The following is a 72,089-nucleotide window of genomic DNA, read 5'->3' as shown; positions in this document are numbered from 1 at the left end:
AATGCAAACAAAAACGAATAGCAAAAAGCAAGAAAGCAGACTTAGCTTAATCAAGCAGGAACCAGGATCAGTAGACAAGAGCACTACAGATTAGCTCTGATATCAACGTTGCCAGGCATTGAACTGAAGGTCCAGGGAGCTTATATAGCAACACCCCTGACCTAACGACCCAGGTGAGCATACAAGGGATGACAGACATACCCAGAGTAAAATCACTAGTAGCCACTAGAGGGAGCCAAAAGGTAAATTCACAACATAGAACACTGCTACACTAGGAGTTTTATTCATGATAAAAAGGAATTCTTTTTTGTTTATAATACCTAGAGTTTTGCCCTGTGATGTTAAAATGTTTAGGTTTTTCACATAACGTTCAGTGGGGTCGTTGTTAAGTTTTCTGTAAGTGATTTCATCATTCAGGAGTCTACCACATTCCTCCTGATATGAATTTTGATTCAGAATAACAATCCCACCCCCTTTGTCTGCTGGACGTATGATGATATTGTTATTTTCTTGGAGGTCAAGCAGTGCCTTTCGTTCAGAATTGTTTAAATTTTGGGAGATGTATTTTGGGTTTTTTCTCTTCATTTTCCTGATATCTTGTGTAACTGCAGTTTCGAATGATTGAAAGGCGCTTGAGTATTCTTGTACGGGGTGAAATGCAGATGGATTGGATAGTGAGGTCTGTACATATTCATGTGAAATAAAATTGGGAATTTGTGGTCCTTTTTTGAGAAAGTATTTTTTAATAGCCAGATTGCGTAAAAACTGCTTCATACTAATGTATAGATTGAAGGGTTTTGCTAATGTGGTTGGTGCGAATTTGAGTCCCTTTTGTAAAAGGGATGTTTCGCTATCTGAAAGTTCGTAAGAGCTCAAATTGAATATCTTTTGGGTGGAGGGGGGTTTATCTATTTTCTTTTTGGAGAGTTTCCCCCCCCCTCCTACCTCTTTTGGTTTTATGGTATTTGCCCGAAAAAAATCCCGAGTGATTTTAGTTTGTGATTTGAATCCTCTCCCTCTATTCTGTGTGAGACAAGGGATTTTTTTATTATTGGTATTTTTATTATTTATACCCACTCCTGTTCCCTTAGGTGATAGTTTTTGTTTTTGGGTGATGGAAGTGTTTTTGCCATACTTTATTTCTATCACTCTTCTATTTTTATCTGTATAGTCATTACTAGTTACTGGGTTATGTGCCATGTTTTTACTATAACTTGGTCCTGGTATTTCATTACTTCCAGTAGTGTCATCCATGTCCTAGTTGTTTTCTTTTATATGACAGGCTTAGCACAGTAGCTGTCAGGCACCAGCAGCTCCGTTCATCCTCACATCCATCACCCTTTGGAGCGCCGGTGTATTCTATTATATATATTTTCTCCACTCTGGTCTGTGCACATACACCTGGGCAGCCCCAATGGCCATTAGGGCATTAAGACAAAATAGGGACTATCGTCTAACCCTTGTTAATGAACCACTGACCTTTAACATCCCTCCATCCCCTATGGATGAACAAGCAAGGCAACTACTGAAATCACTAGAGAAACTCCTAATTACTGAAATGAGGGATATATGGGAAGTGGCCACCCTGGAAAAATATGCACAGACTAACATTGTGCCTAAGGGACTAGTGATTTATAAATCCCTAGCTGGGGACTTTGGGGACCACCAGACACAACAAGAATGGGATGATATGTTTAACAATTTTTCTAGACAAACCTTACAGTTCATCATTGACAAACGCAGGATTAAGTTGAGTTATACCAGTCAACAAATTACTACACTTTTTGAACAGCTTAATGAATACGAAAATATGGCTGATCTTCAGACTCTCACCGACAGCATATTAGCTAGATTAAAAGAAAAGGAGAAAGAGATCATAGCCAAAAAAGTTAGGAAATTCCATAGGGATAAGGTGCCCAATGTATCTTTAGGTAATGTGGAGCTGTACCGTGATACACACTCACCCCCTGACAATACACACCAAACATCTATGGACCTGGTAGTCATAGATGAATATAATGAAACTCCAGTATTAAACACAATAGACCAGTCAGATATTTTCTCAACATATACCAATACCAATTCTACCCAATATACTCCTGTTTCTATTGGCAATAGGAATCAATTTAATACTAGACCTCTTGCCACTTCAGAGATAATGAATGTATCATTGAACTATAGCATTCATCATGAACGCTCAGGACAATCATTCGAACTACAGGAATCCCCTATTGCCCCTACCAGTAATAAGTATGACCAGTTACCTTTGATTGAGGACATGGATGACACTACTGGAAGTAATGAAATACCAGGACCAAGTTATAGTAAAAACATGGCACATAACCCAGTAACTAGTAATGACTATACAGATAAAAATAGAAGAGTGATAGAAATAAAGTATGGCAAAAACACTTCTATCACCCAAAAACAAAAACTACCACCTAAGGGAACAGGAGTGGGTATAAATAATAAAAATACCAATAATAAAAAAATCCCTAGTCTCACACAGAATAGAGGGAGAGGATTCAAATCACAAACTAAAATCACTCGGGATTTTTTTCGGGCAAATACCATAAAACCAAAAGAGGTAGGAGGGGGGGGAAACTCTCCAAAAAGAAAATAGATAAACCCCCCTCCACCCAAAAGATATTCAATTTGAGCTCTTACGAACTTTCAAATAGCGAAACATCCCTTTTACAAAAGGGACTCAAATTCGCACCAACCACATTAGCAAAACCCTTCAATCTATACATTAGTATGAAGCAGTTTTTACGCAATCTGGCTATTAAAAAATACTTTCTCAAAAAAGGACCACAAATTCCCAATTTTATTTCACATGAATATGTACAGACCTCACTATCCAATCCATCTGCATTTCACCCCGTACAAGAATACTCAAGCGCCTTTCAATCATTCGAAACTGCAGTTACACAAGATATCAGGAAAATGAAGAGAAAAAACCCAAAATACATCTCCCAAAATTTAAACAATTCTGAACGAAAGGCACTGCTTGACCTCCAAGAAAATAACAATATCATCATACGTCCAGCAGACAAAGGGGGTGGGATTGTTATTCTGAATCAAAATTCATATCAGGAGGAATGTGGTAGACTCCTGAATGATGAAATCACTTACAGAAAACTTAACAACGACCCCACTGAACGTTATGTGAAAAACCTAAACATTTTAACATCACGGGGCAAAACTCTAGGTATTATAAACAAAAAAGAATTCCTTTTTATCATGAATAAAACTCCTAGTGTAGCAGTGTTCTACTACCTTCCGAAAATCCACAAAGATGTAAGGCACCCACCAGGGCGACCGATTATTTCTGGTATCAATTGCTTGACATCTAACCTATCACGGTACGTCGATACACATCTCCAAAAATGTATGCCCATTATCCCAGCTTACCTCAAAGACACCAGTCAGGTATTACAAATACTGGAAAAAATACAATGGGAAAGTGGCTTTATTTTGGGCACATTGGATATTAAATCCTTGTATACCGTGATAGGCCACGAAAAATGGTGCCAAGCGGCGGAACACTATCTAAATAAATTAGCCATCTATAAAGAAAAACAGATCCAGTTTATTGTGGAGAGTATTTTGCTCATTCTGGAACATAACTATTTTATTCATGATGGCCAATTCTACCTCCAAACATGGGGAACGGCCATGGGCACTCGTTTTGCCCCCAGTTATGCAAACATTTACGTAGCCAAATGGGAGGAGCTACACATTACACTTACCAAAAGCCCTCAAACTGGTCTAATTATGTGGAGGAGATTTATTGATGACGTGCTATTTATCTGGAATGTCCCACAAAACGAACTAGATGCATTTATTAACAGCCTCAACGTTAATGATTTTGGGTTGGAGTTTACGGCCACTACCAGCCAAACCGAAATTAACTTTCTGGACCTGAACATTTTCATTGAAAACAACCGGGTATTAACCAAGTGTCATCGTAAGACAGTGGATTCTAACGGATTTATCGATATTAATAGTTGCCATCTACCTATCTGGTTGACTAACATCCCCAAAAGTCAATTTACCCGAGTAAGACGCAATTGCACTAAAATTGAGGACTACTTGACGGAAGCAGAGTACCTAACTGGACAGTTTTTAGAAAAAGGATATTCCAAAAATCTGTTAGATGTGGCCAACCAAGAAATATCTGAAACATCTAGAGATACCCTAATCCAAAAAACAATGAGGGATGAATCTAGCCCAATGGACATTTCTAGACAAATTTACCAGCTACCCATCATTACCCAATTCCATTATGGGTACAAATACTTTACGAAAATAATTCATAAACACTGGTCAATTCTGCAGTCGGATAAGGTGATAGGGGAACTGCTACCGAAACACCCTAAATTTGTTTTTAGAAAATCACGAACAATAGGTAATATTATAGCCCCAACAACCAACAGGGGCTCTATTAAGAGTATACCCTCACAGAGTCCAGGTTTCGTACCCTGTGGCACCTGCTCCTGTTGTATATGTACAAGTTTCAAAAAGACAAAACAATTAAAAATTTTTAATTCGAGTGGCACCCAGGAGTTTTTAATTAAGGACTATATATCATGCTGGATGTCGGGAGTCATTTACCTGATTTTATGTCCCTGCGGCAAAATATATGTAGGCCGCACCAAGCGCAAATTGAGGGACCGACTTAAAGAACATTTTAATAACATAGAAAAAGGTTTTGTCGGTCATCCTCTTTCAAGGCACTTCAGGGAGCATCATGGTAGATCTACAAAGGGGTTAATTTTTTGCGGCATCCAGTTAGTTCATAAGAACTGGAGGGGAGGTGACTATATCAAATTGATGTCACGTACCGAATCCAGGTGGATTTTCTTGCTGGATAGTATGGCCCCTAGGGGTCTTAACCATGAATTAGAGCTTTTCGCTTTTAAATAAGTATTGACTCATGTATTTTTAGCTAGCGTGACTAAAATTGATTTTATACATATTTCTTTTACACATATTCCCTTTTTTAAATGTAATTTAATAAAAAGTATATTTTTAACAATAATACACTGCCAGGCAAATGTATCTATATTTGACTTAATGAATTTGTGCAAGCCATTTTCCAACCACTCTGTGTGGAGTATGTAGAATTAGCTCCTCTACAATTTTCTATTTTCTATTTTCTTCTCCCTCCGGCTTCCAGATACACTCACATGGCAGCAATGTTAAACACACATACATTTCCCTCCTTTTTTTTCAATTAACAGTGGGTGGTGCTTTTTCTTTATATACTTAGCAAGAGACTGCCGGGACCTCTAGCCCTGACGAAGAAGGTCCGGAGACCTTCGAAACGCGTAGGCAATTGAGGCCCCGCTCGGCACCCGTCTCTTGCTCATTCCCCGCAGCTCCGGGTGACGTCACCCAGACCACGCCCCCCTATTCCCCGCTGCAGCGTAGCGGCGTTCTCTGTCTGAGACGCCGCCTGTTCACCTCTCCGGCGCGCGTGGTGGCTAGGCGCCAACTAGGGAGGACGCTCCCCACAGCCCTGCCACCCCACACCGCTGACCGGATCTATCCTCACTTATGCACGGAGGAGCAGCCACTCTCTTCTAGCTCCACCTCGTTCAAGACCTACTCCCACAGACTTATTCCCGGCATCTCATACGTCCAAGTAAGTCTCTATTCCTTTCTTTGGGGGCACCATAAACTTAGCCTTCTCTGAGGTAGGCAGCGCGGTGACCTATATTTTATTATACCTAGTTGTTTTCTTTTATATGACAGGCTTAGCACAGTAGCTGTCAGGCACCAGCAGCTCCGTTCATCCTCACATCCATCACCCTTTGGAGCGCCGGTGTATTCTATTATATATAACAAAAATAACTTATTTAAGCAGTGTCAATTCAAAAATCTTGAAGATATGTTCAGTCTGTATTCTAAAAGTGTAGCGTCTGTTTTCCAAAAAAAAAAACTCAAGTTTTTTTTAAGATATTGGGAGGGATGTTGCTTCTTCTTCACATGACAACCAGCTGACTGGACCTTGAGATGAGTTTTATAAATACGTAAATCATCTTGCTCAAACTGCTGTCTACCAATCCTGTCACATCCCCCAGATTTGCCCTGTAATAAAGACAACCTGAGCATATTCTAGAAAGACAAGTACCCCAAGCACATCACAGAAGAGGTGTGGAATATAGAAATAATTGAAATAGAAAAGGAAGATATGAATACCTGAAGTAGAAAATTAAGGGGTTAGTACCAACAGAAGTGAAGTTTTATTCTATAAGAGAGAGAGGCAAAGGGGAACATATGTCCTGACATGCCTGGACCTGTGCCCTCTTGCTGAGTTAAACAAAGAGTAGTCTACAAAAGAAACCAGTGAGCCATTGTACTACAATCTGAGTTGGTGTGTTCAGTTTCAGTGAATTTGAATTATTAGTTTAATGCTTTTATTTTAATAATAATACTGACTTTAGTTAAAACTGTAACTGTTACTATCACAGTGTAGAGTACGGAAAATCTCAATTTTTATTACTGTTACTATTGAGCAGCAGTCCCCAACCTTTCTGATCCTGAGAGCCACATTCAGATCTGATCCAGCTCTAGCCAGCCTCACAGTAGTGCACCCAGAGCCCCATTACTGTTATAATGACAGCCAAATCATGCCTACAGAAATCACACTGAAGCAGTATATCCTACCTTACCCCCTTTCCAATCTGCACTTCTATGAGAGGCTACTCACAAAGTTACTCTGTTAGCATTTAATATTGCTTCTTTTAATTCAGTATTTAACATATGATTAGAATGAGACAGTATTAGTGTTGAGCATTCCGATACCGCAAGTATCGGGTATCGGCCGATACTTGCGGTATCGGAATTCCGATACCGAGATCCGATACTTTTGTGGTATCGGGAATCGGAATCGGAAGTTCCCAGTGTATGGTTCCCAGGGTCTGGAGGAGAGGAGACTCTCCTTCAGGCCCTGGGATCCATATTCATGTAAAAAATAAAGAATTAAAATAAAAAATAGGGATATACTCACCCTCTGACGCGCCCTGGTAGTAACCGGCAGCCTGCTTTGCTTAAAATGAGCGCGTTCAGCACCTTCCATGAGGTCACGGCCTCTGATTGGTCACGTGCCGCTCATGTGACCGCCATGCGACCAATCACAAGCCGCGACGTCATTCTCAGGCCCTAAACTCCTCATTCTAGGAATTTAGGACCTGAGAATGACGTATAGTATATCTTGACTTCAGCAAAACATTTGACAAAGTATCTCACACCATCCTTATTGAAAAAATGACTAAGAGAGGTCGTAAATGGCTGCACATCCAGTTAGAAGAATGTCTCAAGTGGAGTACCACAGGGTTCTGTCTTGGACCCTGTATTGTTCAACATCTTTGTTAATGATTTAGATGAAAGATTTGAGGGTACACTGATTAAATTTGCTGATGACACAAAGCTAGGAGGGATAGCTAATACTAGAGAAGAGAGAGAGGATTCAAAAAGATATAAATAAACTGGAGCAGTGGGCAGCAACTAACAGAATGATTTTTAACAAGGAAAAATATAAAGTGCAACATTTGGGCAATAAAAATGAAAAAAACATGTACATAATGGGAGGAATAGGGCTAAGCAATAGCACATGTGAAAAAGATTTGGGTATACTAATAGATCATAAACTGAACATGAGTCAAACGTGTGATGCAGCAGCAAAAAAGGCAAATGGAATTCTGGGATGTATTAACAGAAGCTCACAGTCTAGATCATACAAAGTCATTACTGCCCTGTATCCTCTTTGGTCAGACCTCATCTGGAATACTGTGCCCACTTTTGGGCACCACATTTTAAAAAGATATCAACAAACTGGTGCAAGTTCAGAGAATAGCGACCAGAATAGTGACCGGTCTGCAAACCATGTCCTATGAGAAATGGTTACAGGATTTGGGAATGTTTATCTTGCAAAAATGAAGACTGAGGGGAGACTTAATAGCTGTCTACAAATATCTCAAGGGCTGTCACATTGTAGAAGGACCATCTTTATTCTCATTTGCACAAGGATCTACTAGAAGCAATGGTATTAAACTGAATGGGAGAAGAAAAAAATAGATATTAGAAAAAAACTTTTTGACAGTTAGGGTGAAAAAAAAGTTAAAAAAATAAAAAATGTAACATCAAACATGCCCAAAATTCTGACTTTTTCAAAACTGTACAACTCTATAAAAAGTAACTAATGGACATAAAAATGCAAACTTTTTTTTGTAATTCACTAACGTAGCACTGAAATAAAACAAATAGAAAAATCCAAAGACATTGGGTGAAAAAAAATATTCCGATTTGGATCACTTGACATGGAATGACAGCCATTTCTGTATTCTACCCTGACTTTATTTATTTTATTAAAATCCCCCTTTTTATTCATACCTATTTATCTTTTTTATCTTCATTTTCAGAGTCTTCTCCCCTATTCGTCTTTTTCCTTTTTTTCTTTTTTACCTTTTTCCACTTCTTTTCACATCTTTTTTCTTCATTTTTGCCCTGTCTTTTCTCTTCCCCCTTTTTTCTGTTTCTTTCTCCACTGAGAAACACTCAGTGGCTTGTACAAATAGACCTCTGCTCTTTCATGACACTTATTTTACCATGTATCATTATGCTCTATTCCATGCCTTACTTTTCAATTTTATTTTAATGTAATTTATTTAATGTTCTTTTTACATTTTATTCCTTAAAATGTTTCCTCCTTTGGCTTTTTTAAAGCCTATATGAATTTTGCACTTATTGCGTTCACACATTTACACACATTTTTTTTCAATATGATGATATTGTAACCTAGTCATATGATTTCTAGTTTTAACCTGGATAAGATCCTATTGTGCTCATTCTCTTTCCACTTTTTCATCAAAAATAAAATATTAAAACTTCTTGTTTTGAAATCAATCATACTTTTCAGCATTTTTTACATACCTACTTTTGTTCATTCTTGGATATATATGTATATATAAAATATATTACTTAAAGCATTTATTTAAATGTTTAACGATTGCCAACTTCTCCAGTTCTCTGCACTGTTACAATCCTCTTCTGAGCCATGTAACTGTGATTTAGATTAGCTGTATCACACAGCGTCTGCTTAGTGGACCTGTAGCTACTATGAGACTCAGATCTTTACTCTTACAGACTTACATTGAAGAAGCGACTTCCAGTCCATTCAAAAGGCAGTGTGTGGGATTAGGAAATGTATTTATTTCTGAGAGTTATTCTTTAACTATTAATTCATTTTTCCCCGGAACATCTCTAAAATATTTCTAGGAGAACTACTAAAGCCATAAGATATAATTCAGGCATTTTATAAAGTATATAGTTTAATATATATCTTAATAATACATACTGTATATCTGGGATTCAGTGGGGAAATACATATTTGATACTCTGCTGATTTTGCAAGTTTTTCCACCTACAAAGAATTTGAGAGGTATGCCATTTTTATCATACACTTCAACAGTGAGAGAAGCTTAAAAAAATCCAGAGAATCACATTGTATGATTTTTACATACAGTAATTGTTTTGCATTTTATTGCATTAAATAAGTATTTGGTACAAAAGAAAAACAGAAATTAATATTTGATACAGAAACCTTTTTCTGTAATTACAGAGGTCAGACGTTTCCTGTGATTCTTCAACAAGATTGCACACACTGCAGCAGGGATTTTGGCCCACTCCTCCATGTAGATCTTCAAATATTTCAGGTTTCGGGGCTGTTGCTGGGCAACATTGAGATTCAGCTCCCTCCAAAGGTTTTCTTTTGGGTTTAGGTTTGGAGACTGGCTGTGCCACTCCAAGACCTTAAAATGCTTCTTACAGAGCCACTCCTTAGGTGCCCTGGCTGTGTGTTTTGGGTCATTGTTATGCTGGAAGACCTAGCCAAGACCCATCTTCAATGCTCTTACTGAGGGAAGGAGGCTGCTGGCAAAAATCTTGCAATACATATATCTATCCATCCTCCCATCAATACGGTGCAGTCATCCTGTCCCCTTTGCAGAAAAACACCCCAAAGTATAGTATTTCCCCCACCATGCTTCTTCTTCCTCTAAACACAAAGAGTGTTGGTACCAAATATTTCTATTTTGGTCTCAAATGACCACATGACTTTCTCAAATGCCTCCTCTGGATCATCAAAATGGTCACTGATGAACTTCAAATGGGCCTTGACATGTGCTTGTGTGAGTAAGGAGATCTTGGTTACCCAAGGTGATTGACAGCCATCTTGTGTTTTTTTCCATTTTCTAATACTTGTGCCAACAGTTGTTGCCCTCTCACCATGCTGCTTGCCTATTATCCTGTAGCCCATCCCAGCATTGTGCAGGTCTACAATTTCGTCCCTGGTGTCTTTAAATAGCTCCTTGGTCTTAGCCAAAGTGGTGAGGTTGGAATGTGATTGATTGAGTGTGTTGACCGATATCTTTAAAACAGGTAATAAGTTCAAACAGGTACGATTAACACAGGTAATAAGTGCAGAGTTGGAGGGCTTCTTAAAGGCAAACTAACAAGTCTGTCAGAGCTAGAATTGTTTCTGCTTCATAGGTAATCAAATACTTATTTTATGCAATAAAATGCAATTTAATTATTTGAAAATCATATAATGTAATTTTCTGATTTTTCTATTTAGATTCTGTCTCTCATAGTTGAAGTGCATTACAATATAAATTACACACACCTACATTCTTTGTAGGTGGGAAAACTTGCAAAATCGGCATGGCATGAAATACTTATTTTCCCTACTGAAAATAAGTACCTCATGCAAGTTCATCTCGGCATATAACTAGAATTATTATGGAAAGATTTGCATATGTATATTACATAATATATTAATACTAATGCTTATTTCAGTTAATTTATCTACATATTGCAAAATTCGGTAGACGCACTACACATTGAATCAGAAAAGGCATGAAGCTTCACTATACACTGGTTCTTAGAAGTTTGTGAACCCTTCAGATATTGCTGCACAAGGAGGTCACTCCAGATGCTGAAGACAAAGGTTCATTAACAGTGGGTATGGAAAGTATTCAGACTCCTTTTAATTTTTCAGTCTTTGTTTCATTGCAGCCATTTGGTAAATTCAAAAAAAATAATTTTTTTTCTCATTAATGTACACTCTGAACCCCATATTGACTGAAAAAAAGAAATTCAAAATTTGTTGCATATTTATTAAAAAGAAAAACTGAAATATCACATGGTCATTAGTATTCAGACCCTCTGCTCAGACTCTCATATTTAAGTCACATGCTGTCCATTTCCTTGTGATCCTCCTTGAGATGGCTCTACTCCTTAATTGGAGTCCAGGTGTGTGTAATTAAACTGATAGGACTTGATTTGGAAAGGCACACAACTGTCTATATAAGACCTCACAGTGCATGTCAGACCAAATGAGAATCATGAGGTCAAAGGAAGTGGCTAAGGAGCTCATAGACAGAATTGTGGCAAAGCACAGATCTGGCCAAGGTTTCAAAATAATTTCTTCAGTACTCAAGGTTCCTAAGAGCACAGTGGCCTCCATAATTCTTAAATGGAAGAAGTTTGGGACCACCAGAAGTCTTCCTAGACCTGGCCGTCCAGCCAAACTGAGCAATCATGGGAGAAGAGCCTTGGTGAGAGAGGTAAAGAAGAACCCCAAGATCACTGTGGCTGAGCTCCAGATATGCAGTAGGGAGATAGGAGTAAGGTCCACAAAGTCAACTATCAATGCAGCTCTCCACCAGTCTGGCCTTTATGGCAGAGAGGCCCGACGGAAGCCTTTCCTCAGTGCAAGACATATGAAAGCCCACATAGAGGTTGCTAAAAACCCATGAAGGACTCCCAAACTATGAGAAATAAGATTCTCTGGTCTGATGAGATGAGAATAGACCTTTTTGGTGATAATTTTAAGCGGTATGTATAGAGAAAACCAGGCACTGCACATCACCTGCCCAATACAATCCAAATAGTGAAATATGGTGGTGGCAGCATCATGATATGGGGGTGTTTTTCAGCTGCAGGGACAGGAAGACTGGTTGTCATTGAAGGAAACATGAATGCAGCCAAGTACAGAAATATCCTGGATGAAAACCTTTTCCAAAGTGCTCCGAAGGTTCACCTTTAGTGATGAGCAAACGTGCTTGCCATTACTCGTACTCGTTACTCACCCGAGTATCGCTATGCTCGGAGTACTCGGCGAGCAGCGAGAATTTCCAGGATTATTCGGCAGTAACTGCAGTCTCCACCCAGCAGTTTTGGCTGACTTTAGAGACCCAAACACGGTGCAGGGATTGTCTGCCAGGCCATGAAAAGCCGCAGCCATCTTTGTTGTGGTCGTGCAGTGATTGGCTGGGCCACACAGCATCATCCAGAGTTTAAGAGACCTAGCGCCACCCTGCTCGCCGCATTCTGTTCCTGTTTCAGTGAGAGTAGGGAGAGGTGGTGCCAAAATAGGGTCAGAATCATGGTTTTTAGAGGTAGTGTAGGTTTGAAACTCTTACATCCACAAATCCTTAGAAACCAACAGTCCTTTTTAGAGCTAATTCGTGGGTCCCAATATTGCAGTGCAAGGCAGACAGGGCACAGCATATCCACATCAGTGCAAGGCCTGCAGGCACTGTATGTGTGTCCATTGGTCCCACTGCATCCTTCCCAAAGCTCCATAACTGCCTGGTGCTGCTGTTGCAGCTTATTTACTTACTATATACCTTCCTTTTTTTTCCCAAAAATCCCCCCCTAAAAAAAAATATACAGTCTTTTCTGTCAGACTGAGGCCTGTTGAAAAATTATATTTTGTCAGGCATACGTAGCATAGTTGTGTGTGCTACCCTTGTGCCCCCTTTTTTTTTTGGTGTTTTAAATTCATCGAAAAAGGCCTCTTATATCTGCGTGCTCAAAGTTTGGTCACTGGAGGCTGGTGTATTTTTTTGGGGGGCTGTCTGATAGTCAAATTCTATACAGTGCTATTCAGCCTAAAAAAAATTGAAAGGCCACAGATTTGCCAGTGTGGCATTTCTGTTACAGCCATCATATATCTGTGCTCCAAGTTTTGGCATTGGAGGCTGGTGTTCTTATTTTTGAACTGTGTGATACTCAAATTCTATACAGTGCTGTTTAGCCTAAAAAAATTTGAAAGGCCACAGATTTGCCAGTGTGATATTTCTGTTACAGCTGTCATATGTCTCTGCTCCAAGTTTTGGCATTGGAGGCCGGTGTAATTATTTTTAGGCTGTGTGAAACTCAAATTCTAAACAGCGCTACTCAGTCTAAAAAAAATTTGAATGGCCACAGATTTGTGAGTGTGGTATTTCTGTTACAGCCGTCATATATCTTTGCTCCAAGTTTTGGCATTGGAGGCTGGTGTTCTTATTTTTGAACTGTGTGATACTCAAATTCTATACAGCACTATTCAGCCTAAAAATTTTTTGAAAGGACACAGATTTGCCAGTGTGGTATTTCTGTTACAGCCGTCATATATTTCCGCGCCAAGTTTTGGCATTGGATGCCGGTGTACTTATTTTTTGGCTGTACGATGCTCAAATTCTATACAGTGCTATTTAGCCTAAAAAAATTTGAAAGGCCACAGATTTGCCAGTGTGATATTTCTGTTACAGCTGTCATATGTCTCTGCTCCAAGTTTTGGCATTGGAGGCCGGTGTAATTATTTTTAGGCTGTGTGAAACTCAAATTCTAAACAGCGCTACTCAGTCTAAAAAAAATTTGAAAGGCCACAGATTTGTGAGTGTGGTATTTCTGTTACAGACATCATATATCTCTGCTCCAAGTTTTCAGCATTGGAGGCCGGTGTACTTATTTTTGGACTGTGTGATACTCAAATTCTATACAGCGCTATTCAGCCTAAAAAAAATTTGAAAGGCCACAGATTTGCCAGTGTGGTATTACTGTTACTGCCGTCATAAATCTCTGCTCCAAGTTTTGGCATTGGAGACCGGTGTACTTATTTTTTGGCTGTGTGATACTCAAATTCTATACAGTGCTATTCAGCCTAAAAAAAATTTGAAAGGCCACAGATTTGCCAGTGTGGTGTTTCTGTTACAGCCGTCATATATCTCTGCTCCAAGTTTTGGCATTGGGGGCCGGTGTACTTATTTTTTGGCTGTGAGATACTCAAATCCTATACAGCGCCATTTTGCATAAATTATCTTAAAAAAAAAAACTGAATACAGTCTGTTAGGTCAGTCTGAGGCCTGCCTGGTGTTAGGGTTTGAAAAATCGTAGATTTGCAGGCATGCTGATCACATATTATTTCGCTACTGATAAAGACGTTTGTGTTGAGCATTTGAAATAGTGCAGTAGTCCATTTAAAATGGGCAAGGCAAGGAGCAAGGGATGGGGAAGTGGATGTGATGCTGATGGTGCATTCAGAGAGCGTGAGGCCGTGGGCAAGGTGAAAGTGGGCAACAACAAAGATCCACATCTTCTCGCTCGACCTTCCTGTCCCAGTTTCTATGGGACCACAGCACACCACTATTGAAGCCAGAGCAGTGAGAAACTGTTGTTAGTTAGATAGTGGATAATGCTTCCAGTCACTTAGCCACCACCACACGGTCAAGTCTGAGTAGCCATGAGTGTGGCCAGGATATTCCTCACACTGATCCTCCTTCCTCCCACCATGCCGAGTGCCCTGAGACAACTGATCCCACTCTTGGACACTCTGAAGAGCTGTTCAGTTTTCCATTTCAAGATTCAGAAATCTCTGCCAGTCAACTTGAAGTGGGAAAAGATGAGATTGCATGTAGAGCTGCCCAAAGATTTGACCAGCCCCGGTCACATGAAGGCGATGGTGGGAAAGTGTCACAAAAGGTGGATGATGATGAGACACAATTGCCAGAAAGTCAGGAGGAGGAGCAGGGTGTGGATGTGGAAGACGAGGTGGTGGATGACATAGTGACTGACCCAAGCTAGCAGGAGGACATGCATAGCGAGGACAACAGCATAAATGAGGAAGGAGGCATATCCCCCCAACAGTCAGGAAGAAGCAGTGTGGTGGCCACAGACAGAAGGCATGCATCTGATCCCCGTAACACCAACATGAGTGAAGTTGCCATTCCATCTGTGAGATCTTCTGGAGTCTGGCTATTTTTTAAAGACTCTGCCCATAACCCCAAACAGGCCATTTGCAGCACCTGCCATGCCCGCATCAGCAGGTGTATCAAAACAACCAGCCTGACTACCACCAGCATGATCAGGCACATGCAAGCAAAGCACCCGAATTTGTGGGCCGAACCCCAGGCTCCAGGACTACTGCCTGCTGGTCACACCACTGCTTCTTCCACTGTTTTGCATAAAAGCCAATTTCCAGTACACCGTGCATGTGAAGATGCCTCTAGCCTTGCACCTGTTGTGGCACACAGTCAAACAGCATCATCAGCAAGCGCGTCCACATCCTTGTCCCAGCACAGCGTTCAGTTGTCTATAACCCAGTCTTTGGAACGCAAGCGGAAATACCCAGCCAACGCCCCACAGGCCACAGTCCTCAATTCTAATATTTCTCTTTTGCTTGAGCTAGAAATGCTGCCTTTTAGGCTTGTTGAGACAGAAGCCTTCCACAACCTGATGGCGGTGGCCATCCCAAGGTACTCGGTCCCAAGTTGCCACTATTTCTCCCATTGTGCCGTACTGGCATTACACCAGCATGTGTCCCACAACATTAGCCATGCCCTCAACAATGCTGTTACCAGGAAAGTCCACCTAACCATGGACATGTGGACAAGTGCTGGTGGGCAGGGACTGTACATCTCAATGACGGTACACTGGGTTAACATAGTGGAAGCCGGGACCCAGTCGGACCTTGGGATTGAACACATTCTCCCCACGCCGAGAATTGCTGGCCCTACGTCAATCAGGGTTGCCTCCACAATCTACAGCTCCTGCACATCCTCTTCCTCTTCATCCTCCATGTCTTAAATCAACACATCAGTCAGAAGCTGGAAGCACAGCAGCACTGCCTCAGCCAAGCGGCAACAGGCTGTGCTGAAGCTAATCTGCATAGGTGACAAACCACACAATGCAGAAAAGTTGTGGACAGCACTGAAAGAGCAGTCAGATTTTGGATGACACCGCTCAACCTACAGTCAGGAAGGTCATGTGTGACAATGGCTGTAACCTGGTGGCGGCTCTGAGGCAAGGTGAGCTCACACACGTACCTTGCTTGGCCCATGTGCTTAACCTCGTGGTTCAATGTTTTCTGAAAAGCTATCCGGAGCTGCTGGATCTGCTAGTGAAAGTACGCAATCTGTCTGCCCATTTTAGAAAGTCAGCTACAGCTTCAGCCCCCTTGCCGTGCTACAGCAGCGGTTTCAGCTTCCATCTCACCGACTGTTGTGTGATGTCCCCACGTGCTGGAACTCTATGCTGCATATGCTGCATATGCATATGCTGCATATGCTCCATATGAGGACATGGAGCAAGGAAACATACAGGGGGATTATACTCAGCCCAGCCTCATGTCTTCTCAACGTGGATTGGTAGGCAATGAGGAGGAGGAGTAGGAACAGGAGCTAATTTCATGCGCTATAGACGGTACTACAAACACATCTGTATTAGCTTCTGTTCAGCGGGGATGGCCTGAGGACAGGGAGGAGGAAGATGAGGAGGAGGAGGACAGCATGGTCTGTCGTCCTGTTGGTGAGGACACGGAAGTCTTGCCTGTTAGCAGTCTGGCACGCATGGCTGACTTTATGTTGCGCTGCATTTCACGTGACCCTCGGATTATCAAAATTTTGGGTGACACTCATTACTGTTTGGTGACACTTCTAGACCCACGCTACAGGGAGAACTTTCAATCTTTTCTGCTTGAGGCATAGAGGTGTATAAAGATGTTCCAGTACCACAGGGCCCTTGTAGTGGAATCAGTTAGAAATTTCCCATGTGAGAACACTGGCAGCAGACGTCAGAGTTTGCTGTACAAACAAGGACTCCAAGAGAGAGAGACAGCAGTACAATCCAGGCAGGGGAACAATGGCCAAGTTCTGGGACAGTTTTCTCAGACCCTCCCATCGTGGCGGCACAGAGGCAAGGGTGCTGTCACAAGAAGTGCAATGTTTGGGAAGATGGTGAGAGAGTACCTTGCAGATCGTACAAACGTCCTCCGCGATTCCTCTGTGCCTTTTAATTATTGAGTATCCAAGCTGGACACGTGGCATGAACTGACTCTCTACGCCTTGGAGGTCCTGGCCTGCCCTGTTGCTAGCGTTCTGTCAGAGAGGGGTTTTAGTCTGGTGGAATTATAACAGATAAGCGCATCCACCTGTCAACTGAAAATGCTGACAGGCTGACTCTTATAAAAATGAACAAGGACTGGATTGGGAAAGACTTCTGTACACCACCAAGTGAAAACAGCAAAACATAACCTCAAATACATTCTCACTTTTGGGGAGGTGTATTCTCATGCACCTCTTCACAACCACACATGGGTATACGCTTCCAGATTTGGTCTGTTTGTTTTTATCCTCCTCCTTATCCTCATCCTCCACATCCAGAACCACTATATCACCAGGGTGAACGTGGTCTCTATGGTGCATTTTGGCCAAGGGTGCTGTGATGGCACTCTTTTATTTTTTTAAAAATGGTCAACACATTGGGAATTGGGTATGACATTTATTTGGCCTACTTCTTAACTCTGTCTCCTGCAATCTGTCCTGTACCTGCCAGTAGATCACCAGGAAGTACGTGCACTGTACGGTGCATGTTGGCCAAGGGGCCTGTAATGGCACTCTTTTCTTTTTTAAAAAAAGGATTTTACTTTGGGGAATTGGGCACGACTTTACATTGGGCCAACCTCTTAACTCTGTCTCCTGCAATCTGTCCTGTACCTGCCACTAGATCACCAGGGTGAACATGGTCTGTACGGTGCATGTTGGCCAAGGGGCCTGTGATGGCACTCTTTTCTTTTTTAAAAAAAGGATTTTACTTTGTGGAATTGGGCATGACATTACATTGGGCCAACTTCTTAACTCTGTCTCCTGCAATCTGTCCTGTACCTGCCACTAGATCACCAGGGTGAACATGGTCTGTATGGTGCATGTTGGCCAAGGGGCCTGTGATGGCACTCTTTTCTTTTTTAAAAAATGATTTTACTTTGGGGAATTGGGCATGAAATTACATTGGGCCAACTTCTTAACTCTGTCTCCTGCAATATGTCCTGTACCTGCCACTAGATTTACCAGGGTGAACGTTCTCAGTACTGTTATAGGCTCTTGAAGTTTGGGCTAGGGGCATGCGATGGCACTAGTGTATTTTTAAAAAAGGTACCCCCATTGGGGAATTGTTTGGCAGATCATGCACTGCATTAAAAGTCTAAGAGACGCACACCACTACATTTGCCCTAATTCTTAACTCTGTCTCCTGCAATGTCTCTTCCTTATCTCCGATGACATGATAAGGGTGCACGTGCTCAGTGCTGTTATAGGCCGGTGATTTTTGGGCACGGAGGCTGTGAAGGCACTATTTCATTTTGCAAAAACAGGACCCCACATTGGGGAATTGGGCACTACATTACATTGGGCCTGCTTCTTAAGTCTGTCTCCTGCAATGTGTCCTTTAACTGCCATTAGATGACCAGGGTGAACATGGTCTGTACGGGGCATTTAGGTCTAGGGGGCTGTGATGGCACTATTTTAATCAGTCCAAAAAGGACCCCACATTGGGGAATTGGGCATGGCATTCCATTGGGACTTCTTCTTAACTCTGTCTCCTGCAATGTCTCTTGTTTAACTGCCACTAGATCACCAGGGTGAAGGTGCTTTGTACTGTTATAGGCCAGTGAAGTTTGGTCAAGGGGGGCTGTGATGGTACTAGTCTATTTTTGCAAAAGGTACCCCCATTGGTGAAACCACATCCTTGTTGGAAAACACTTCATAACATTTGTGTACCTTAAAGAGCTCTCTTGAAAAGCTCCATTTTGTGTTGCCTGGTTGCTAACATTGGACACAGTATACTTCATATAAATTTTATAAAACAATGCTGTTACTTTGCCTCAGTAGTTCAGTAAAAATATATCTTTGTCCACTATACAGTATTTGTTTCTCTGCTTGCGAGTCTTAACTTTGTCTGCCTCAAATGTACAAATGGAGAATATACAAATGGCGATTTGCAAAGAATGAAATACTGTATACCGAAAGCATTCAGAAAATCACATAGCTACATGTTTCTTGTAAAACATTTAGAGATGTGACAGACAATGCTCATAGTTACACAATCTTGATAAATGTTTGTGTGTTCACTTCACAAACAGTTCTAAGCCTCTATATGTTTGCTGTTTGCCATTGTAAAACATTAAGGTTTAAGGTACCATCACATTAAGCGACGCTGCAGCGATATAGACAATGATGCCGATCGCTGCAGCGTCGCTGTTTCATCGTTGTGTGGTTGCTGGAGAGCTGTCACACAGACAGCTCTCCAGCGACCAACTATGCCGGAGTCCCCGGGCAACCAGGGTAAACATCGGGTTACTAAGCGCAGGGCCGCGCTTAGTAACCCGATGTTTACCCTGGTTACCAGTGTAAATGTAAAAAAAAAACAAACACTACATACTTACATTCCGGTGTCTGTCGCGTCCCCCGGTGTCCGCTTCCCTGCACTGTGTAAGCGCCGGCCGTAAAGCACAGTGGTGACGTCACCGCTGTGCTCTGCTTTACGGCCGGCTGGCGCTGGCACAGTGCAGGGAAGCGGACGCCAGGGGACGCGACAGACATCAGAAGGTGAGTATGTAGTGTTTGTTTTTTTTACATTTACAATGGTAACCAGGGTAAATATCGGGTTACTAAGCGCGGCCCTGCGCTTAGTAACCCGATGTTTACCCTGGTTACCAGTGAAGACATCACTGGATCGGTGTCACACACACTGATCCAGCGATGTCAGCGGGTGATCCAGCAACAAAATAAGCTGCTGGCCTTCTAGCTCTGACCAGCGATGTCACAGCAGGATCCTGATCGCTGCTGCATGTCAAACACAACGATATCGCTATCCAGGACGCTGCAAAGTCACGGATCACTATCGTTATCGTTGTTAAGTTGTTCAGTGTGAAGGTACCTTTACTGAAACTATGCCGGTGGTGGTTTGATCTAAATCCTTGTGGCTTTTATTTTCTAGGGGTTTATGGCCCCTCATCTGATGACTTCATGATATCTCAGTTTCATCCAACCTTGAAAAGTGGCCACTTGAAGGTGTGGGTGAAACTTGAGTTACTACATAGTGTTATTCACTATATAAGACCAGAGATATATGACTAAGACAAAAGCCAAAAGTGAGGTACCTGTACATGTACAGTACACTGATACCTGCATAATTGGGGATGCCCAATTAGTGTAGGTAATCTCCTAGGGGTTTTCTGTCTTGGTGTTGCTTCTCTGATATTCCAGACGGATGATGTTTAAAAGCCTCTTGGTGCTGATCTAACTATACTGTATGTAGTTAATCTTCATATATATGTAATCACTATATTTATTTAATCCTTATATGTACTTAATAACCTGTGTATATTAACACATACAAAAGTGTACGCACACACACTATTCAATCATACTATTCCATGAATTTTGTAGTCTGCAATAAAATTGCCTTGTATTGCAAGTACTTGCCTTTTTTAAAGCCATATCTGAAACTTAGTGTTAAAGACATGTCAAATAAAATTGCAAAATTCTCCTGTAAATAACTGTGCAAAATGGGAACCATCATACCATTAAAAAATACGAGTGAATTTTATGTGGGCCCATCCAGTATGTGGGTTCCAAGGCCTAATGGGGTGCATATGACTGACTATGCAGCAGGGCTGGCCTTGCCGCCAATGTATAAAACAAAGGAGTATGGAGCACAAAATGCATATTGTGAAGTGGTTTTTCCTGGGCCCATCCAGTATGTGGGTTCTAAGGCCTAATGGGGTGCATATGACTGACTATAGAGCAAGGCTGGCCTTGCTGGCAATGTGTAAAACCAAGGAGTATGGGAGTACAACATGCATATTGTGAAGTGGATTTTCCTGGGACCATCCAGTATGTGGGTTCTAAGGCCTATTGGGGGTGCATATGACTGACTATGCAGCAGGACTGGCCTTGCCACCAATGTATTAAACAAAGGAGTATGGAGCACAAAATGCATATTGTGAAGTGGATTTTCTTGGGCCCATCCAGTATGTGGGTTCCAAGGCCTACTGGGGTGCATATGACTGACTATGCAGCAGGGCTGGCCTTGCTATCAATGTGTAAAACAAAGGAGTACGAGAGTACAAAATGCAAATTGTGAAGTGGATTTTCCTGGGCCCATCCAGTATGTGGGTTCCAAGGCCTAATGGGGTGCATATGATTGACTATGCAGCAGGGCTGGCCTTGCCGCCAATGTGTAAAACAAAGGAGCACGGGAGTATAAAATGCATATTGTGAAGTGGATTTTCCTGGGCCTATCCAGTATGTGGGTTCCAAGGCCTAATGGGGGGCATATGACTGACTATGCAGCAGGGCTGGTCTTGCCGCCATTGTGTAAAACTAAGGAGTAGGGGAGAACACAATGCATATTATGAAGTGGATTTTCATGGGCACATCCATTATGTGGGTTCCAAGGCCTAATGCGGTGCATATGACTATGCAGCAGGGCTCGCCTTCCTGCCAATGTATAAAACAAAGGAGTATGGAGCATAAAATGCATATTGTGAAGTGAAATTTCCTGGGTCCATCCAGCATGTGGGTTCCAAGGCCTGATGGGGTGCATATGACTGACTATGCAGCAGGGCTGGCCTTGCCGCCAATTTATAAAACAAAGGAGTACGGGAGTACAAAATGCATATTGTGAAGTGGATTTTCATGGGGCCATTCACTATGTGGGTTCCAAGGCTTAATGGGGTGCATATGACTGACTATGCAGCAGAGCTGGCCTTGCCATCAATGTGTAAAACCAAGGAGTACAGGAGTACAAAATGCATATTGTGAAGTGGATTTTTGTGGGCACATCCAGTATGTTGGTTCCAGGGCCTAATGGGGTGCATATGACTATGCAGCAGGGCTCGCCTTCCTGCCAATGTATAAAACAAAGAAATATGGAGCACAAAATGCATATTGTGAAGCGGATTTTCCTGTGCCCATCCAGTATGTGGGTTCCAAGGCCTAATGGGATGCATATAACTGATTATGCAGCAGGGCTGGCCTTGCCGCCAATGTGTAAAACCAAGGAGTAGGGGAGCACAAAATGCTTATTGTGAAGTGGATTTTCCTGTGCCCATCCAGTATGTGGGTTCCAAGGCCTAATGGGATGCATATGACTGATTATGCAGCAGGGCTGGCCTTGCCGCCAATGTGTAAAACCAAGGAGTAGGGGAGCACAAAATGCTTATTGTGAAGTGGATTTTCCTGGGCCCATCCAGTATGTGGGTTCAAAGGCTTATTGGGGTGCATATGAATTGGTAGTAGGGCAGGCCTTAAATTCAATGCAACACTTTTTCAGGAGTCCCCCCTGAACATCTTATGACAGGGGTATTGTGGTGTGTCGTAAATCTTGGCAGCCCATCCACTCACAGCATAGGCTACAACAGCTTAGGAGACCCACTGTTTCACAATGGCCCTTTAAGAAGATTAATGCCGCCTGATGCACCAGTAAAAATAGGCTCTGTGACTTTAAGAATCCCTCTTTCGTACATGAAACAAGATGGGTCTGCTTATGTGTCACACACCACATGGCCAGCTAGGGGTGTTAAATGTTTAGTGACATTTCCCAGTGAATGTATTTGTAGCGGTTGAAAGCAATGTTAAATTTGAAAATTGCTTAAAAAACGCAGCGTCTGAACTAAGCCTAAGTGGGAGAGGACATTTTAGGTCTGGGGTGAAATATTCGGCCTTAGAGGTAAGTCATTAACCTGCAAAGGATGTACCTTGACATATTTCCAAGCAAAACCTGTTTTGGTTTCATTTTCATGTGTTTTTTGCGGCATCAGGAAAAATGGCATGAATCTCGGAAAAAATTGATTAAGGCTGTGAACTAGGAGTCCGCAATGCTTCTAGGGGCGATCCCCTTGAGGTCCCTGTGTCATTTGAGCAGTGTTTCCATCATTTTCAGACGTTTTTAGACCTTAAAATGACCCCTTTTTAAGGGCGGATCGTGGTAAAAATACTCGGGTCTCCCATAGACTTACATTGGGCTCGTTGTTCTGGACGAGTACCTGAGTATTCCAATTTGCTCGACCTAAGCAACAAGCACCTGAGCATTTTAGTGCTCGCCCATCACTATTTACCTTCCAACAAGACAATGACCCTAAGCACAAAGCTAAAATAACAAAGGAGTGGCTTCAGAACAACTCTGTGACTATTCTTGACTGGCCCAACCAGAGCCCTGAACTAACCCAAACAGAGCCAAATTTTAAAACTCTGACAGTGTCACTTTATGTGGTAATAACTCTGGAACGCTCTGACAAATTCCAGTGATTTTTGTTTTTTCGTGACACATTATACTTTATGATAATGGTAAATTTAGGTTTTTATGTTTTTTGTTTATTTATAAAAAATATCAGAAATTTGACAAAAACGTAAAAAAATTAGCAATTTTCAAACTTTGAATGATTATCCCTTTAATTCAGATAGTTATACCATAGAAAAACATTAATAAATAATAATTTCTCTCATGTCTGCTTTACATCAGCACCATTTGTAAAATGTTATTTTATTTTGTTAGCATTTCAGGAGGTTTAAAATTATATCAGTAATTTTTCATTTTTTAAAGGAAATGTACAAAATTTATTTTTTTGAGGGACCTATCCAGGTTTGAAGTGACTTTAGGCACCCTATATATTGGAAACCCCCCAAAAGTGATACCATTTTAAAAACAACACCTCCTAACATATTGAAAACTGCTGTCACGTAGTTTATTAACCCTTCAGGTACTTTTCAGGAATTAATAAAAAGTGGCATGATAGGAATTAAAAAAGTTGATTTTTACCACCTAAATGTCGCTGACTTTTTAACAGGTCAGTGTAATCGGCAGACTCTAAGGGTACCGTCACACAGTACCATTTACATCGCTACGACGGCACGATTCGTGACGTCGCAGCGTCGTATGAGTATCGCTTCAGCGTCGTAGACTGCGGTCACACGTTGCAATCACGGCGCTGGAGCGATGCCGAAGTCCCCAGGTAACCAGGGTAAACATCGGGTTACTAAGCGCAGGGCCGCGCTTAGTAACCCGATGTTTACCGTGGTTACCAGCGTAAAAGTAAAAAAAAACAAACAGTACATACACACCATCTGATGTCCGTCAGGTCCCTTGCCGTCTGCTTCCTGCTCTGACTGAGATCCGGCCGTACAGTGAGAGCAGAGCGCAGCGGCGACGTCACCGCTGTGATCTGCTCTCACTTTCCGGCCGGCAGACAGTCAGAGCGGAAAGCAGACTGCAAGGGACCTGACGGACATCAGATGGTGTGTATGTACTGTTTGTTTGTTTTTTACTTTTACGCTGGTAACCACGGTAAACATCGGGTTACTAAGCACGGCCCTGCGCTTAGTAACCCAATGTTTACCCTGGTTACCAGCGAACGCATCGCTGGATCGCTGTCACACACAACGATCCAGCGATGACAGCGGGAGATCCAGCGACGAAAGAAAGTTTCAAACGATGTGCTACGACGTACGATTCTCAGCTGGGTGCCTGATCGCAGTAGCGTGTCAGACACTGCGAGATCGTAACGATATCGCTAGAATGTCACGAATCGTGCCGTCGTAGCGATAAAAATGCCACTGTGTGACGGTACCCTAAGGCTGCTATTTGCTCGTTAATTGCCATGACAAACATCAGGACCACACTATCACGATCTGATGGGGATAAAGAGGTCCCCAGGAGTACTCCATTGGTAACTATACCTATGCTCATTATGTTATAACTTGTGCACCACTATATTTATTGTTATTTGTGCTTCCTTGTACAAGGTCACACAATCACTATTATATGTATATTTATTTCAGAGCTGTAACCAATTGTTTACATGGTACCACTTATTTGGAGGTATAACCTCGGCTACCCACCTGTTTTTTGCCTGTGCTTGTGGCAAGATACCTAGCCTTTTATAGTTGTTTTTATGGTGTTTAATAAAGTTCATGTATATTTTATTGGCTCAGTGTGAAGGTGTCTTTTTCAGTTAGTTATTTATATGATATAGTCATTATTGACAGCAGCATATAAGGAATATAGATGGTGCCAACGCTGATCGTGGCTGATGCAGCAAGCTGTCAGCTAAAGTGTACTGCTGACAGCTGCTAGATTGTCACCTGTATAAGGAGGCTATTTTCTTATATCTCAGTTCAGGTAAAAGACGTGTCGGCGGTAGTGTTGAGCGATACCGTCCGAAACTTGAAAGTATCGGTAAGTATCGGCCGATACCGGCAAAGTATCGGATCTAATCCGATACCGATACCCGATACCAATACAAGTCAATGGGACTCAAGTATCGGACGGTATCCCTGATGGTTCCCAGGGTCTGAAGGAGAGGAAACTCTCCTTCAGGCCCTGGGAACCATATTAATGTGTAAAATAAAGAATTAAAATTAAAAATATTGATATACTCACCTCTCCGACGCAGCCTGGACTTTACCGCCGTAACCGGGAGCCTTCTTTGCTTAAAATGCGCACGTTTAATGGTTTCCGTGACGTCACGGCTTCTGATTGGTCGCGTGCCGCCCATGTGACCGCGACACGACCAATCACAACAAGCCGTGACGTAATTTTCAGGTCCTGAATGCCTAGAATTAGGCATCAGGACCTGAAAATTACGTCACGGCTTGTGATTGGTCGCGTCGCGGTCACATGGGCGACGCGACCAATCACAAGCCGTGACGTCACGGGAGGCAGTAAACGCGCGCATTTTAAAATTACGTCACGGCTTCTGATTGGTCGCGTGCCGCCCATGTGACCGCGACGCGACCAATCACAAGCCGTGACGTAATTTTCAAATCCTGAATGCCTAGAATTAGGCATCAGGACCTGAAAATTACATCACGGCTTGTTGTGATTGGTTGCGTCGCGGTCACATGGGCGGCACGCGACCAATCAGAAGCCGTGACGTCACGGAAACCATTAAACGCGCGCATTTTAAGCAAAGAAGGCTCCCGGTTACGGCGGTAAAGTCCAGGGGCCTCTGGACAGGTGAGTATATCAATATTTTTTATTTTAATTCTTTATTTTACACATTTATATGGATCCCAGGGCCTGAAGGAGAGTTTCCTCTCCTTCAGACCCTGGGAACCATACACTGGAAACTTCCAATTCCGATTCCCGATACCACGAAAGTATCGGATCTCGGTATCGGAATTCCGATACCCGCAAGTATCGGCCGATACCCGATACTTGCGGTATCGGAATGCTCAACACTAGTCGGCGGTCATTAAGGGGATAATCCCAAATGAGCATCTCTGGAGAGACCTTAAAATAGCTGTCCACCAACGTTCACCATCCAACAGAACTGGAGAAGATCTGCAAGGAAGAATGGCAGAGGAACCCCAAATCCAGGTGTGAAAAACTTGTTGCTTCATTCCCAAGAAGACACATGGCTGTACTGTACTAGCTCAAAAGGGTGTTTCTACTCAATATTGAGCAAAAGGTCTGAATACTTATGACTAGTGTTGAGTAGGGTTGAGCGATACCGTCCGATACTTGAAAGTATCGGTATCGGAAAGTATCGGCCGATACCGGCAAAGTATCGGATCTAATCCGATACCGATACCCGATACCAATACAAGTGAATGGGACTCAAGTATCGGACGGTAAATCAGCCCTTTCTGTCCTTCTATATGGGGTTCTGGAGGGGGGGAGAGTGTGGGCGGTGCGTGGGCGGAGACTGCGTGTCTCTGTGCGGGCGGGGTCTGTGCGGGCCTGCCAGGGATCTCATTCTATGCGGCCGGCGCTGTATGCCCAGGCTTGATGCGGCGTGCCGGGGCTTGATGCGGCGTGGGAGGGCTCTGCGGCGTGCTGGGGGGGTCTATGCGGCATGAGGGGGTCTAAGCGGCGTGCTGGGGGGTCTATGCGGCGTGAGGGGCTCTCTGCGGCGTTCTGGGGCGTCTATGCGGCGTGCTGGGGGATCTATGCGGCGTGAGGGGCTCTCTGCGGCGTTCTGGGGCGTCTATGCGGCGTGCTGGGGTGCTATGCGGCGTGCTGGGGGGTCTCTGCGGCGTGCTGGGGGGTCTCTGCGGCGTGGGGGGGGTCTCTGCGGCGTGGGGGGGTCTCTGCGGCGTGGGGGGGGGGTCTCTGCGGCGTGCGGGGGTCTCAGTGCGGGCATCGTCCGATGGGACTACAAGTCCCATCGGGCTATGCCTGCTACACTGACAGTGATTGACACATTAGCCAATGATGGGACAGTAGTAGTCCCATCATCCGGCTAATGTGTTGAATGAAAAAAAAAAAATACTCCATACATACATTCTACATACATACATACATATAGACATACAGTACATTCATACATTACATACATGACATACATTACATTAAACATAGATTACATACTCACCATTTCTTGTCATTTTGATCCCCGAAGCCAGTGTCATCTATAAAAAATGTGAAAAAAACAAACAACCAATATACTCCCTGTCCGCAGAAATCCACGAGTGTCCCACGACGATCTCCCGTGGAGAGCAGCAGCATCAAATAATGCGACCGCTCTCTAGGGGCTCAGAAACACAATGACGGGAGGAAGGTATCCTTCCGCCACTGTATTCCTCCGCCGCTGTAAAAAAAAAAGTCCCTAGTCTCACTTTATGGCATTGCTGTATGAGACATTTTCCCATGCAGCAATTATATAAAGTGACACTTTGAACTCAGGTAACCTCAGTGATGCACTGCAGGAGCCATTGTCTCCTGTCAGTGTGTCACTGAGGGTCCTATAGAGCAGTGACGTCACCCGATGTCACTGTTCTATAGGGGAGATCGTCGTGGGACACTCGTTATTAATTGGACTACGGCGGACAGGTAGTATGCGGTTTATTATTTTACGTTTTTTGCAGGCGCTGAAGTATGGTAAGTATGGTGAAATGAAGAATAATAAAATACTTTTTCCTAATGTGTGCATGTTTTATTAACCCTTTTCTTACTATTGGATTAATAATGGATAGGCGTCTTATTGACGCCTCTCCGTTATTAACCCGGCTTAATGTCACCTTACAATAGCAAGGTGACATTAACCCCTTATTACCCCATATCCCACCGCTACACGGGAGTGGGAAGAGAGGGGCTAAGTGCCGGAATTGGCACATCTTACGGATGCGCCATTTTCGGGACGGCTGCGGACTGGTATTTGTAGCCGGGGGGGGGCAATATCCATGGCCCCTCTCTAGGCTATGAATATCAGCCCGCAGCTGTCTGCGTAGCCTTTCTGGCTATAAAATATAGGGGGACCCCACGTCATTCTTTTGGGGGGTCCCCCTATTTTAATAGCCAGTAAAGGCTACGCAGACAGCTGCGAGCTGATATTCATAGCAGGCTACAAATATTGGCCCCTGGCCGTCGGCTTTCCCCCTCTGGCGCAGAAAATTGCGCGGGAGCCCACGCCGTTTTTTTCCATTTTTTTTTTTTTTTTTAAATTCAACGCTCATAAAGGCCTCTTTCACCCTTGCGTCAGTACGGGTCCGTCGCTATGCGTCGAGCCGACGTACCGACGCACGTTGTGAAATTTGTACACGACGTGGGCAGCGGATTCAGTTTTTCAACGCATCCACTGCCCATTCTGAAGTGCGGGGAGGAGGGGGCAGAGTTTCTGCTGCGCATGCGCAGTAGAAAATGGCAGACGCGACGGACAAAAAAACGTTCACTTGAACGTTTTTTCGTGCCGACGGTCCGCCAAAACTCGACGGATCCGTTGCAGAAAGGACGCGACGTGTGGCCATTCGTCGCGATCCGTCGCTAATACAAGTCTATGGGGAAAAAAAATGCATCCTGCGAGCACATTTGCAGGATCCGTTTTTTTCCGCCAGATCCGTTTTTTCAGTCGGATCCGTTGTTTTCCGCCAGATCGGTTTTTTTCCACCGGATCCGTTTTTTTCCACCAGATCCGTTTTTTTTACATTGGATCCGTTTTTTTCTGCCAGATCTGTTTTTTTCCACCGGATCCGTTTTTTCCACCAGATCCGTTTTTTTTCCGCCAGATCCGTTTTTTCCTGCCGGATCCATTTTTTTCCGCCAGATCCGTTTTTTCTCATAGAGTTGTAATAGCGCCGGATTGCGCCTGATGGCCACACATTTCATCCGTTTTTTGCAGGATTCGTTAAAAAAAACTGTTTCCGCCGGACGGAAAACTCATAGGAACGTTTTTTGTCCGTTATTTTTCATGCATGTTTCCATTCAAATCATGCACATTTTCCGTTTATTTATTTTCCAAAAACCTCATCAAAACCTGCATCAAAACTGCATGAAAAACCGCACCAAAAACCTGCATCAAAAACAGCATCAAAAACCGCACCAAAAACCTGCATCAAAAACCGCACCAAAAACTGCATCAAAAACCGCACCAAAAACTGCATCAAAAACCGCACCAAAAACCTGCAGCAAAAAAGCACCAAAAACTGCATCAAAAACTGCATCAAAAACCGCACCAAAAAACTGCAGCAAAAAACTGCAGCAAAAAAAGCACCAAAAACTGCATCAAATACTGCACCAAAAACTGCATCAAAAACCGCACCAAAAACCTGCATCAAAAACAGCATCAAAAACCGCACCAAAAACCTGCATCAAAAACCGCACCAAAAACTGCATCAAAAACCGCACCAAAAACTGCGTCAAAAACCGCACCAAAAACCTGCAGCAAAAAAGCACCAAAAACTGCATCAAAAACTGCATCAAAAACCGCACCAAAAAACTGCAGCAAAAAACTGCAGCAAAAAAAGCACCAAAAACTGCATCAAAAACCGCATCAAAAAGCTACATCAAAAACAGCACCAAAAACTGCGTCAAAAACAGCACCAAAAAACTGCAGCAAAAAAAGCACCAAAAACTGCATCAAAAACCGCATCAAAAAGCTACATCAAAAACAGCACCAAAAACTGCATCAAATACCGCACCAAAAACCTGCAGCAAAAAAGCACCAAAAACTGCATCAAAAACCGCATCAAAAACTGCACCAAAAACTGCATCAAAAACCGCATCAAAAAGCTGGAGCAAAAAAAGCACCAAAAACTGCATCAAATACTGCACCAAAAACTGCATCAAAAACCGCACCAAAAACCAGCAGCAAAAACTGCATCAAAAACCGCATCAAAACTGCACCAGTTTTTTATGCAGGTTTTGATGCAGTTTTTGGTGCAGTTTTTGATGCGGTTTTTGATGCAGGTTTTGGTGCTGTTTTTGATGTAGCTTTTTGATGCGGTTTTTGATGCAGTTTTTGGTGCTTTTTTTGCTGCAGGTTTTTGGTGCTGTTTTTGATGCAGTTTTTGATGCAGTTTTTGGTGCTTTTTTTGCTGCAGGTTTTTGGTGCGGTTTTTGATGCAGTTTTTGGTGCAATTTTTGATGCGGTTTTTGATGCAGTTTTTGGTGCTTTTTGCTGCAGGTTTTTGGTGCGGTTTTTGATGCAGTTTTTGGTGCAGTTTTTGATGAGTTTTTTGATGCAGTTTTTGGTGCTTTTTTGCTGCATGTTTTTGGTGCGGTTTTTGATGTAGTTTTTGGTTCAGTTTTTGATGCAGTTTTTGGTGCTTTTTTTGCTGCAGGTTTTTGGTGCGGTTTTTGATGCAGTTTTTGGTGCTGTTTTTTATGTAGCTTTTTATTGAGGTTTTTGATGCAGTTTTTGGTGCTTTTTTTGCTGCAGGTTTTTGATGCTGTTTTTGATGCTTTTTTGCTGCAGGTTTTTGGTGCAGTTTTTGATGCGGTTTTTGATGCAGTTTTTGGTGCTGTTTTTGATGTAGCTTTTTTATGCGGTTTTTGATGCAGTTTTTGGTGCTTTTTTGCTGCAGGTTTTTGGTGCTGTTTTTGGTGCGTTTTTTGCTGCAGGTTTTTGATGCCGTTTTTGATGCAGTTTTTGGTGCTTTTTTGCTGCAGGTTTTTGATGCAGTTTTTGGTGCAGTATTTGATGCAGTTTTTGGTGTTTTTTGCTGCAGGTTTTTGGTGCGGTTTTTGGTGCAGCAAAAAAGCACCAAAAACTGCATCAAAAACCGCACCAAAAACCTGCAGCAAAAAGCACCAAAAACTGCATCAAAAAACGCATCAAAAACTGCACCAAAAACTGCATCAAAAACCGCACCAAAAACCTGCAGCAAAAAAAGCACCAAAAACTGCATCAAAAACTGAACCAAAAACTACATCAAAAACCGCACCAAAAACCTGCAGCAAAAAGCACCAAAAACTGCATCAAAAACCGCATCAAAAACTGCACCAAAAACTGCATCAAAAACCGCACCAAAAACCTGCATCAAAAAAAGCACCAAAAACTGTATCAAAAACTGAACCAAAAACTACATCAAAAACCGCACCAAAAACATGCAGCAAAAAAGCACCAAAAACTGCATCAAAAACCGCATGTTTTGGTGCGTTTTTTGATGTAGTTTTTGGTTCAGTTTTTGATGCAGTTTTTGGTGCTTTTTTTGATGCAGGTTTTTGGTGCGGTTTTTGATGCAGTTTTTGGTGCAGTTTTTGATGCGGTTTTTGATGCAGTTTTTGGTGCTTTTTGCTGCAGGTTTTTGGTGCGGTTTTTGGTGCAGTTTTTGATGCGGTTTTTGATGCAGTTTTTGGTGCTTTTTTGCTGCATGTTTTTGGTGCGGTTTTTGATGTAGTTTTTGGTTCAGTTTTTGATGCAGTTTTTGGTGCTTTTTTTGCTGCAGGTTTTTGGTGCGGTTTTTGATGCTGTTTTTGATGCAGGTTTTTGGTGCGGTTTTTCATGCAGTTTAGTTTTGATGCAGGTTTTTGGAAAATAAATAAACGGAAAATGTGCATGATTTGAATGGAAACATGCATGAAAAATAACGGACAAAAAACGTTCCTATGAGTTTTCCGTCCGGCGGAAAGTTTTGTTTTACGAATCCTGCAAAAAACGGATGAAATGTGTGGCCATCAGGCGCAATCCGGCGCTATTACAACTCTATGAGAAAAAACGGATCTGGCAGAAAAAAATGGATCCGGCAGGAAAAAACGGATCCGGCGGAAAAAAAACGGATCTAGCGGAAAAAAACGGATCCGGTGGAAAAAAAACCGATCTGGCGGAAAACAACGGATCCGACTGAAAAAACGGATCTGGCGGAAAAAAACGGATCCTGCAAATGTGCTCGCAGGATGCATTTTTTTTCCCCATAGACTTGTATTAGCGACGGATCGCGACGAATGGCCACACGTCGCGTCCGTTCTGCAACGGATCCGTCGAGTTTTGGCGGACCGTCGGCACGAAAAAACGTTCAAGTGAACGTTTTTTTGTCCGTCGTGTCTGCCATTTTCTACTGCGCATGCGCAGCAGAAACTCTGCCCCCTCCTCCCCGCACTTCAGAATGGGCAGTGGATGCGTTGAAAAACTGCATCCGCTGCCCACGTCGTGTACAAATTTCACAACGTGCATCGGTACGTCGGCTCGACGCATAGCGACGGACCCGTACTGACGCAAGGGTGAAAGAGGCCTTTATGAGCGTTGAATTTAACCCCTTCCCGACCCATGACGCCACGTAGGCGTCATGAAAACCCGTGCCAATCCGACCCATGATGCCTATGTGGCGTCATGGAATGATCGCGTCCCTGCAGATCGGGTGAAGGGGTTAACTCCTATTTTACCCGATCTGCAGGGAGAGGGGGAGTGGTACTTCAGCCCAGGGGGGGTGGCTTCACCCCCCCATGGCTACGATCGCTCTGATTGGCTGTTGAATGTGAAACTGCCAATCAGAGCGATTTGTAATATTTCACCTAAAAAACTGGTGAAATATTACAATCCAGCCATGGCCGATGCTGCAATATCATCGGCCATGGCTGGAAATACTGAAGTGCACCCCCCCACGCCCACCGATCGCCCCCCCCGTCCTCCGTTATGGGGTCCGGTCCCCTCCGTCCGCCTGCCGGCTCCCCCGTCCTCCTGTCCGCTCCCTCCTTGCTCAGACCCACCCCCCCTGTGCTCCGTTCCCCCCCCCCCGTGCTCCGTTCCCCCCCCCCGTGCTCCGATCCACCCCCCCACCACCCCTTCATACTTACCGATCCTCCCGGTGTCCGGCCGTCTCCTCGCTGGGCGCCGCCATCTTGGAAAATGGCGGGCGCATGCTCAGTGCGCCCGCCGAATCTGCCAGTCGGCAGATTCCTTACAGGTACATTTTGATCGCTGTGGTAGGTTCTATCACAGCGATCAAAATAAAAAAAAAATAAATAACCCCCCCCCTTTATCACCCCCATAGGGACAATAATAAAATAAAGAATTTTTTTTTTTTTCCACTAGGGTTAGGGTTAGAATTAGGGTTAGAACTAGGGGTAGGGTTAGGGGTAGGGTTAGGGTTACGGGTAGGGTTAGGGGAAGGGTTATGGCATGTGCACACAGAGCAGATCGGCCGCGGATCCGCCGCGGATCGGCAGCGGATCGGCCGCGGATCCGCAGCGGATCGGCCGCGGATCCGCAGCGGATCGGGCGCGGATCCGCAGCGGATCGGCCGCGGATCCGCAGCGGATCCGCAGCGGATAGGCAGCGGATCCGCAGCAGATCGGCCGCGGATCCGCAGCGGATCGACAGCGGATTGGCCGCGGATCCGCAGCGGATTGGCAGCGGATTGGCCGCGGATCCGCAGCGGATTGGCCGCAGATCCGCAGCGGATTGGCCGCGGATCCGCAGCGGATTGGCCGCGGATCCGCAGCGGATTGGCCGCTGCGAATTCGAAGCAGTTTTCCATCAGGTTTACAGTACCATGTACACCTAAGGAAAACCAAATCCGCTGTGCCCATGGTGCGGAAAATTCCGTGCAGAAACGCTGCGTTGTATTTTCCGCAGCATGTCAATTCTTTGTGCGGATTCCGCAGCGTTTTACACCTGTTCCTCAATAGGAATCCGCAGGTGAAATCCGCACAAAAAAACACTGGAAATCTGCTGTAAATCCGCAGGTAAAACGCAGTGCCTTTTACCTGCAGATTTTTCAAAAATCGTGCGGAAAAATCTCACACGAATCCGCAACGTGGGCACATAGCCTTAGGGTTAGGGTTGGAATTAGAGTTAGGGTTGGAATTAGGGCTAGGGTTTGAAATAGGGTTAAGATTAGGCTTGTGGTTAGGGTTACGGATAGGGTTAGGGGTGTGTTGGGGTTACAGTTGTGGTTAGGGTTGGGATTAGGGTTAGGATTAGGGTTGGAATTAGGGTTACGGGTGTGTTGCGGTTAGGGTTGTGGTTAGGGGTGTGTTGTGGTTAGGGTTGTGATTAGGGTTATGGCTACAGTTGGGATTAGGATTAGGGGTGTGTTGGGGTTAGTGTTGAAGTTAGAATTGAGGGGTTTCCACTGTTTAGGCACATCAGGGGTCTCCAAACGCAACATGGCGCCACCATTGATTCCAGCCAATCTTGCATTCAAAAAGTCAAATGGTGCTCCCTCCCTTCCAAGCCCCGACGTGCGCCCAAACAGTGGTTTACCCCCACATTTGGGGTACCAGCGTACTCAGGACAAACTGGGCAACAACTGTTGGGGTCCAATTTCTCCTGTTACCCTTGCAAAAATAAAAAATTACTTGCTAAAACATAATTTTTGAGGAAAGAACAATTATTTTTTATTTTCACGGCTCTGCGTTATAAACTTCTGTGAAGCACTTGGGGGTTGAAAGTGCTCACCACACATCTAGATAAGTTCCTTCGGGGGTCTAGTTTCCAAAATGGGGTCACTTGTGGGGTGTTTCTACTGTTTAGGCACATCAGGGGCTCTGCAAATGCAATGTGACGCCCGCAGACCATTCCATCAAAGTCTGCATTTCAAATGTCACTACTTCCCTTCCGAGCCCTGACGTGCGCCCAAACAGTGGTTTACCCCCACATATGGGGTATCAGCATACTCATAACAAACTGGGCAACAAATATTGGGGTCCAAATTCTCCTGTTACCCTTGTGAAAATAAAAAATTGCTTGCTAAAACATCTTTTTTGAGGAAAGAAAAATTATTTTTTATTTTCACGGCTCTACGTTGTAAACTTCTGTGAAGCACTTGGGGGTTGAACGTGCTCACCACACATCTAGATAAGTTCCCTTGGGGGTCTAGTTTCCAAAATGGAGTCAATTGTGGGGAGTTCCTACTGTTTAGGCACATCAGGGGCTCTGCAAACGCAACCTGATGCCCGCAGAGCATTCCATCAAAGTCTGCATTTCAAAATGTCACTACTTCCCTTCCGAACCCCGACGTGTGCCAAAACAGTGGTTTACCCCCACATATGGGGTATCAGCGTACTCAGCAGAAACTGGACAACAAATTTTGGGGTCCAATTTCTCCTGTTACTCTTGCAAAAATAAAAAAATTCTGGGCTAAAAAATATTTTTGAGGAAAGGAAACACATTTTTTATTTTCACGGCTCTGCGTTATAAACTTCTGTGAAGCACTTGGGGGTTCAAAGTGCTCACCACACATCTAGATTAGTTCCTTGGGAGGTCTAGTTTCCAAAATGGGGTCACTTGTGCGGGAGCTCCAATGTTTAGGCACACAGGGGCTCTCCAAACGCGACATGGTGTCCGCTAATGATTGGAGCTAATTTTCCATTCAAAAAGCCAAATGGCGTGCCTTCCCTTCCGAGCCCTGCCGTGCGCCCAAACAGTGGTTTACCCCCACATATGGGGTATCACCGTACTCAGGACAAACTGGACAACAAAATTTGGGGTCCAATTTCTCCTATTACCCTTGGGAAAATAAAAAATTCTGGGCTAAAAATCATTTTTGAGGAAAGAAAAATTATTTTTTTATTTTCACGGCTCTGCGTTATAAACTTCTGTGAAGCACTTGGGGGTTATAAGTGCTCACTATGCATCTAGATTAGTTCCTTGGGGGGTCTAGTTTCCAAAATGGGGTCACTTGTAGGGGAGCTCCAATGTTTAGGCACACAGGGGCTCTCCAAACGCGACATGGTGTCCGCTAACGATTGGAGCTAATTTTCCATTCAAAAAGTCAAATGGTACGCCTCCCCTTCCGAGCCTTGCCGTGCACCCAAAAAGTGGTTTACCCCCACATATGAGGTATCGGCATACTCAGGAGAAATTGCTCAACAAATTTTAGGATCCATTTTATCCTGTTGCCCATGTGAAAATGAAAGAATTGAGGCTAAAAGAAATTTTGTGTGAAAAAAAAGTACTTTTTCATTTTTGCAGATCAATTTGTGAAGCACCTGGGGGTTTAAAGTGCTCACTATGCCTCTAGATGAGTTCCTTGGGGGGTCTAGTTTCCAAAATGGGGTCACTTGTGGAGGAGCTCCAATGTTTAGGCACACAGGGGCTTTCCAAACGTGACATGGTGTCCGCTAACGATGGAGATAATTTTTCATTCAAAAAGTCAAATGGCGCTCCTTCCCTTCCGAGCCTTACCATGTGCCCAAACAGTGGTTTACCCCCACATGTGAGGTATTGGTGTACTCAGGAGAAATTGCCCAACAAAATTTAGGATCCATTTTATCCTGTTGCCCATGTGAAAATGAAAAAATTGAGACTAAAATAATTTTTTTGTGAAAAAAAAGTACTTTTTCATTTTTACGGATCAATTTGTGAAGCACCTGGGGGTTTAAAGTGCTCACTATGCTTCTAGATAAGTTCCTTGGGGGGTCTAGTTTCCAAAATGGGGTCACTTGTGGGGGAGCTCCAATGTTTAGGCACACGGGGGCTCTCCAAACGTGACATGGTGTCCGCTAAAGATTGGAGCCAATTTTTCATTCAAAAAGTCAAATGGCGCTCCTTCCCTTCCGAGCCCTGCCGTGCGCCCAAACAGTGGTTTACCCCCACATATGAGGTATCAGCGTACTCAGGACAAATTGGACAACAACGTCCGTGGTCCAGTTTCTCCTTTTACCGCTGGGAAAATAAAAAAATTGTTGCTAAAAGATCATTTTTGTGACTAAAAAGTTAAATGTTCATTTTTTACTTCCATGTTGCTTCTGCTGCTGTGAAACACCTGAAGGGTTAATAAACTTCTTGAATGTGGTTTTGAGCACCTTGAGGGGTGCAGTTTTTAGAATGGTGTCACTTTTGGGTATTTTCAGCCATATAGAACCCTCAAAATGACTTCAAATGTGAGGTGGTCCCTAAAAAAAATGGTTTTGTAAATTTTGTTGTAAAAATGGGAAATCACTGGTCAAATTTTAACCCTTATAACTTCCTAGCAAAAAAAAAAATTGTTTCCAAACTTGTGCTGATGTAAAGTAGACATGTGGGAAACGTTATTTATTAACTATTTTGTGTCACATAACTCTCTGGTTTAACAGAATAAAAATTCAAAATGTGAAAATTGCGAAATTTTCAAATTTTTTGCCAAATTTCCGTTTTTTTCACAAATAAACTCAGAAATTATCGACCTAAATTTACCACTAACATGAAGCCCAATATGTCACGAAAAAACAATCTCAGAATCGCTAGGATCCGTTGAAGCGTTCCTGAGTTATTACCTCATAAAGGGACACTGGTCAGAATTGCAAAAAACGGCAAGGTCATTAAGGCCAAAATAGGCTGGGTCATGAAGGGGTTAAAAAAAAAATGGAAAAAAACGGCGTGGGCTCCCGCGCAATTTTCTGCGCCAGAGGGGGAAAGCCGACGGCCGGGGGCCAATATTTGTAGCCTGCTATGAATATCAGCTCACAGCTGTCTGCGTAGCCTTTACTGGCTATTAAAATAGGGGGACCCCCCAAAAAAATGACGTGGGGTCCCCCTATATTTTATAGCCAGAAAGGCTACGCAGACAGCTGCGGGCTGATATTCATAGCCTAGAGAGGGGCCATGGATATTGCCCCCCCCCCGGCTACAAATACAAGTCCGCAGCCGCCCCGAAAATGGCGCATCCGTAAGATGCGCCAATTCCGGCACTTAGCCCCTCTCTTCCCACTCCCGTGTAGCGGTGGGATATGGGGTAATAAGGGGTTAATGTCACCTTGCTATCGTAAGGTGACATTAAGCCGGGTTAATAACGGAGAGGCGTCAATAAGACGCCTATCCGTTATTAATCCAATAGTAAGAAAAGGGTTAATAAAACACGCACACATTAGGAAAAAGTATTTTAATATTCTTCATTTCACCATACTTACCATACTTCAGCGCCTGCAAAAAACGTAAAATAATAAACCGCATACTACCTGTCCGCCGTAGTCCAATTAATAACGAGTGTCCCACGACGATCTCCCCTATAGAACAGTGACATCGGGTGACGTCACTGCTCTATAGGACCCTCAGTGACACACTGACAGGAGACAATGGCTCCTGCAGTGCATCACTGAGGTTACCTGAGTTCAAAGTGTCACTTTATATAATTGCTGCATGGGAAAATGTCTCATACAGCAATGCCATAAAGTGAGACTAGGGACTTTTTTTTTTACAGCGGCGGAGGAATACAGTGGCGGAAGGATACCTTCCTCCCGTCATTGTGTTTCTGAGCCCCTAGAGAGCGGTCGCATTATTTGATGCTGCTTCTCTCCACGGGAGATCGTCGTGGGACACTCGTGGATTTCTGCGGACAGGGAGTATATTGGTTGTTTGTTTTTTTCACATTTTTTATAGATGACACTGGCTTCGGGGATCAAAATGACAAGTAATGGTGAGTATGTAATCTATATTTAATGTAATGTATGTCATGTATGTAATGTATGAATGTACTGTATGTCTATATGTATGTATGTATGTAGAATGTATGTATGGAGTATTTTTTTTTTTTTCATTCAACACATTAGCCGGATGATGGGACTACTACTGTCCCATCATTGGCTAATGTGTCAATCACTGTCAGTGTAGCAGGCATAGCCCGATGGGACTTGTAGTCCCATCGGACAATGCCCGCACTGAGACCCCCGCACGCCGCAGAGACCCCCCCCACGCCGCAGAGACCCCCCCCACGCCGCAGAGACCCCCCAGCACGCCGCAGAGACCCCCGCACGCCGCTGAGACCCCCGCACGCTGCATAGACCCCCCAGCACGCCGCATAGACCCCCCAGCACGCCGCATAGACCCCCCAGCACGCCGCATAGACGCCCCAGAACGCCGCAGAGAGCCCCTCACGCCGCATAGATCCCCCAGCACACCGCATAGACGCCCCAGAACGCCGCAGAGAGCCCCTCACGCCGCATAGACCCCCCCAGCACGCCGCATAGACCCCCCCAGCACGCCGCAGAGCCCTCCCACGCCGCATCAAGCCCCGGCACGCCGCATCAAGCCTGGGCATACAGCGCCGGCCGCATAGAATGAGATCCCTGGCAGGCCCGCACAGACCCCGCCCGCACAGAGACACGCAGTCTCCGCCCACGCACCGCCCACTTTACATTATAGTGATTTTAGCACTGTGGGGACTTCCGATTCCGAAACCCGATACCACAAAAATATCGGATCTCGGTATCGGAATTCCGATACCGAGATCCGATACTTGCCGCGTATCGGATACCGGAATCGGAAGTTCCCAGGATTCAAACTGCACAAATTTGTACGAAATCAGCCAATGAGAATGATTCCAAGTGTGGGCACATCCTGTTCAGCATGGAGGGCCTGAAACTACTGGCAAGGCTGTGATTGGCTGCTGAAATGATGTCATGATGCAGTTTAAAAGTCGCTGGCGCCATTTTGCGCTCACTCTGCTGTGAATTCAGTTAGTGACAGGACGCTGTTTGCTGACTGAGGGCCAGTTTAGAGATAGCGATTTGCTTCTTTGTGCTTTTCAAAGGCTAATTTAGCAACCGCTGTGTTCACCTACTAATCACCTTGCTTTTGCCTTGTAGCGCTGTTTTCACAGCGATCTGCAAGGTCTGTGTGTGTGTGTGTGTGAGTGCAGCCCACTCTCTAGTCTGAGTGCAGCCATAGGCCATCCATAGCTGGTTGTATTCAGTTCAGGGAGGGTGGTTCATTGCCTCATACTGTTCTTTTTTTTTTTTTTTTTTCAAGTAGTGTAGTCTGCTGCTCATTTTTTCAAAAAATTCCTATTAGTGTCTTTCCACCCGTCTCCAGCTAACTTGTGGAAAAACACTACATAGGATAACGTAGAGGAGGGTTTTTGGGCCTTGCAGCGCTGTTTACGGCTGTCTGCACGGTCTCCGTGTGACTGCAGCTCGCCCTGTAGTCTGTGAGCAGCCATAGCCTGGTTGTCTCCAGCTCAGGGTTCTTCACTGCGTCATACCGTAAAATCAATTTTCCTTTTGTTTTAAGTAGTGCAGGCTGCTGCACATTTTTTCAAAAAAATTCCTATTAGTGTCTTTCCACCCCTCTCCAGCTAACTTGTGGAAAAACACTACATAGGATAACGTAGAGGAGGGTTTTTGGGCCTTGCAGCGCCGTTTACGGCTGTCTGCACGGTCTCCATGTGACTGCAGCTCGCCCTGTAGTCTGTGAGCAGCCATAGCCTGGTTGTCTCCAGCTCAGGGTTCTTCACTGCGTCATACCGTAAAATCAATTTTCCTTTTGTTTTAAGTAGTGCAGGCTGCTGCACATTTTTTCAAAAAATTCCTATTAGTGTCTTTCCACCCGTCTCCAGCTAACTTGTGGAAAAACACTACATAGGATAACGTAGAGGAGGGTTTTTGGGCCTTGCTGCGCCGTTTACGGCTGTCTGCACGGTCTCCGTGTGACTGCAGCTTGCCCTGTAGTCTGTTAGCAGCCATAGCCTGGTTGTCTCCAGCTCAGGGTTCTTCACTGCGTCATACCGTAAAATCAATTTTCCTTTTGTTTTAAGTAGTGCAGGCTGCTGCACATTTTTTCAAAAAATTCCTATTAGTGTCTTTCCACCCGTCTCCAGCTAACTTGTGGAAAAACACTACATAGGATAACGTAGAGGAGGGTTTTTGGGCCTTGCAGCGCCGTTTACGGCTCTCTGCACGGTCTCCGTGTGACTGCAGCTCTCTCTGTTGTCAGTTCAGCCCCCAAAAAATAAATAAATAATAAAGTTCACCAAACACACCAGTGACACCACTTTACATTTGTGTAGGCCACATTAGCTCATATTAAAGTCTAGTCCACACTTTAGAAAATTAGTGTTTCTTATACCTGTTAGGAGTTGTTCAGGAATAAGCACACAAAGCCGTTAGTACTTTTCTGCTTATCTTTATCAGTCAACCAAGATGAAGAAGGCAGTGAGTAAGGCACGTGGGCGTGGGCACGGAGCAGGGAGAGGATGTGGGGATTCTGTGCCTGCTGCGGGCACCGGTGACTCATCAGCACCCACTTTCACCAGGGAACAGTCCTTCATGCGCAGCTTTGTCGCAGAGCGCCGTACACCGCTGCTGCGTGAAGAACAAATTGAAGCCGTTGTTGGATGGATGGCAGCTAATGCATCAACTTCAATTAGTGCCACATCCTCTCAGACACAGAGCACTGGAGAGCAGCCATCTGTCTCTTCACCACCTGCCAAATTGCCCAGGCAGACAGAGATCCCAGGACAGGAGCCGTCTCTACTTCTGTTCTCTGAATCTCTTGGCTTGGAAACAGGGGGCCAGCCAAGCAGCATTGGAGAAATGGAAGAAGAGGCAGGGTGCAGTGATGCCCAACCGCTTTTTCTCTCTTCCTCTGAAGAGGCGGGTGGGCCAGTGCCTCTGGTCACCACATCGCAGGACGCATCCGCTGATGACACTCAGGTGCCACTTTCTGGTGCGTGCTCTGCTGCTGAGACTACCCAGGAGGAGCAGTTGGGGGCAGAGGGTAGTGTAGATGATGAAGTCCTTGACCCATCTTGGCGTGAGGGACAGGAAGGTGGTGGGAGCAGCTCTGAGGAAGAGATTCCCCGTACGGCCCAAAGAGGGAGAGGGAGGGGGAAGAATGCGGATCCTGCAGCCTCCGCTTTGGCACCCGTTAGGAGCATGTCTCTTCCAAAAGCCAAAAAGGGCGCTCCCAAGACTTGCAGTGCCTGGTTCTTTTTTGACACAGTTGCAGATGACATTTGCTATGTCAAATGCAAGGTGTGTCATCACAAAGTCAAAAGAGGTCGAAATGTCAGCAACCTCAATACCTCCAACATGTGGAAACATGTGCGCACCAGGCACGCGGTGTTGTTAGAAAGACACACTGAAGAGCTAGGCCAACCAACAGCGGCAGCTACCACCTCTTCAGCTCGTGTTGCCTCTTCCTCCAGCTCACACGCAGATGGTTCGGCTTCCTCCCAGGATCGCCGTGGAAGAACCTCTGGCCCTGTTGTCCAGAGACCCGCTGTAATTCCACCCGCAGCACCACTTTCTCAGTCATCCACACACTCCCAGCCCAGTGTACAGCCATCGGTAGTACAGGCATGGGAGAAAAGGCGGCCTTTCTCGTCAAAACACCCACGAGCACAGGCTCTGACTGCAGGCATTGCCAAACTTCTGTCACTGGAAATGCTGTCATTCAGGCTGGTGGAGACTGACAGCTTCTGTGACTTGATGTCATTGGCAGTCCCACAGTACAATGTGCCCAGCCGCTTTTACTTCAGCAGGCAAGCCATCCCTGCCCTGCACAAGCATGTGGAGGGACACATAAAACACGCGCTACTGAATGCCGTCAGTAGCAAGGTCCACCTCACCACCGATGCGTGGACCAGTCAACATGGACAGGGGCGATACCTTTCCCTCACTGCCCATTGGGTTAATGTCGTTGAGCCGGGTACAGATCGTGTGAGTGGCGCAGGACGTGTCCTGCCCACTCCAAGGATTGCAGGAATCCATTCTGTACGCATTGACTCCTCCTCTTACACCAGTTCCTCAGAATCATCGCTGCAGGAGCCGTCACAGTCCACCTCCACATGGACCCGTGATGATCGTTTACCTGTTACGACCGACATGAGCACAGCCGTGGCCAAACGTCAACAGGCCGTCTTGAAATTAATTTCTTTGGGGAATCGAAGCCACACAGCGCAGGAGCTCTGGAATGCCATCAAGCAGGAGAGCGATGTGTGGTTTGTGCCAGCGAATCTCCAGCCAGGCATGGTAGTGTGTGATAATGGCCGAAATCTGGTGGCAGCTCTGGGCCTCGGCAACCTCACTCACATCCCATGTCTGGCACATGTGCTCAATTTGGTCGTGCAGAGTTTTTTGAGGGACTATCCGGATCTTGATGCACTGCTGCACAAGGTCCGCCTAGAGTGTGCTCACTTGCGGCGTTCCAGCACGGCAAAAGCGCGCATTGCGGCTCTGCAGCGCCGACACCGCCTGCCGGAACATCGCATCATATGTGACCTACCTACCAGGTGGAATTCCACGTTACATATGTTGGAGCGGTTGTGTGAGCAGCAGCAAGCTGTAATGGAGTACCAGCTGCATCAGGCGCAAAGAAGTCGCACTCAGCGCCGTTCAGACTTCACAACCACAGAGTGGGCCACTATGAATGATGTCTGCCAGGTTTTGCGTCCCTTCGATTATTCCACGCGGATGGCGAGTGCAGATGATGCACTAGTCAGCATGACTGTCCCCCTTATCTGCCTGCTTGAAAAATCACTGCAAGCGCTAAGGGATGATGTTGTGGAAGAGGTGGAGGATGAGGATTCACCATTTCCATCATCTTCTGGACAGTCAGCGCCACGTGGTTCCTCACAAGCGCGTAGGCAGGGGACAGTTTGTGAGGAGGATGAGGAGGAGTCAATGGAGGAGGAAGACATCCGTCCAGAGGAGGGAGTTACACAATTGTCCAGTAGTCAGTGTGTACAGCGAGGGTGGGGTGATGACGAGCGGGCAGAGATCACGCCTCCAGCAGGGGACAGCATTTCTTGGGCAGTTGGCAGTCTGCAGCACATGGTGGATTACATGCTGCAGTGCCTGAGAAACGACCGCCGCATCGCCCACATTCTCAACATGTCTGATTATTGGGTGTTCACCCTCCTCGATCCTCGCTACCGGGACAACGTAGAAAGCCTCATCACACCGTTGAACCGGGAGCAAAAAATGCGGGAGTACCAAGACACACTGGTGAATTCCATCATCTTCTCCATTCCAAGTGAGAGAAGTGCTGCTAGTGCATTACAAAGCAGCTCAGTGCGTCCAGGCAGTGGTGGAGGCTCTGCACAAAGAGGGAGCAGAAGCAGTGCCTCTGCCCAAGGCAAGACCAGTATGGCCCAACTGTGGCACAGTTTTCTGTGCCCGCCACAAAAGTCTACACCATCACAGACGGCTCCAGTCAGCATGAGGCAACGGTTCCGTCAGATGGTGACAGACTACATGTCTTGCCCTCTTGCTGTACTCCCAGACGGCTCTTCACCTTTCAAGTTTTGGGTCTCAAAGCTGGATACATGGCCAGAGCTAAGCCAGTATGCATTGGAGGTGCTGGCTTGCCCTGCGGCTAGTGTATTATCGGAACGCGTCTTTAGTGCTGCAGGTGGTGTACTAACTGACCGTCGCATGCGACTATCCTCCGATAACGTTGACCGGCTTACTTTCCTGAAAATGAACAAGGCCTGGATCTTGCAGGAATTTGCCACTCCTCTTCCTGATTAAATAATTAGGTGACTGTCTACGTTATCCAGGTCTCCTGTTGTGTTCATCTTTCTACCACCTGAACTTAAATTCCTGGGCTCCAACACCGCCAGTTGAGGCTCTGAAGTGCCGTCTGCACAGTTAAAACATACGACCCAGTGTTATTGGGTTTCAGTAACGTCAGCTGATCACCAGCTGTGTAGCCGGCAATGTGTCCTGCGACCGCCACGCTGACACAACAACTGAAATGTAAGGGAACCTGTCCCCCCCCCAAGGCGTTTGCTACTGAAAGAGCCACCTTGTGCAGCAGTAATGCTGCACAAGGAAAAGGTAGCTATTTTTGTTTAGCTCCTTGCACACGCAGAACTTAACACTTATAAAATGTGTCCACTGATACCGTAAAACCGTCCCGGAGGTGGGACTTTCCTTTGTAATATGATGCAGCACAGCTGTCATTCCTACCCCCTTGGCACCGTGCCCCGGCTCCTCAGCGTTGTTTGATTCCGTCCCGGAGCCTGAGCTGTTATGTTATCCCTTGGCCAGGCACACTTAGCGCTGCCCATCTTCTGACATCATTTGGTGTCAGGCTGGCTGCGCCTGTGTGGCCACGCTGGCCGAGAGCCCGCCTCGCATTGTCTTCTGATTTAATCCCACTGTGAGCCTGAGATCCATGGACATGCGCAGTGCATATCTGAACCTCCGCCTCTCACTCATCTCCCTACGCCTTCTTCAGACTGTGCGCCGTCAGCTGATCCCTAATAGCATGCCACGGCTGTGACGCCGCACAGTCTGAAGAAGCCGTAGGGAGGGGAGTGAGAGGCGAGGATATGCACTGCGCATGGCCACGGATCCCAGGCCCGCGGTGGGATTACATTAGACGACACTGCTAGGCGGGCTCTCGGCCAGCGCGGCCGCACAGGCGCAGCCAGCCTGACACCAAATGATGTCAGAAGATGGGCAGCGCTAAGTGTGCCTGGCCAAGGGATAACATAACAGCGCAGGCTCCGGGACGGAATCAAACAACGCTGAGGAGTCGGGGCACGGCGCCGGGGGGGTAAGAATGATGGCTGTGCTGCGTCATATTACGAAGGAAAGTCCGACCTCCGGGACGGTCTCACGGTTTCAGGGGACACATTTTATAAGTGTTTAGTTCTGTGTTTGCAAGGAGCATAATGAAAAGAGCCACCTTTTCCTTTTGCATCTTTTGTGCTGCACAAGCTGGCTCTTTCAGCTACAAAAGCCTGGGGGAGGGGTTAAAGGTTCCCTTTCGACTTTCTCCAATCAGGCTTCGGCCTACATTGTGTTCCTCTGCTTCTCCTGCTGTCCCTGGGCTCCAACACTGATAGTTGTTGCCTGGTAGTGCTGTACGCACAGTCAACAGTCGCTCCTCTGTTATTGGGGTTCAGTAACGTCAGCTGTTCCCCAGCTGTGTGTGTGGCAATCCCTCCTATCTCCTCCACCTCCTCCTCCTCCTGTCCCTGGGCTTCAACACCGCTAGTTGCCATCCAGAAGTGCTGTCCGCACAGTCCCAACAGTCCCTCCTCTGTTATTGGGGTTCAGTAACGTCAGCTGTTCCCCAGCTGTGTGTGTGGCAATCCCTCCTATCTCCTCCACCTCCTCCTCCTCCTGTCCCTGGGCTCCAACACCGCTAGTTGCCATCCAGAAGTGCTGTCCGCACAGTCCCAACAGTCGCTCCTCTGTTATTGGGGTTCAGTAGCGTCAGCTGTTCCCCAGCTGTGTGTGTGGCAATCCCTCCTATCTCCTCCACCTCCTCCTCCTCCTGTCCCTGGGCTCCAACACCGCTAGTTGCCGTCCAGAAGTGCTGTCCGCACAGTCACAACAGTCGCTCCTCTGTTATTGGGGTTCAGTAACGTCAGCTGTTCCCCAGCTGTGTGTGTGGCAATCCCTCCTATCTCCTCCACCTCCTCCTCCTCCTGTCCCTGGGCTCCAACACCGCTAGTTGCCGTCCAGAAGTGCTGTCCGCACAGTCCCAACAGTCCCTCCTCTGTTATTGGGGTTCAGTAACGTCAGCTGTTCCCCAGCTGTGTGTGTGGCAATCCCTCCTATCTCCTCCACCTCCTCCTCCTCCTGTCCCTGGGCTCCAACACCGCTAGTTGCCGTCCAGAAGTGCTGTCCGCACAGTCCCAACAGTCCCTCCTCTGTTATTGGGGTTCAGTAACGTCAGCTGTTCCCCAGCTGTGTGTGTGGCAATCCCTCCTATCTCCTCCACCTCCTCCTCCTCCTGTCCCTGGGCTCCAACACCGCTAGTTGCCGTCCAGAAGTGCTGTCCGCACAGTCCCAACAGTCCCTCCTCTGTTATTGGGGTTCAGTAACGTCAGCTGTTCCCCAGCTGTGTGTGTGGCAATCCCTCCTATCTCCTCCACCTCCTCCTCCTCCTGTCCCTGGGCTCCAACACCGCTAGTTGCCTTCCAGAAGTGCTGTCCGCACAGTCCCAACAGTCCCTCCTCTGTTATTGGGGTTCGGTAACGTCAGCTGTTCCCCAGCTGTGTGTGTGGCAATCCCTCCTATCTCCTCCACCTCCTCCTCCTCCTGTCCCTGGGCTCCAACACCGCTAGTTGCCGTCCAGAAGTGCTGTCTGCACAGTCCCAACAGTCCCTCCTCTGTTATTGGGGTTCAGTAACGTCAGCTGTTCCCCAGCTGTGTGTGTGGCAATCCCTCCTATCTCCTCCACCCCCTCCTCCTCCTGTCCCTGGGCTCCAACACCGCTAGTTGCCGTCCAGATGTGCTGTCCGCACAGTCCCAACAGTCGCTCCTCTGTTATTGGGGTTCAGTAACTTCAGCTGTTCCCCAGCTATGTGTGTGGCAATCCCTCCTATCTCCTCCACCTCCTCCTCCTCCTGTCCCTTGGGCTCCAACACCGCTAGTTGCCGTCCAGAAGTGCTGTCCGCACAGTCCCAACAGTCCCTCCTCTGTTATTGGGGTTCAGTAACGTCAGCTGTTCCACAGCTGTGTGTGTGGCAATCCCTCCTATCTCCTCCACCTCCTGCTCCTCCTGTCCCTGGGCTCCAATATCGCTAGTTGCCGTCCAGAAGTGCTGTCCGCACAGTCCCAACAGTTGCTCCTCTGTTATTGGGGTTCAGTAACGTCAGCTGTTCCCCAGCTGTGTGTGTGGCAATCCCTCCTATCTCCTCCACCTCCTCCTCCTCCTGTCCCTGGGCTCCAACACCGCTAGTTGCCATCCAGAAGTGCTGTCCGCACAGTCCCAACAGTCCCTCCTCTGTTATTGGGGTTCAGTAACGTCAGCTGTTCCCCAGCTGTGTGTGTGGCAATCCCTCCTATCTCCTCCACCTCCTCCTCCTCCTGTCCCTGGGCTCCAACACCGCTAGTTGCCGTCCAGAAGTGCTGTCCGCACAGTCCCAACAGTCGCTCCTCTGTTATTGGGGTTCAGTAACGTCAGCTGTTCCCCAGCTGTGTGTGTGGCAATCCCTCTTATCTCCTCCACCTCCTCCTCCTTCTGTCCCTGGGCTCCAACACCGCTAGTTGCCGTCCAGAAGTGCTGTCCGCACAGTCCCAACAGTCGCTCCTCTGTTATTGGGGTTCAGTAACGTCAGCTGTTCCCCAGCTGTGTGTGTGGCAATCCCTCCTATCTCCTCCACCTCCTCCTCCTCCTGTCCCTGGGCTCCAACACCGCTAGTTGCCGTCCAGAAGTGCTGTCCGCACAGTCCCAACAGTCCCTCCTCTGTTATTGGGGTTCAGTAACGTCAGCTGTTCCCCAGCTGTGTGTGTGGCAATCCCTCCTATCTCCTCCACCTCCTCCTCATCCTGTCCCTGGACTCCAACACCGCTAGTTGCCGTCCAGAAGTGCTGTCCGCACAGTCCCAACAGTCCCTCCTCTGTTATTGGGGTTCAGTAACGTCAGCTGTTCCCCAGCTGTGTGTGTGGCAATCCCTCCTATCTCCTCCACCTCCTCCTCCTCCTGTCCCTGGGGTCCAACACCGCTAGTTGCCGTCCAGAACTGCTGTCCGCACAGTCCCAACAGTCGCTCCTCTGTTATTGGGGTTCAGTAATGTCAGCTGTTCCCCAGCTGTGTGTGTGGCAATCCCTCCTATCTCCTCCACCTCCTCCTCCTCCTGTCCCTGGGCTCCAACACCGCTAGTTGCCGTCCAGAAGTGCTGTCCGCACAGTCCCAACAGTCCCTCCTCTGTTATTGGGGTTCAGTAACGTCAGCTGTTCCCCAGCTGTGTGTGTGGCAATCCCTCCTATCTCCTCCACCTCCTCCTCATCCTGTCCCTGGACTCCAACACCGCTAGTTGCCGTCCAGAAGTGCTGTCCGCACAGTCCCAACAGTCCCTCCTCTGTTATTGGGGTTCAGTAACGTCAGCTGTTCCCCAGCTGTGTGTGTGGCAATCCCTCCTATCTCCTCCACCTCCTCCTCCTCCTGTCCCTGGGGTCCAACACCGCTAGTTGCCGTCCAGAACTGCTGTCCGCACAGTCCCAACAGTCGCTCCTCTGTTATTGGGGTTCAGTAATGTCAGCTGTTCCCCAGCTGTGTGTGTGGCAATCCCTCCTATCTCCTCCACCTCCTCCTCCTCCTGTCCCTGGGCTCCAACACCGCTAGTTGCCGTCCAGAAGTGCTGTCCGCACAGTCCCAACAGTCCCTCCTCTGTTATTGGGGTTCAGTAACGTCAGCTGTTCCCCAGCTGTGTGTGTGGCAATCCCTCCTATCTCCTCCACCTCCTCCTCCTCCTGTCCCTGGGCTCCAACACCGCTAGTTGCCGTCCAGAAGTGCTGTCCGCACAGAGCCAAACACCTCGTCAATGTGTTAGTGGGGTTCAGTAATGCCTGCTGCTCCCCTGCTGTGTATACGGCAACGTGTCCTGCGACCGCCACGCAGGCACAACAAGTTAAATTTAAGGGAACCTGTCCCCCCCCCAGGCGTTTGTTACTGAAGGAGACACCTTGTGCAGCAGTAATGATGCAAAGGGAAAAAGTGCCTCTTTTCGTGGTGCTCCTTGCACATGCTGAACCTAACACTTATGAAATATGTCCCCTCACACGGTTAAACCGTCCTGTCGGTGGAACTTTCCTTTGTCATCTGACGCAGCACAGCCGTCATTCTTACCCCCTTGGCGCCGTGCGCCTCCTCCTCAGCGTTGTTTGAATCTGTCCCGGAGTCTGCGCTGTTATGTTATCCCTTGGCCAGGCACACTTAGCGCTGCCCGTCTTCTGACATCATTTGGTGTCAGGATGGCTGCGCCTGTGCGGCCGCGCTGGACGAGATCCCGCCTCGTAGTGTCTTCTGATTTAATCCCACTGCGGACCTGTGATCCATGGACATTAGCAGTGCATATCTTAACCTCCGCCTCTCACTCATCTCCCTATGCCTTCTTCAGACTGTGCACTGTCAGCTGATCCCTAATAGCATGCCACGGCCGTGACGCCGCACAGTCTGAAGAAGCCGTAGGGAGGGGAGTGAGAGGCGAGGATATGCACTGCTCATGCCCATGGATCACAGGTCCGCAGAGTGATTACATTAGATGACACAGCGAGGCGGGATCTCGTCCAGCGCAGCCGCACAGGCGCAGCCATCCTGACACCAAATGATGTCAGAAGACGGGCAGCGCTAAGTGTGCCTGGCCAAGGGATAACATAACAGCGCAGACTCTGGGACAGATTCAAACAACGCTGAGGAGGAGGCGCACGGCGCCAAGGGGGTAAGAATGATGGCTGTGCTGCGTCACATGACAAAGGAAAGTTCCACCGACCGGACGGTTTAACCATGTGAGGGGACACATTTCAAAAGTGTTAGGTTCAGCATGTGCAAGGACCATAATTAAAAGAGCTAAGTTTACCTTTTCCAGCATTAGTGCTGTACAAGATGGCTCTTTCAGCTACAAACGCCTGGGGGGGGGGGTTAAAGGTTCCCTTTCAACTTGCTCCAGTGCAGGCTGCGGCCTACACTCTGCTCCACCTGCAGAGCCCGGGCTCCAACACCGCTAGTTGCTGTCCGGAAGTGCTGGCTGCACAGAGAAAAACACCCGCCAATGTGTCAGTGGGGTTCAGCACCGCCAGCTGTTCCCCTGCTGTGTAGCCGGCAATGTATCCTGCAACAGCCACGCAGACACAACAGACCCAAAGCTGCCGCCAGTGCAGGCTTCAGCCTACACTCTGCTCCCCCTGCTCCTCCTGCTGACCCTGGGCTCTAACAACGCCAGTTGGGGCCCAGATGTGCTAGCTGCACAGAGAAAAACACCTCGCCAATGTGTCAGTAGGGTTCAGCACCGCCAGCTGTTCCCCTGCTGTGTAGCCGGCAACGTGTCCTGCAACAGCCACGCAGACACAAGAACTGAAATTGAAGGGAACCTGTCCCCCCTCCCCCAGGCGTTTGTATGTTTTACAGCCACCTTGTACAGCGGTAATGCTGCATGTGTGCAAGGTGGCTCATAAACTTATTCTCCTTGCACATGTGGAACTGAACACGTCAAAAATGTGTCCTCTGTGACCATTTAACCGTCCCGGAGGTGTGACTTTTCTTTGTAATGACACGCTGCAACCCCCTTGGTAGCGCTGCCCGTCTTCTGGCATCCATGTTTGGCTGGCTGCGCCTCTGCGGCCGCCCTGACCCACACAATGCCCCTCGGTGTCTTATTTATTTTGACTGCGAGGGTGTGATTGATGGGCATGAGCAGTGCATATGTTCGCCTGTCCCTCATCTCCTTCCGCCATCTTCAGACTGTGCGGCTTCATGGCCGTGGCATGCGATAAGGGATCAGCTGACGCCGTACAGTCTGTAGCAGGTGTAAGGACACGAGCGAGAGGTGAACCTATGTACTGCGCCAGGCCATGAATCCCAGCCCCGCAGTGTTTTAACTATGTAAAGACACTGCGGGGCTGGGATTCATGGTCATCGTGAACCGCAACGGCCGACATTAAATGATGTCAGAAGATGGGTAGCGCTAACAGCGCAAGGCCAAGGGATAACACGACAGCGCAGACTCCTGTACAGCAAATAACAACGCTCAGGAGGCTGCGCCCAGCACCAAGGTGGTATTTTTGCCAGCTGTGCTGCGTCTCATTACGAAGGGAACTCCCGCCTCCAAGACAGATTGACTGTATAAGGGCCAAAATGTTGTACGTGTTTCCTTCAGCTTGTGCAAGGAACAAAATTAAAAGAGCAACCTTTGACTTGTGCAGCACTACTGCTGCATAAGGCGTGGCTCTTCTAGTTTGTAACACCTGAGGGGGGGTTAAAGGTTACCTTTAAAATTGGTTCAATTAGGCTTCGGCCTACACTCTGCTCCCCCTGCAGAGCCTGGGCTCTAACACCGCCAGTTGGTGCCCGATACTGCTAGCTGCACAGAGAAAAACACCAGCCAATGTGTCAGTGGGGTTCAGCACCGCCAGCTGTTCCCCTGCTGTGTAGCCGGCATCGTGTCCTGCAACAGCCATGCAGACACAAAGCTGCCGCCAGTGCAGGCTTCGGCCTACACTCTGCTCCCTCTCCTCCTCCTGCTGACCCTTGGCTCTAACACCGCCAGTTGGTGCCCGGTACTGCTAGCTGCACAGAGAAAAACATCAGCCAATGTGTCAGTGGGGTTCAGCACCGCCTGCTGTTCCCTTGCTGTGTAGCCGGCATCGTGTCCTGCAAAAGCCACGCAGACACAAGAACTGAAATTGAAGGGATCCTGTCGCCCCACCCCCAGATGTTTGTATGTTTTACAGCCACCTTGTACAGCAGTAATGCTGAATGTGTGCAAGGTGGCTCATAAACTTATTCTCCTTGCACCCGTGGAACAGAACACATCTACAATGTGTCCCCTGAGACCATTAAAACGTCCCTGAGGTGTGACTTTCCTTTGTAATGACACGCAATGACCCCCTTGGTAGCACAGCCCTTCTTCTGACATCATTGTTTGGCTGGCTGCGCCTCTGCGGCCGCCCTGCCCGACACAACGCCCCTCGGTGTCTTATTTATTTTGACTGCGAGGGTGTGATTGACGGGCATGAGTAGTGCATATCTTCGCCAGGCTGTCACTCAGCTCCTTCCGCCTTCTTCAGACTGTGCGGCTTCATGGCCGCGGCATGCGATCAGGGATCAGCTGACGCCGCACAGTCTGTAGCAGGTGTAAGGACACGAGCGAGGGGCGAACCTATGTACTGCGCCAGGCCATGAATCCCAGCCCGCAGTGTGAAACACTGTAAAGACACTGCGGGGCTGGGATTCATGGGCATCGCGAACCGCACCAGCCGACATGAAATGATGTCAGAAGACGGGCAGCGCATGGCCAAGGGATAACGCACCAACGCAGACTCCTGTACAGCAAAATGCGATGCTCAGGAGGCCGCGCCAAGCACCAAGGTGGTATTTTTGCCAGCTGTGCTGCGTCTCATTCCGAAGGGAACTCCCGCCTCCAAGACAGATTGACTGTATAAGGGCCAAAATGTTGTACGTGTTTCCTTCAGCTTGTGCAAGGAACAAAATTAAAAGAGCAACCTTTGACTTGTGCAGCACTACTGCTGCATAAGGCGTGGCTCTTCTAGTTTGTAACACCTGAGGGGGGGTTAAAGGTTACCTTTAAAATTGGTTCAATTAGGCTTCGGCCTACACTCTGCTCCCCCTGCAGATCCTGGGCTCTAACACCGCCAGTTGGTGCCCCGAAGTGCTGGCTGCACAGAGAAAAACACCTCGCCAATGTGTCAGTGGGGTTCAGCACCGCCAGCTGTTCCCCTGCTGTGTAGCCGGCAATGTGTCCTGCAACAGCAACGCAGACACAAAGCTGCCGCCAGTGCAGGCTTCGGCCTACACTCTGCTCCCCCTGCTGACCCTTTGCTCCAACACCGCTAGTTGGGGCTCTAGGAAGACAAGCTTGAATAGGTCCCCATCCTGGTTCCAGCACCGTCAGCTGTTTCCGAGCAGAGCCTTTGGCTTAGGTGCCTCCCTCTGGGTATCCGAGTTCCACCAACGTCAGGTGGTCCTTGGTAGTGCTTTCAGGCACGGGTACCTCCTGCTTAGTAACTGGGTTCCAGTAACGTCAGCTGGTCCTCGGTAGTTCCATTGGCTCTTGGACCTTCGGCTACCAATCCGGGTTCCAGTACCGTCAGCTGGTTCTCGGCAGTGTCTTTTGCTCTTGTACCTTCTGCTCCCCATCCTGGTTCCAGTACCGTCAGCTGGTTCTGGGCAGAGACTTTGGCTTAGGTGCCTCCCTCTGGGTATCTGAGTTCCACCAACGTCAGGTGGTCCTTGGTAGTGCTTTCAGCACGGGTACCTCCTGCTTAGTAACCGGGTTCCAGTAACGTCAGCTGGTCCTCGGTAGTTCCATTGGCTCTTGGACCTTCGGCTACCCATCCGGGTTCCAGTACCGTCAGCTGGTTCTCGGCAGTGTCTTTTGCTCTTGTACCTTCTGCTCCCCATCCTGGTTCCAGTACAGGTCAGCTGGTTCCGGGCAGAGCCTTTGGCTTAGGTGCCTCCCTCTGGGTATCTGAGTTCCACCAATGTCAGGTGGTCCTTGGTAGTGCTTTCAGCACGGGTACCTCCTGCTTAGTAACCGGGTTCCAGTAACGTCAGCTGGTCCTCGGTAGTTCCATTGGCTCTTGGACCTTCGGGTAGCCATCCGAGTTCCAGTTCCATCAGCTGTTTCTCGGCATTTTCTCAGCCTACTTGTACCTTCTGCTACATTTCCAAGTTCAAGACCCTAAAGACGACGACCCAGAAGACCACCCCTAAGATGACGACGACACCAGAGACGACAACCACTGAGATAACGACGACCCTGGAGACGATGACCCTGAAGACCACCCCGATGATGACGACCCCGGAGACGACGACCCTGGAGACGACGACGACCTGGAAGACCGAGAAGCAGTAGAACAAGAGGCTGCAGAACAAAGAGCAGAAGAACATTAAGCATAAGACTAAATATCAGAGCAAAATATATTATCTAAATTATAAGCAGAAGAAGACTAAGCAGTGTATGGGGGTGAGTCTGTTCCTCCTCGTGGTGCCCCTGGATAAAGCCTGATGCTGCAGGCCAAACTGAACGCGGACAAATGTAACTGTTTTGTGACAGGCAGAACGGAAGGTGTAATCTTCAAACTTTTATAGATAACAACTACGGGAATGCCTGTCACAAATAAGAATATGATGAAGAAGTTGAATATGAAGAAGATAATAGTAAAATAAAAAGAATATGAGCAATGTAACAAAAAAATAATAGGTAGAAGATGAAGAAGAAGATGAATAAGGTGAAGAAGTTGATGTCAAAGAAGCTGATGATGAGGATAATGAAGAAGAAAGTGTGGGAGAAGTAAAAAAGAAGGTGAAGGGCGTGGAAGTAGTGAAACATCAATATCTGACAAAATGAAAAAAAAAATTAACATAGTCAAAATCTTTCTAACGCCGAACGTCATAAAAAGCAAAACAAAATCCTGCTATTCTATTAGATTGGGCTAAACCTCTGTGCCTTTAATGTCTCCGCCACGTCCCCCAATACATCCTACATTATTCTTAGTTGTTTTCCTTCATGTAGAATGAACCTACAAGTTAAGAAAGGGTTTATTTTAATTCCGATATTTTCGTCCCATTGACTTGCATTGGGATCGGGTATCGGTATTGGATTAGATCCGATACTTTGACGGTATCGGCCGATACTTTCCGATATCGATGCTTTCCGATATCGGAAGGTATCACTCAACACTACTTATGACTATGTGATATTTCAGTTTTTCTTTTTTAATAAATTTGCAAAAATTTCTATATTTCAGGTTTTTTTCAGTCAAGATGGGAGCAGAGTGTACATTAATGAGAAAAAAATGAACTCTTGAATTTACCAAATGGCTGCAATGAAACAAAGAGTGAAAAATGTAAAGGGGTCTGAATACTTTCCATACCCACTGTACTTATGCGACTCATGTGATTTTGAATAGTTTTTCTCACTTACATAATAACAAAGTCTAATATCTTTGACTGATTTGTTTTATTTGGTTCTCTTTATCTTCTTTTAGGAATGGGAAAATTTGGTGCAGTTTCATGTCAAATTTATGCCGAAATATGGAAAATATTGAAAGTTTCATAAGCTTTCAATCAACACTATCCTTAGTACGAGTTTAAACTAACAAGAATTAGGGGTAGGAAAGGGAGTAAAGGAAACCAAATGGCTGACACATCCTGTCCAATCCAAAGGCAGCATGTATCACTGGCTGATGATTTCAGCTCGATACATTTAACACAGAAACACTGCAGCATTTTAGAGAAAAACATACTTTAACCCTTTTGAGGCAAAGCCTGTTTTCACCTTAAATACCAGGCCAATTTTTACAATTCTAACCACTGTCACTTTATAAGATAATAACTCTGGAATGCTTCAATGGATCCACGTGTGTCTGAGTTTATTTGCTCGTGACATATTGCACTTTGTGAAAGCGGTAAAATTTTTTCGATATGACCTGCATTTATTTGTGAAAAAAAAACAGAAATTTATTGAAAATTTAGCATCTTTCAATTTTTTTATTTTTATGCCCTTAAATCAGAGAGTCATATTGCAGAAAATATTTAACAAAAAACATTTCCAACATGTCTACTTTACATCAGCACAATTTTGGAAACATTTTTTTTTGTTATGAAGTTATAAGGGTTAAAAGTTGACCAGCGATTTCTCATTTTCACAACAAAATTTGCAAAACCATTTCTGTTAGGGACCACCTCACATTTGAAGTGACTTTGAGGGGCCTATATGACAGAAAATACCCAAAATTGACACCATTCTTAAAATTGCACCCCTCAATGTACTTAAAACCACATTCAAGAAGTTTATTAACCCTTCAGGTGTTTCACAGGAATTTTTGGAATGTGGAAGAAAAAAAATAAACATTTACGTTTCTTTTACAAAAATTTTCCTTTAGACCTATTTTTTTTTTTACTTTTGCAAGGGTAACAGAGAAAATGGACCATACATTTTGTTGTGCAAATTTCTCCTGAGCATGCCAATACCCCATATGTGGTCAAAATCTACTGTTTGGGCACATGGCATTGCTCAGAAGGGAAGGAGTGCCATTTGCCTTTTTGAATGTAAAATATGCTGGAATAATTAGCGGATGCCATGTCGTGTTTGTAAAGCCCCTGATATGCTAAACAGTGGAAACCCCCCAACAAGTGACACCATTTTGAAAACTAGACCCCTTATGGAACTTATCTCATCTGTGTATTGAGCACCTTGAACCCACAGGTGCTTCACAGAAGTGTATAGTGTAGAACCGTGGAAAGAAAAAAAAATCACATTTTTCCCAAATAAATCTTTTTTAGCTCCATATTTTGCATTTCCATAAGGGTAACAGGATAAATTGCTCCATACAATTTGTTGTGCAGTTTCTCCTGAGTGCGCTGATACCCCAAAAGCGGGGGAATACTTACTGTTTGGGCGCACAGCAGGGTTTGGAACAAAAGGACCGCCATTTGACTTTTTGAATATAAAATTGGATGGAATAATTAGCGGATGTCATGTCACGTTTGAAGAGCACCTGATGTGCCTAAATAGTGGAAACCCCCATCAAGTGACCCCATTTTGGAAATTATAACCCTTTTAGAATTTATCTACAGATTTAGTAATGATTTTGACTCCATGGGTGTTTCCCAGAAACAGGCAGCAGTAGATGTTGCTGACTAAAAATTGCAAGCTGCCGTTGTAGTGACCAGCACATTATGCCCAGCTCATGCTTTTGGAGACAAGCACCTGTAAATTAGGCAGGCTCTCATCACTACAGAAATGCAAAACATGTGGGTACTATATGTGGTTTAGGCACACTGGGGCTCAGATTGGAGGGATTTGGGAGTGCAGAATTTTCTGAATTTCATTTGGCGGGTAAAGAGCCATTTTTTTTCCAGAGCCTTTATACTACCAGTAACATGGAAGCCCAATATATTTCCTTTAACAGATGACAGATGTGAGTGAGGGATGCTTTTTTCATGGATTGAGTGGAAGCTTTTATTGGGAAAATTTTACACAACATTTGGGATCACAGTTATCCAGCGCTTTACGCTGACCACTTACTTTGCGGTTTCCATCTAAATCTCTGAGTGACGTGATTCATATGAAACATCCAGTGGATCAATTCATTATAGTGAGGCAGCAGAGTTACTCTGGACTCCGTCTGGCCTCTGTTCTGTGGTTTCCTTTTTTTGAGAAGTGCACAAAATTGTGGCCGACGACACATTTTTGCAATCCTAAAAAGATGGACACCGCCAGATCACAGGTCCTATTGCGTCCACAGTGCTTCCATCTGCCTCAATACAGGGAATCTTCTGCCAGAGTTTCTGTCTGAATCACGTATTTCAGAGATTTACACAGAAACCCCAGTGTAAGCACTCAGCAAAAAGCGCAGGATAAATGTGCACCGAGCCTTACTGCAATCTTTGGTAGGCAGAATGAAAAAATCAACAGCAGGTGAATAATTGATTTTATTTCTTTTTTACACCGTTCCTCATGCGGTATAAGTGATTAGGCAACTTTATTCTCTGGGTCGGTTCGATTACAGCGATACCAGATTTATAATGGGTTTTTATGTTTGGCTGCTGTCACATACTAAAATAGGCTTTTTTTTGCGAAAACTAGTCTTTACATCACCATATTTTGAGAGCTATAATTTTTTTCATATTTCGGCCAACAGAGTCATGCGAGGGTTTTTTTTTTTGAGGGACGAGCTGACATTTTTATTGGATCCTTTTTCGGGCACATGACATTGTTTGATCACTTTCTATTCCGTTTTTTTGGGAGACAGAATAAACAAATACCAGCCATTCAGGAATTGCTTTTTTTATACCGTTCAGCATGTGGTGAAATTGGTAAGAGAGCTTTGGGTCAATACGATTAAAGCGACACCTCATTTATGAGATTTTTTATGTTTTGGTGCTTTTACACAATAAAAACTCTTTAACCCCTTCACCCCAAAGCCTGTTTTCACCTAAGTGACACGGCCAATTTTTACAATTCTGACCACTGTCACTTTATGAGGTCATAACTCTGAAACGCTTCAACGGATCCTGGTGATTCTGAGATTGTTTTCTCGTGACATATTGTACTTTATGATAGTGGTAAAACTTCTTCGATATGACTTGCATTTATTTGTGAAAAAAACAGAAATTTGTCGAAAATTATGAAAATTTAGCAATTTTCAAATTTTTCGTTTTTATGCCCTTAAATTAGAGAGTTATATCACATAATATAGTTAATAAACAACATTTCCCACATGTCTGCTTTACATCAGCACAATTTTGGAAACATAATTTTTTTTTGTTAGGGAGTTATAAGGGTTAAAAGTTGACCAGCGATTTCTCATTTTTGCAACAAAATTTGCAAAACCATTTTTTTTACGGACCACCTCACACTTGAAGTGACTTTGAGGGGTCTATATGACAGAAAATGTCCAAAAGTGACACCATTCTAAAAACTGCACCCCTCAAGGTACTCTAAACCACATTCAAAAAGTTTATTAACCCTTCAGGTGCTTCACAGGAATTTTTGGAATGTTTAAAAAAAATTGAACATTTAACTTTTTTTTCACAAAATTTTTACTTCAGATCCAATTTGTTTTATTTTACCAAGGGTAACAGGAGAAATTGGACCAAAAAAGTCGTTGTACAATTTGTCCTGAGTACGCCGATACCCCACATGTTGGGGTAAACCATTGATTGGGCACATGGCAGAGCTCGGAAGGGAAGGAGCGCCATTTGACTTTTCAATGCAAGATTTGCTGGAATTGAGATCGGAGCCCATGTCGCGATTGGAGAGCCCCTGACGTGCCTAAACAGTGGAAACCCCCACAAGTGACACCATTTTGGAAAGTAGACCCTCTAAGGAACTAATCTAGATGTGTGGTGAGCACTTTGAACCTCCAAGTGCTTCACAGAAGTTTATAATGTAGAGCCGTAAAAAAAATTAATATTAATTTTCACAAAAAATGATCTTTTTGCCCCAAATTTTTTATTTTTCCAAGGGTAGCAGGATAAATTGGACCCCAAAAGTTGTTGTGCAATTTGTCCTGAGTACGCTGATACCCCATATGTGGGGGTAAACCACTGTTTGGGCGCATGGCAGAGCTCGGAAGGGAAGGAGCGCCATTTGACTTTTCAATGCAAAATTGGCTGGAATTGAGATCGGAACCCATGTCGTGTTTGGAGAGCCCCTGACGTGCCTAAACAGTGGAAACCCCCACAAGTGACACCATTTTGGAAAGAAGACCCCCTAAGGAACTTATCTAGATGTGTGGTGAGCACTTTGAACCTCCAAGTGCTTCACAGAAGTTTATAATGTAGAGCCGTAAAAAAAAATTAATATTAATTTTCACAAAAAATGATCTTTTTGCCCCAAATTTTTTATTTTCCCAAGGGTAGCAGGATAAATTGGATGCCAAAAGTTGTTGAGCAATTTGTCCTGAGTACGCTGATACTTCATATATGGGGATAAACCACTGTTTGGGCGCATGGCAGAGCTCGGAAGGGAAGGAGCGCCATTTGACTTTTCAATGCAAAATTGGCTGGAATTGAGATCGGAACCCATGTCGTGTTTGGAGAGCCCCTGACGTGCCTAAACAGTGGAAACCCCCACAAGTGACACCATTTTGGAAAGAAGACCCCCTAAGGAACTTATCTAGATGTGTGGTGAGCACTTTGAACCTCCAAGTGCTTCACAGAAGTTTATAATGTAGAGCCGTAAAAAAAATTAATATTAATTTTCACAAAAAATGATCTTTTTGCCCCAAATTTTTTATTTTCCCAAGGGTAGCAGGATAAATTGGATGCCAAAAGTTGTTGTGCAATTTGTCCTGAGTACGCTGATACTTCATATATGGGGATAAACCACTGTTTGGGCGCATGGCAGAGCTCGGAAGGGAAGGAGCGCCATTTGACTTTTCAATGCAAAATTGGCTGGAATTGAGATCGGAACCCATGTCGTGTTTGGAGAGCCCCTGACGTGCCTAAACAGTGGAAACCCCCACAAGTGACACCATTTTGGAAAGAAGACCCCCTAAGGAACTTATTTAGATGTGTGGTGAGCACTTTTAACCCCCAGTTGTTTCACTAAAGTTTAGAATGTAGCGCTGTGAAAATCAAAAAATCATTTTTTCTTTCCACAAAATGATGTTTTAGCCCGCAATTTTTTTTCCCCCAAGGGTAACAGGAGAAATTGGACCACAAAAGTTATTGTCCAATTTGTCCTGAGTACGCTGATACCCCATACATTGGGGGGAACCACTGTTTGGGCGCACGGCAGAGCTCGGAAGGGAAGGAGCGCCGTTTGAAATGCAGACTTAGATGGATTGGTCTGCAGGTGTCATGTTGCATTTGCAGAGCCCCTGATGTACCTAAACAGTAGAAACCCCCCACAAGTGACCCCATATTGGAAACTAGACCCCCCACGGAACTTATCTAGATGTGTTGTGAGAACTTTGAACCAACAAGTGTTTCACTACAGTTTATCACGCAGAGCCATGAAAATAAAAAATTTTTTTTTTTCCACGAAAATTATATTTTAGCCCCCACATTTTTATTTTCCCAAGGGTAACAGGAGAAATTGGACAACAAAAGTTGTTGTCCAATTTGTCCTGAGTACGCTGATACTTCATATATGGGGATAAACCACTGTTTGGGCGCACGGCAGAGCTCGGAAGGGAAGGAGCGCCGTTTGAAATGCAGACTTAGATGGATTGGTCTGCAGGTGTCATGTTGCATTTGCAGAGCCCCTGATGTACCTAAACAGTAGAAACCCCCCACAAGTGACCCCATATTGGAAACTAGACCCCCCACGGAACTTATCTAGATGTGTTGTGAGAACTTTGAACCCCCAAGTGCTTCACTACAGTTTATAACGCAGAGCCGCGAAAATAAAAAATATATTTTTTTCCACGAAAATTATATTTTAGCCCCCATGTTTTTATTTTCCTAAGGATAAGGCTGGTTTCACACTTGCGTTTTTTTAAAAAACGCATGTGTGAAAAAACGCATGTAATCGCGGTAAAACGCATGCGTTTTTTTAGACGCATGCGTTTTTATAGAAAAACACAAGAAAACAAGAAAAAAACAAAAAACCCTAACCCTACCCCTAACCCTACCCCTACCCCTAACCTGAAATACGTGGCACTGAAATACGTGGCACTGAAATACGTTTATATACGTATATACGTATATACGTATATAAGTGCCACGATATTTCAGTGGCCACGTATATAAGTGCCACGTATATAAGTGCCACGTATATAAGTGCCACGTATATAAGTGCCACGTATATAAGTGCCACGTATTTCATGTACATGCCACGATATTTAAGTGCCACGTATTTAAGTGCCACGTATTTAAGTGCCACGTATTTAAGTGCCACGTATTTAAGTGCCACGTATTTCACTTAAATGCCACGATATTTCAGTGCCACGTATTTCACTGAAATACCGTGGCACTTAAATACGTGGCACTGAAATATCGTGGCACTGAAATATCGTGGCACTGAAATATCGTGGCACTGAAATATCGTGGCACTGAAATACGTGGCACTGAAATACGTGGCACTGAAATGCGTGGCACTGAAATACGTGGCACTATGACTGTCAGAAAATGTTCATTAAACGGTTAGGGATGAGTTTAGGGGTAGGGTTAGGGTTAGGGTTTGGATCCCTTTATCACCTTGATGGTGGTGGGTGACTTTTCAGTGTGTTCTGTTTTTTTTCTATAAAAACGCATGCGTTTTTAACGCAAACAAACGCGTTGAGATCGGACGCCATGTCGCGTTTGGAGAGCCCCTGATGTGCCTAAACAGTGAAAACTCCCCAATTCTAACTGACACCCTAACCCCAACCCTAACCCTAGTCCTAACCCTAGCGCTACTTTCACACTAGCGTTTTTTTGCATACGTCGCAATGCGTCGTTTTGGCGAAAAAACGCATCCTGCAAAGTCATCTGCAGGATGCGTTTTTTCCCCATAGACTAACATTAGCGACGTATTGACACACGTCGCAAGCGTCGTGCGACGGTTGCGTCGTGTTGTGGCGGACAGCCGGCAGCAACAAACGTTACATGTAACTTTTTTTGTGCTGACGGTCCACCATTTCCGACCGCGCATGCGCGGCTGGAACTCCGCCCCCACCTCCCCGCACCTCACAATGGGGCAGCGGATGCGTGGAAAAACAGCATCCGCTGCCCCCGTTGTGCGGCGCTTGCACAGTATGCGTCGGTATGTCGGGCCGACGCAGCGCGACGGCCCCGTACCGACGCTAGTGTGGAAGTAGCCTAACGGGAAAATGGAAATAAATATATTTTTTAAAATTGTATTATTTTTCCTAACTAAGGGGGTGATGAAGGGGGATTTGATTTACTTATATAGCGTTTTTTGGGCGGATTTTTATGGTTGGCAGCCATCACACACTAAAAGACGCTTTTTATTGCAAACAATAGTTTTTGCATCACCACATTTTGAGAGCTATAATTTTTCGATATTTTGGTCCACAGAGTCATGTGAGATCTTGTTTTTTGCGGGACGAGTTGACGTTTTTATTGGTACCATTTTCGGGCACATGACATTTTTTGATCGCTTTTTATTCCGATTTTTGGGAGGCGGAATGAACAAAAACCAGCAATTCCTGAAATTCTTTTAGGGGGTGCGTTTATACCGTTCCGCGTTTGGTAAAAAGGATAAAGCAGTTTTATTCTTCGGGTCAGTACGATTACAGCGATAACTCATTTATATAATTTTTTTATGTTTTGGCGCTTTTACACAATAAAAACTATTTTATATAAAAAATAATTGTTTTTGCATCGCTTTATTCTGAGAGCTATAACTTTTTTATTTTTCTGCTGATGATGCTGTATGGCGGCTTTTTTTTTGCGGGACAAGATGACGTTTTCAGCGGTACCATGGTTATTTATATCCGTCTTTTTGATCGCGTGTTATTCCACTTTTTGTTTGGCGGTATGAGAATAAAGCGTTGTTTTTTGCCTCGTTTTTTTTTTTTTTTTTTACGGTGTTCACTGAAGGGGTTAACTAGTGATATAGTTTTATAGGTGGGGTTGTTACGGACGCGGCGATACTAAATATGTGTACTTTTATTGTGTGGTGTTTTTTTTATTTAGATAAAGAAATGTATTTATGGGAATATATATATTTTTTTTTTCTTTATTTAGGAATTTTTTTTTTATTTTTTTTTACACATGTGGAAAATTTTTTTTTTTACTTTTTTACTTTGTCCCAGGAGGGGACATCACAGATCGGTGATCAGACCGTGTGCATAGCACTCGGTTTGATCACCGATGTGCCAGGCACATTGCAGGGGCTTGCCGGCGCCTGCTATGAGGATTCTCAGCAGACGCCGGCAAGCAGGGTCATCTTATGACCCGGAAGGAGTCCCGCGGCCATCTTGGATCCGGGGACTCCTTCCAGGTCACCGGAGCAGCGCGATCTCATCGCGCTGCTCCGGTGGGAGAGCGCAGGGAGCCCCCGTCCCTGCGCGATCCCCCTCTATGCCGCTGTCACTATTGACAGCGGCATCAGAGGGGTTAAATGCCCGCGATCGGCGACAGCGCCGATCGTGGGCATTGCTGCGGGGTGTCAGCTGTCATATACAGCTGACACCCGCACCCGATCACCGCGGCGCTCAGCGTGAGACCGCGGTGATCGATGCGCCGTACTAGTACTGCGGCTGGCACTAATGCAGTGCCGGCAGCGCCGTACTAGTACGGCGCATGTCACGAAGGGGTTAATAGAAAAAATAATTATTTATTTAATTGCTTTATTCTGAGAACTATAACTTTTTGATTTTTCTGCTGATGGAGCTGAATGGTGGCTTTTTTGCGGGACAAGATTATGTTTTCAGCATTACCATTTTTATTTACATCCATCTTTTTTATTGCGTTTTATTGCACTTTTTGTTCGGTGGTATGATATTAAAGCATTGTTTTGCCTAGTTTTTATTTTTTATGGTGTTCACTGAAGGGGTTAACTAGTGGGACAGTTTTATAGAGAGGGTCATTACAGACACCGCGATGCAAAATACGTGTACTTTTATTGTTTTTTTTTATTTACATAAATAAATGTATTTATTGGTAAAATATACATTGTCCCAGTATGGGAAATTGCTATATTACAGCAGATCGCTGATCTGACACTTTGCACAGCAGAGTGTCACATCAGGATCTGACAGGCAGGGAAGGAGGCATGTCAGTGCCTGCTTAAGCAGGAGGTCACAAGCCACCTCCCTGCAGGACCCGGAAGGGCCCCATGGCCATCTTGTTGCCGAGGGTCTCCATGGAGACCATCAGAACAATGTGATCACATCACGTAGTTCTGAAGGAAGAGTGCAGGAAGCTCCCTCTCTGCATGATTCTTCTCTATGCCGCTGTCATTAATGACAGCGGCATCAGAGGGGTTAAATGCCCATGATCAGTGCTATCACCAATCGTGGATGTTGCTGCGGGGTGTCAGCTGTCATATACAGCTGACACTCACACGTGATTGCCGCAGCACTCAGCGTGAGGCCGCGCGATCGCGGTGCTGTACTAGTACTGCTCTGGGCACAATCGCCTCCCGCAGAGCAGTACTAGTACGGTGCATGGCGCGAAGGGGTTAAGAGCTGCCCTGGAGACTATTTGGACTGGCGGGTGTCTGGTGGCTTCTCCCCACCTGCTGCCTTGGAGACACATATGTCTCTATACACGCATGCAGGTAGGAACTCAAGAGGAGCAGTTGGGAAGAAACCACCAGGAACCCACCTCTTTGACTAGTCTCTTCAGTTGCTCAGTCCCACGCAGTTGTTAAAGTGTGATTTTCTCTTAAATGGTGCAGTGTTTCATAGTCAAACATACCTGGATAAAATCATAAATTATTATTTATTTATATAGCACCATTGATTCCATGGTGCTGTACATAAGAAGTGGTTACATACAAATTACAGATGTCACTTACAGTAAGCAAACTAACAATGACAGAATGATACAGAGGGGCAAGGACCCTGCCCTTGCGGGCTTACATTCTACAGGATGGTGGGGTTGGAGGCAATAGGTTGTGGGTTGTAGGAGCACTGGTGTTGGTGAGGCGGTAGTTTTAGTAGTGGTGAGGAGGCAGAGGGGTCAATGCAGGCTGTAGGCTTTCCTGAATAGGTAGGTTTTCAGGTTCCCTCTGAAGGATCCGAATGTGGATGATAGTCGGATGTGTTGGGGCAAAGAATTCCAGAGAATGGGGGATATTCTGGAGAAGCCTTGGAGGCGGTTGGGTGAGGAGCGGATAAGTGTGGAGGAGAGGAGGTCTTGGGAGGACCTGTGATTAGGTAAGGGAAGATTTCGGGAGATTAGTTCAGAGATATATGGAGGAGACAGGTTATGGATGGCTTTGTAGGTCAGTATTAGTAATTTGAACTGGATACGCTGAGGGAATGGGAGCCAGTGAAGAGATTTGCAGAGAGAGGAAGCGGAGGAGTAGCGAGGAGACAGATGAATTAGTCAGGCAGCAGAGTTAAAGATGGACTGGAGATGTGCAAGGGTGTTAGCAGGGAGGCCACAGAAAAGGATGTTACAGTAGTCAAGGCGGGAGATGATGAGGGCATGCACAAGCATTTTAATAGATTGACAGTTGAGGAAAGGACGGATTCTGGAGATATTTTTGAGCTGGAGGCGACAGGAGGTGGAGAGAGCTTGGATGTGCGGTTTGAAGGACAGGGCAGAGTCAAGGGTTACTCCGAGGCAGCGGACTTCCGGTACGGGGGAAAGCATGATGTCGTTAATTGCGGTAGATAGGTCAGGTATGGAAGATATATGAGATGGAGGAAAGATGATGAGTTCAGATTTGTCCACATTGAGTTTGAGAAAGTGAGAGGAGAAGAAGGAGGATATGGCTGATAGACACTCCAGTATTCAGGACAGCAGAGAGGTGACATCTGGTCCAGAAAGGTAGATCTGAGTGTCATCAGCATAAAGGTGGTACTGGAATCCATGAAACTTTATTAGTTGTCCCAGGCCAAGTGTGTAGGTTGAGAAGAGTAGGTGTCTTAGAACAGAGCCTTGGGGAACTCCAACATAGATAGGGTGGGATGAGGAGGTAGTGTGGGAGTGGGAGACACTGAATGCGCAGTTGGAAAAGTATGAGGAGATACAGGATAGGGCGAGGTCTTTGATGCCAAAGGAGGAGAGGATCTGTATTAGGAGGCAGTGGTCAACTGTGTCAAAAGCAGAGGACAGGTCTAGAAGGAGGAGTACAGAGTATTGTCCCTTAGCTTTGGCTGTAAGTAGGTCATTAGTGATTTTGGTCAGGGCTGTCTCAGTTGAGTGATGGGGCGGAAACCAGATTGTAGATTGTCAAAGGGCAAGTTACATGAGAGGTGGGAGGAAAGTTCAGTGTGGACGTGCTGCTCCAGGAGTTTGGAAGCGAATGGGAGCAGCGATATTGGGCTATAGCTGGACATAGCTGTTGGGTTGAGGGTTGGCTTTTTAACGATAGACATGATTGTGGCATGTTTGAAGGCAGAAGGGAAGGTGCCAGAAATTAGTGATAGGTTCAAGAGGTGGGTTAGGGATGAAATAAGTGTGGTGGTAAGATTGGGGAGGAGGTGGGATGGGATGGGGTCAATCACACAGGTGGTGAGGTGCAATTTGGAGAGGAGACAATTAAGCACCCCTTCAGTGATCTTGAAGAGGGAGGTTATGGGGTTTGGGAGGTTAATAATAAATCATGTTTGTTACATGCTGCCATGGATCGGGCAGTATGTATGAGCTGCCAGGTTCTGTTTAACATTAAGGTGGTAATAAAGCAACAAGAATTATATGTGCAATAACATACCTATATTTGACAGTGTTCTGCAGAAAAAAAAAAATAAACAGTAGACACTACCAAATAGTGACAATGTAACATGATTTAATGCACAACCATCAATATAGACATACAACGAACATAAGAAAAAGTCAAATAGAAAGGAACATTTATAATTTCATTAAGAGAAATAATATAATCACTTGAGTAGAACCTCAGGTGTATCACATCAAAAGAGAGATTTTTTGCCCTGTCCACCATTTAATCTATATGGTGTTATATATATACCTAGTTAGCAAAAAATGCAAATATAAGTATAACCTTTTGAACATAGTATACATATTATTTACTTACTGTATGTAATATGAATGGCACACAGCAAGAACTGAGCAGTTTCCATAGAAACTTGGATTTCTGGGAATTACCATGTTGTCTACATGTGTCTTTTTGTTTTCCAGTGGAAAAACAGTATATCATTTGGTATCATAAAAATAAGAGGGAATGTGTAATTCTTTAAAATCCTTAATGACAATGAATTAAAAAGAAAAGTATGTTCTAGAGAATTTATACAAAGTAATTAATAGAAGAATAATCACTCCTCTGATTACAAGAGGAGGTTGCAAGAAGCAGAATAGTTGAACAGACCTATCATCATTATATCATTTCATATTATTAGCATGAAATGTAAAGTGCTTCTGTACCTCTACTGTAAATTATAAGATTATCAAGTCATATACAGAAAGCACAGGATCACTGGACACAAGCCAAATGCACTGATACAGGGCATGAAACAGAAATAGTTTAAATCGATTGGTCATTATTGCACAAAATGAACACCAAGTTGTTGTTAGTATTATTATTATTATTATTATTATTATTATTATTATTATTATTATTAAAGAGTAAGGAAGAAATGTTATTTAAACACTCATCACTCTTGAAAACTGATTGGTTGCATTTAAAGCAATTGTCCAGGACATTTATATTGATGGATTACCCTTAGGAAGAGTCATCAATAGCTTATTGGTAGAAGTGTGACACCGGCACAATTGTTAACTAACTGTTCCTTATGCTACTTAGTTGTACAGCTGCACAGCTCAATCTACTGTATAGTGGCCATAGCCAGGTGCTGTCACCTGCCCTCTATTCAAATTAGTAGGTAGTAAATATGTAGGTCCTTGCCTCAGCCACTATGTAGTTGATCAGACTATTTAGTTCTGCTCTGAAACTGAGCATATCCTTCTGCCACCTTCATGGAAACAGCTGATCGGTGGGATGAAGCTGTAGCATTCCGAACAGGATAGACCCAGGATACCCTAAGGATAAGACATCAATATAAAAGTCTTGGACAATCACTTTAAATAGATCCTGTCACCAAAATGATCAAAATTAAATTAAAGGTATGACCATAATGGCACTGATTAAAAAGAAGCCCTCAGTGTAAAAATCTGCAGCCTGGTTTTTGTTAAATCATCATTAGAAGTTTCAGATTTCTAAACTCTTTCTGCATTGGGGCAAACTGTGGGGTGAAACTATGGGTAGGTTCTTCGGCTCTGCCACTGCCCCTCTGCTGCCTCTGATGTCTTTATCTTCTTCCTCATTTAAATTTTATAACGGCACAATTCTAGCTGTGGTCGGTGCTTGTGCATATTGATCGCATGGCGGGCTTCAGGAAAATGGCACTGGTGGCGGCACATGAACAGTCTTAGCTTTCAGCTCAATGATGAGCTGAGATCTCATTCTGCACATGCACCGCCACTATACTGAAGACTACAAAAGGTATATTTGTGCATGCACTGCCATCAGCACCATTTTTCTGAAGCTGGCCACTAGAACAATATGTGAAAATACAATATTTAAATGAGAAAGAAGATAAAGACACCAGAGGCAGCAGAGGGGCCATTGCAGGACCAAACTCCCAACCACAGTGTTTCTAAGGCTAGTTTCACATTTGCAGTAGAATCCGCAGCATTTAATCCACTGTTGTGAATTAGACTTTTTTGGCTCCCTCTAGTGGTTACTAGTGATATGACTCTGGGATTTCCTTCCCTCTGTTTGCACCCAGCTGGGTCGTTACTTCAGGGGTGTTGCTATATAAACCTCCTGGAACCTTAGTCCAGTGCCTGGCATCGGTGTTATCAGACACATTCTGTTTGCTCCTGTTTGCTGGTCCTGGTTCGTGCTAAATTAAGCTAAGTCTTGCTTCTTTGTTTTTTGGGTTATTTGTTTGCAATCATTTTTGTCCAGCTTGTACTAAATGTGATTCCTGACCTTGCTGGAAGCTCTAGGGGGCTGGTGTTCTCCCCCCGGGCCGTTAGACAGTTCGGGGGTTCTTGAATTTCCAGTGTGGATATTTTTTATAGGATTTTTTGCTGACCATATAAGTTATCTTTCTATATTCTGCTATTAGCTAGTGGGCCTCTCTTTGCTAAATTCCTAGCTCATTCTAATGTTTGTCTTTTCCTCTTACCTCACCGTTATTATTTGTGGGGGGCTTCTATCCAGCTTTTTGGGGTATTTCCTCTGGAGGCAAGAAAGGTCTTCCTTTTCCCTTCTAGGGGTAGTTAGCTCTCCGGCTGGCGCGAGACGTCTAGGATCAACGTAGGAACGTTCCCCGGCTGCTGGTATTTGTGGTGCTAGGATTAGTTATATGGTCAGCCCAGTTACCACTGCCCTATGAGCTGGTTTTCTGTATTTACTGACTTAGCATTATTCCTGAGACCCTCTGCCATTGGGGTCATAACAGTATGCCAGGCCAATATTCAATGTTTAAAGCATTGCAGAAGTGGGATAATAAGAAAGGAAATTTTTTTTTTTCCTTCCTTCTCTTCCTCCCCTTTACCTTTGAGTGGCGTGTGCTTGCTGCAGACATGAATGTGCAGACCTTGATTACAAGTGTTGACCAGCTGGCAGCTCGTGTGCAGGGTATACAAGATTTTGTTACCAGTAGTCCTATGTCTGAACCTAAAATACCTATTCCGGAATTATTTTCTGGAGATCGATTTAGGTTTAGGAATTTCAAGAATAATTGTAAATTGTTTCTTTCTCTGAGACCCCGTTCATCTGGAGATTCTGATCAGCAAGTTAAAATTGTTATTTCTTTTTGGCGGGGCGACCCTCAGGATTGGGCTTTCTCGCTAGCGCCAGGAGATCCGGCATTGGCGAATATTGATGCGTTTTTTCTGGCGCTCGGATTGCTTTACGAGGAACCCAATCTTGAAATTCAGGCAGAAAAAGCCTTGCTGGCTATTTCTCAGGGTCAGGATGAAGCTGAAGTGTATTGCCAAAAATTTCGGAAATGGTCCGTGCTTACTCAGTGGAATGAGTGTGCTCTGGCCGCAAATTTCAGAAATGGCCTTTCTGAAGCCATTAAGAATGTGATGGTGGGTTTCCCCATTCCTACAAGTCTGAATGATTCTATGGCGCTTGCTATTCAAATTGACCGGCGTTTGCGGGAGCGCAAAACCGCTAATCCTCTGGTGGTGTTGTCTGAACAAACACCTGATTTAATGCAATGTGATAGAATTCAGACTAGAAATGAACGGAAAAATCATAGACGTCAGAATGGGTTGTGTTTTTACTGTGGTGATTCTACACATGTTATATCAGCATGCTCTAAACGCCTAACAAGGGTTGTTAGTCCTGTCGCCATTGGTAATTTGCAACCTAAATTTATTTTGTCTGTGACTTTAATTTGCTCTTTGTCTTCTTACCCTGTTATGGCGTTTGTGGATTCAGGTGCCGCCCTGAGTCTTATGGATCTGTCATTTGCCAAGCGCTGTGGTTTTGTTCTTGAACCGTTAGTAAATCCTATTCCTCTTAGAGGTATTGATGCTACGCCATTGGCGGAAAATAAACCGCAGTTTTGGATGCAGGTGACCATGTGCATGACTCCTGAACATCGGGAGGTGATTCGTTTTCTTGTTCTGCATAAAATGCATGATTTGGTCGTTTTGGGTCTGCCATGGTTACAGACCCACAATCCAGTCCTGGATTGGAAGGCAATGTCTGTGTCAAGTTGGGGCTGTCGGGGAATTCATGCTGATTCCCCGCCGGTGTCTATTGCTTCCTCTACTCCTTCGGAAGTTCCTGAGTATTTGTCTGATTATCAGGATGTATTCAGTGAGTCCAGATCCAGTGCTCTGCCTCCTCATAGGGACTGTGACTGCGCCATAGATTTGATTCCAGGTAGTAAATTTCCTAAGGGAAGATTATTTAATCTGTCAGTACCTGAGCATGCCGCAATGCGTTCATATATCAAGGAGTCTCTGGAGAAGGGGCATTGTTGTGAATTTGCTTTTTGCTCCCTCTAGTGGTTACTAGTTTTTTGACTCTGGTTTTTCTGTCATTCCTTTTATCCGCACCTGGGTCGTTAGTTAGGGGTGTTGCTATATAAGCTCCCTGGACCTTCAGTTCAATGCCTGGCAACGTAGTTATCAGAGCTAGTCTGCTGTGCTCTTGTCTACTGATCCTGGTTCCAGTTATATCAGCTAAGTCTGCCTTTTGCTTTTTGCTATTTGTTTTGGTTTTGTATTTTTGTCCAGCTTGTTCCAACTCTATATCCTGACCTTTGCTGGAAGCTCTAGGGGGCTGGTGTTCTCCCCCCGGACCGTTAGACGGTTCGGGGGTTCTTGAATTTCCAGTGTGGATTTTGATAGGGTTTTTGTTGACCATATAAGTTACCTTTCTTTATTCTGCTATCAGTAAGCGGGCCTCTCTGTGCTAAACCTGATTCATTTCTGTGTTTGTCATTTCCTCTTACCTCACCGTCATTATTTGTGGGGGGCTTCTATCCAGCTTTGGGGTCCCCTTCTCTGGAGGCAAGAAAGGTCTTTGTTTTCCTCTACTAGGGGTAGCTAGATTCTCCGGCTGGCGCGTGTC

The sequence above is a fragment of the Ranitomeya variabilis genome, chromosome 3, assembly GCF_051348905.1.
Source record: "Ranitomeya variabilis isolate aRanVar5 chromosome 3, aRanVar5.hap1, whole genome shotgun sequence".
Classification (NCBI taxonomy): domain Eukaryota; kingdom Metazoa; phylum Chordata; class Amphibia; order Anura; family Dendrobatidae; genus Ranitomeya; species Ranitomeya variabilis.
The sequence above is the reverse complement of the archived record's forward strand: the minus strand, read 5'-3'. Positions refer to the sequence as shown.